Source organism: Lissotriton helveticus, chromosome 1_1 (assembly GCF_964261635.1).
Source record: "Lissotriton helveticus chromosome 1_1, aLisHel1.1, whole genome shotgun sequence".
NCBI classification, from domain to species: Eukaryota; Metazoa; Chordata; class Amphibia; order Caudata; family Salamandridae; genus Lissotriton; species Lissotriton helveticus.
This window is the reverse complement of record NC_136057.1, coordinates 1409716399-1409788487: the sequence shown is the minus strand read 5'-3', so window position 1 is coordinate 1409788487 and position 72089 is coordinate 1409716399. Positions and strand designations below refer to the sequence as shown.

At 45.9% G+C, this 72089-nt stretch overlaps 1 protein-coding gene across 1 annotated transcript; it reads left to right on the top strand.

Moving 5' to 3' along the window:
• The first annotated feature begins 18062 nt into the window (after positions 1 to 18062).
• Positions 18063 to 50940, top strand: TSPAN16 (tetraspanin 16). The gene is made up of 7 exons (XM_078658028.1): positions 18063 to 18132; positions 19817 to 20023; positions 20651 to 20725; positions 25997 to 26110; positions 32341 to 32475; positions 35162 to 35245; positions 50335 to 50940. Exons 1-7 carry the CDS (start codon positions 18076 to 18078, stop codon positions 50395 to 50397), a joined length of 735 nt encoding a protein of 244 aa, XP_078514154.1. The 5' UTR covers positions 18063 to 18075; the 3' UTR covers positions 50398 to 50940.
• The last annotated feature ends 21149 nt before the right edge of the window (positions 50941 to 72089 follow it).

Below are 72089 nucleotides of genomic sequence, written 5' to 3'. Positions count from 1 at the left end.
CACCTGTGTCATCGGTGTAACCGTTTTGAATCCATTTCTGCAAATCGTTATTGTATGATTTGACGCAGTAATACGAATCGCACACAATAAGTGTCGGGAATTCGCGATCGGCATTATCTAGCGCCATTTTTAATGCCATTATTTCAGTTTGTTGTTCTGAATTATTTTCCACTGAGTGTGTTTTTGTAAGTAGAGGTCTTAATTTGCCTCCGCGCCACACTTCTTTTACAATTTCGCATGTGGCGTTGTAAGACAGCTCTCCCCAAACTGAGGGTTGAGCATGACCGTCTGTATATATTACACAGGCGTACTGTCGTAAAGGCAGAATGTCGATTGGCAGAGGATATTCTCTCTCATATTTTAGAAATTTTAATTCTTTCATTTCCGGGTCAAAATAGTATTTTACTTTGTCTGTAGCAACAGAATTTACCCATTGTACCCATTCTGGATTTAGTGCAGTTGTCGGTACATTACATGGTGTTGTTAATGCCTCAAAAGCTGATTCTGCTGTTCTGACTGTAACCTGTCTACCGTCTGCTTGGTATTTTTCCTTTGCTACAGCTGTTTGAACCGCATTAACAATGCTTTCCTTAATGCTGAACCTTTTTTCAGCTTCTGTGTACAAATGTGATTTGTACGCTATTGGTACCTTCTCTCCCTCATTAGAGGTCAGGTATGTGAATCCGCATCTTCCTGGGATGACTCGAATCACAAGGTTGCGTGTGTTGTCACGTGTTTGTAATTTTGTTTTAATTAACATATCTGTTTGTAAAGATCTCAACATTTCTGTGTGTTTTTGAGTCCAGTTGATTCTTTTAAAATCTGGTTTTATTAGATCATAGAGAGGTTTAATTCTCTCTGCATAATTTATAATGTAAGTTCTTCCGAAATTTAGGAAGCCTAAAATTGATTGCAAGTTTTTCAGTGTTCTAGGTGCTTGGATTACAGCACATTTCTCTAGGAAATTGTCAGCCAGGCTTTTGCCTTCACTTGATAGTTCATATCCTAAAAACAGGACTGTTAGATGGGCAATCCTTGACTTTTTAAAGTTGAATTTGTAACCCTCTGCTGCGAACCCAAGTATTATGGTGTTCACTCTCTTCAAGTGAGTATCCAAGTCATCATCTGTTAGATAGATGTCGTCGACATAAGATAATGCCTCGTCATCATATGTTTGTAGTAATTCTGTTACTCTCGCTGAGAATAATCCTGGGCTGTTCTTGAACCCCTGGGGCAAACGGCAGAAATTTTTTTGCGTGCCATTTATTGAGAACGCCGTCAAATATCTGCTCTCTGGTGCTATATTTTGACAAAAGAATCCATTAGAAATGTCTAATGTGGTTTTGTATTTTTTGCGCACTATGTTATTCATTAGTGCAGCACTATGCGAGTTTTGTACTGCAAATGTTTTGCAACATGAGTTAAGGTGTCTGTAGTCCAAAACGAGACGATATGAGTTGTCTGGTTTGGAGACAGGAAACAAAGGGTTGTTCATTTGTGAGGTGCAAGTTTCAATCAACCCCTGGTATTCAAGTTGATCTAGGATCTCTTTTACCTGTTTTTTAGCTTCTTGCTTAATCGGGTACTGCCTCTGTGCAGTAGGTTGTGATTTCAACTGGATTTTGTGAGGAGGAGAGTCCTCATCCCATCCCACATGATTTTTATATAAGGCAGGGGCTTGAGCTACTGCCCACTTTCTTGCAAGTGTATATTTTTTATGAATTGGAATATGGTTTGAGAAGGCAGGCATAATTATTTCTTCGCCATGTGGGCACTCCCTGACAAACTCTGGAGGCCAGTCTCGTTCAGCTAGAAGGATGTCATAGCCCTTGGAGAGATTATCCCAAAATAGACCCCTTATTTTTCTAGTCTTATCCCCCTCTATACGCAATGTTATTTCATATATTTTATGAGGTTTGCTAACTCTGGTATCTGCAGTTTCCACCTGAATGTATTCATTCGTGTCCACTGTCTCCAGATGATTCATAAGGACTTTGCGAGCTATGCTCACTTCTGCTGCGCTGTCTAGCATTGTCTGAGCCCACTCTCCGTTTTTCAGCTGTGTCCTCAGTATTCTCGGCATTGTTAATTACTTTAATACTGGCTACCTTCTTTTTTGGAAATTGTAATTTTTTATTCAGATGAGCAGGTTCTTTGTCTTTGGACTTGACGTGCTCTTCCCTGTGTTCTGATCGTCCTCTTCTTTCCGATTTCTGCGAGGAAGTCTGAAAAGATTGAGAGGGACGTGTATCAATATCTTGATATCTATCAGTTTTTTTTTATATTATCCCTATTTCTAAGGTTGTATTTTTTCACAGAGGGCTCCCTTTGGGGAGACTTGCATCCTTGATCAGGAGATCTTTCTCTCCGCCGAGGAGACCTTCCTCTGGACTGGAATCTTTTTTCTTTAGGATTGGATTGCTTATTTCCATCCCAGCTCTTTTTTTGAGTGTTTAAATTATTTTTTATAAATACCTTTTCAGGACTTTCAACTAGTTGAGGTTTCACTGGTATTCCACCCAAACTATCTCTTCCTAGTTCTTCATAGGATTTTTCTATGATTCTGGCAATTTCAGATGGTTGGTCTGCTATATTTGTCTCTTTTAACCTCTGGCGAATCGCCACATTTGCTGCTTCTCCCTTTATGTTGGCTAATAATATTGCAGAGACCTGCTTGAAATCTTTCAGTAGTTTCATACCGAGAGTTAAAGCGGGTTCTGGACCGTATTCATCTTGAATCTGTTTTAGCACATCTGGTATTACTGACATGGATGGTACACCATGTGTTTTTGTGTAAATGGAAGCAAAGACTGTTCCCCAAGTGTCACAGTCCTCCACATGTGGTGCGATTCCCATTGGGAGACAGATAGTCAGAATCCTATGTTTCTCAACAGGGGTGGTATCTGGAAACACCGCCTCTATTTGAGTGATTTTTTGTGCTAGCCAGAAAGGAATTTGTTCCCGTTTTGCGGGTACTTTACCTAGACAGGACTGTATGTTCTGAGGTGTAATTTTATTTGTGTTCCCCTGATGAGTGGTCAGCTGTGGAATTTTAATTGCTGGTTGGATTGTTGAAGTCCGCATTACATATTGGACTAATTGTCTATGTATTTTTATTAATTGTTTTAGCTGTGCTAAAAGCTCTGGTTCAGGCATTTCTTCAATGTCTGGATGTGGTGTGTATCCGGCTAGGACCGGCCACGTTGCTCCTGGTCTACCTAGTGGACCGAGCCTGGTGATGTGATTATTATGTTTTAGGGTGCCATGAAACAAGAGCAGGTGCTCTTGGAATTTGAGTGGTATTTCCACCTCCTCGAAAGGAGTGTACTCATTAGGAGGTTCCTCTATTTTGTAATAGTGGAAGTCCTTTGTTACAGCGTTTGCTGCTGGAAAGTTTATCCATGAATAGAATACCTCTGTCTGCCGATATTCGTGTGCCTCAATTACGAATATGACTGTACCACCTCTTGGTGTCAGTCCATTTTCTATAAGTTTTAAGGTTATAGATTTTCTTATGTTGACCGGGATGAGTATTGCATCCGGGTCATTTTCCAGCAGAGTATTGTCTGCTACTAGGAGTTCAGCTGCTAGTCTAACTGTCTCCCTTTCTTCTTCACTTTCTGTCATTTTACTGACAGGAAGGTTATTCTGTTTGTTTGCAGATCAGGTTTCTATGGAAACAAAGATTAGATGCACAATATTTTGGAACAGTGTATCCTTCAACGTTGAATAAACCAAGAACCATACATAGGAGTCTCCTCCTGCGAGGTTTGGCGGATATGACCTTTCACCCACTCCAGACGTCTTTGGAGTATTATGGGAAAAAAGGGGTTCTGTGTGAAAACAGCACGACTGAGTTACTCTAATGTCTTGCGTTAGTTTTATCGCCTATCCAAACGTTGGGCGCCATGTAGTGTAGTTCCTATTATCCCAATAGGCTCTGCGCATTGGAATAATATCTTCAATAGTATAGACCTAGGGCAGAGGTTAACTAGGTCTTCTACCGACGATATTAGACTTAAAGTTTTGTGTTTGCCAGCTAGCTCAGAGTTCACTAGAAACTTTCTCGAATAGGCAAGGAGGATTTTAACCTCCCTGGATAGACAAGAAGGGATTTAGTTTCTGACAACCATAGAACATGACAACTTTGCTCTCCCCTAATCAAGAGTGTATCTCTAGAGTCGTGTGAAAACAAAAGACAACTTATTTTACTCAGTCAGTTCAGTGCATTCTTAGTTTCACCAGATTGTAGAGAAAAGGAAAAGACGGGTGTGTTCAATAAAAGATGTTATTTATTGATCAGTCTCCTTTCTCATACAAGAGAAATGAATCGCTATTATTGTAATACTTATAGTTAAGTAAAGTGCATACAGTAAAGACAGAATTATAAAATAATACTGTAAAAGCATTGATATGGTTTCTAAGCCATATGATACTTTAAAATGGATAAAATAGATACATACATATATACATTTGACTAATCATACTCAACTGGTGCTTCTAACCACGCCTACCCCAGTGTACCTGACCTAAGCCTAATACGTGGGCGGGAGTAGATAAGTAGCAGTTTAAGTTAAGTTTGTTTGCCAAGGGACTGATTCGAGAATTCTCTGCAAGGGGTTATTCAGTTCTGTACCTGAGATCTAGAATGATGGAGGGCTGGTATCTCTTATCCCAGGTCTTGATATTCTAGCTGCCTGCGAGGGCTGCTTGGAAGCGCTGGAGCTGGATTTCTCAGCAGGAGAAAGGAATTCGTTGTTTGTTATTTGTCTCAAATGGTTTTACTTTACGTTTTTAGCAGTCGAATGGTCCTTGTTTTTCCCCGGGACACATATAAAACAATTGGGGCAAGCGTAATTCACCAAGTAGCATTTGGACTTATTTAACTGAAAATCACCCCTTCTTTTAACATAACACTGGCAAGGCAAGTTGGTCTGGCCTTAGCAAATTGGTGCAAACGTATTTTTTTTATGTTAATCGCGAACATGTGCTACAAAATTAAAACCAAGAAGAAATAATGGAAACATTCTACTGTCTAAACATAGTGGGTATAAGTTTTCAATATTAAATATTAAACATAAATATTAACCAATGTACATAATTTTAATAGATCAGTGCAAGTACTTCCCAGCAAGCACATGTACTTAAAACAGGCATAGGAACTCATTGTAGTTCTAATGCACATTACAGGAAAATATAATTTCTCATTAGCACATTGAAAAGGTACCATTGGCTTTGAATTACTGTAACCAGAAGAGATAGTTTAAAACACAACAAGACAACTAAAGACATGGAGTCTTGTGAAGGGAGTCGCACACTCCACAGCTTCACTTGTCCCTGTAATCCAAAACGTTTTGGAAAAAGGCAGCCATCCTGGGATGGCTAATTTTGATAGTTATCAGCTGCTTGCCTATAAGAAATGCAATTGTGCCTTATCAGTTAATCTGCAAGTGTAAATGATACTTTGGAGTGGTTCTGGCTTTAATTGATCAAATCACTCCAAGCTTTGTGATGACACAGATTTGTTTTTTGAGTGGTAGTGTGAAGATTAAACAACTGGGCTGGGAAGTGCTTGCTTTTAATTTTAACTGCATTTACACAGCCTATAGTACCCCTATGTTGAAGGGACAGTTATGTAAAAAAACAAAAAGTTGCATTCCATACCCTCTGATATTACTAAAATCTACATTTTGATAGCACCATTTTATCTTAAAACTATTTACACATTTCACAGCATTCTATCTTACACTGTGTTTAATGCAAGTATAAAATAATGACTTACATATTCACAGGCTGTGACCTTGTAGCACTAAAAATACACATCACTATTCTCCACTGCACAATCAAGATCTATTCTACAGTATTTACCACTGAGTACCAACTTTTAAAATTTATTTTTCATTTACACTGCCTGTTGGACTTGGCCTTGTTGGCTAAAGTTCACTTAAACTTTTTGCTTTTCCCCTAGACCGTTTTCCTGACAGAGAACTATGACGTTAGATCCTGTAGGTACTTGCCACTGCTAATCAGTGTGTAAGTACAGATGTTCCCTGTATACATTGTAGTGGTGTGTCTCTGATTGGTATGTTTGCCTTACTAGCAAGATCCCTAAGTGATGTGCACTGTGTGTGCCAGAGCTTGTACTAAAGAAATGCGCAGAGAGGGAACACAGGTCTTCAGTGTAGGGCCTGCTCGAATTATGCTAAATTAGCATATTGTCCTGACTAGTGCTACCACTTCTCAGGCCTTACTTTCCTTTTGCATACACATGTAGGACGTCCTGGGTAACCCCTAGGCAGGGTGCAGTGTAGGTAAAAGGCAATACCTGTGCCATTGTGGGTGCTAGGCCCTGACAGTGGAAAATACTCCATTTCATTTTCCTGCTCATAAGACAGAATGGGGAGGCAGGTGTAGTATTGTTAGCCTAGTTTCCCAAGAATTGGAAATGGAACAGTGAAGTTTGATATCTCTGAACTCACAGCGTCATAACGCATCTTTTTGGGTAGATGGTTTTGTCACTGTGTGTCCAGAAACCGCTGTTTGAGAAAATGGCAGAGTTTGTGCTTTAGACCTTTTTTGTGTGTCTCAGCAGAATGTGAATTGCCTGCCTGGATCTGGGAGAGATGAGAAAGGCTGAGGGAGGTCGTGCCCCACGGGAGGGGTTGAGACGGCGCCAGGCTGCCCAGCAACTGGAGCGGGGATAAGGAGAGGCTTTGCAAGGAGAAGAGATCTGGTTCAGAGCAAAACACACAAGATGATGGACAGAATGTTGCACAATGGCAAAACATTCACCCCCAGTCACAGATCTGGGTTTAATCCATCGTTATTTTGCTCACCAAGCCACCCCAGTTCAGACATGACCATGTGCAAATCAGTCTTGACCCTGTGCCTCATGGGAACAGTCCAGCCCAAACTAACAAGCCATGTCTTTCCTGGACCGGAATCAAGCATCCTAAGACTGGTTTTTGGATATCAACCGTCTTCAGCCGAGATAGCTTGACTCCAGTGGCTTAGTGAGCAAGGGACCCACATTTGGGCATACCCTTCCCACATAGGGTGAACAGCAAAACACAAAAGATGATGGACGGAATGGTGCACAATGGCAAAACATTCACCCCCAGTCACAGATCTGGGTTTTAATCCATCATTATTTTGCTCACCAAGACACCCCATTTCAGACATGGCCATATGCAAATCAGTCTTGACCCTGTGCCTCATGGGAACAGTCCAGTCCGAACTGCCAAGCCACTGGAGTCAAGCTATCCTGGCTTATGACGGCTGATAGCCAGAAACTGGTCCTAGGATGCTTGATCCCAGTCCAGGGAAGACATGGCTTGGCAGTTCAGGCTGGACTGTTCCCATGAGGCACAGGGTCAAGGCTGATTTGCCTATGGGCATGTCTGAACTGGGGTGGTGTGGTGAGCAAAAAACAATGGATTTAGGCCCAGATCTCTGTATTGGTATGAATGTATGACATTATTCTGCATTCTGTCCATCAACTGTTGTTTTTGCATTTGTCACCCTGAGTGGGACGGGTATGCTCAGACGTGAGTCCCATGCTCTCCACGCCACTGGAGTCAAGCTATCCAGGCTGATGATGGCTGATAGCCAGAAACCTGTCCTAGGATGCTTGATTCCGGTCCAGGGAAGACATGGCTTGGCAGTTCGGGCTGGACTGTTCCCATGAGGCATAGGGTCAAGGCTGATTTGCATATGGCCATATCTGAACTGGGGTGGTGTGGTGAGCAAAAAAACAATGGATGTAGGCCCATATCTCTGTACTGGGGTGAATGTATGACATTGTTCTGCATTCTGTCCATCAACTGTTGTTTTTGCATTTGTCACCCCGAGTGGGACGGGTATGCTCAGACGTGAGTCCCGTGCTCCCACGCCACTGAAGTCAAGCTATCATGGCTGATGACGGCTGATAGCCAGAAACCAATCCTAGGATGCTTGATTCCGGTCCAGGGAAGACATGGCTTGGCAGTTCGGGCTGGACTGTTCCCATGAGGCACAGGGTCAAGGCTGATTTGCATATGGCCATGTCTGAACTGGGGTGGTGTGGTGAGCAAAAAAACGATGGATTTAGGGCCAGATCTCTGTACTGGGATGAATGTATGACATTGTTCTGCATTCTGTCTATCAACTGTTGTTTTTGCAGAGGTCTGGTTGAGAGCCATAAAATAATAGACCCATCTCCCTCTGAGTGATTAAAGATCCAGGCCCCCAGTATCAAAGAGAGGACGGTGACACTCGGGGGGAGATACGCAAGACTGATTTAAGGATGGGTCTGGGACCCCTGAGCACAAGGAAACTTCATAAACAATGAGGGGTATAACTGGAAGAACTGTAACCCCAAGACTTTGGTTATGTTGATTATGTTGTCGAGAACGGCCTCGGTATCGTTCAGAGAAGTGCTGGGAGCGCTTTGAAGACGCTGTGGACTGGTCGAGTCTCTAGCCGCTATGACCTGTCCACGATCCGGAAGAAAACCTCTGCCTCAGGAAGAGTTGCTGAATAGGCTGCAGGAGACACTTGGCCCTTGCCTCGTGATCTGGGCTTGTGGGCAGTTTGAAGCTCTTGACCGAGGAGAGACTGAAGGGGCGCTGCAGTGGGTCTTGTCCCCCCCCTTCTTCCTGAGCAGGATTTTGCTGTGTCCTGTGTCCTGTACCCCAAAAGCCCAAGGTGAGCTGGCTCCCTGTTCGGAAACACAGGAACATAAAAGTTTCCAGGAAGTCTCAAGTCGCGCGCTGGTGGGATCGTGTCGTGGCAGCCTGAGACCTCCGAAGGGGTGCCTAAGGTGATCGTGGGCACCCAGACCGAATCAAGACTCTGACGCACAGGATGCGTGTCTTGGTGCAGCTACAGGTGTTGGAGCCCCTGTGGATTGTGGGCATTGTGGAAGGAAGCCGAGATTCAGGACGCGCTGGGGTGCGTGTCGCAGTGCAGTCCAGGAACTAGTGAAGAGTGTCGCCTCTCACTGCTGGCAGCTGTGTGCGCCTGTTGCTCCGGCCCAGATCTCGGTCCGCGCTGGTCTCGGACGGGGCAGTACAGGGGCCAGGGCCCAGAGTGGAACTTGGGTGTCATTGTTGATTCGTGTTGGGGCAACCGGTCGCACAACTTCTAAAAACAGTTGTATAACACTTTGCATATTTGCTGATAACGAACTATCGAACTATTGGACAATGTCTGACACTAGAGGTGCTTAACAAACTCAGGGGTTAGTGCGCTACGCACTACGTTATGTTTCTCTTGCAGAATACAGGATCATAGCGTAGCGCACTGCATTGGTTGTTTACTGCACTGTACTGCATTGCACTGTGATGCATTACCTTAGTCCTTCCTTGCACAGGGCATGCTGGTGGTGATATGCATTGCATTGTTTTCCTATTGCACTGTACGTAATTGCAGTGTGACGCATTGCTGTATTCCTTCCTTGAACAGGGCATGCTGGTAGCGAACCAAGCTGCATTATCTTGTGTTGACTCAGTACATGATCTTGACGCTACACATTGCATTGTTTCACTGTGGCACTGTACAGGAACCCATCATTAAGTAGTGCAGTATTCCTTGTATTTTGCAACGTGTGAATCTAGTGATACGACGTAACTAACCTGTTGAGAACTGTTAAAAGTCAGCGTAACTGTTGGTTAGAAGGGGGGGTTGGGGATTAGGACCGCCCAACCCACCGGAAACTATATTACCCAGTGTATATATGTGGGAGTTGTATCTGTTCATCATTTCATATATCTTTTTATATAAAGTATACTCGTTTTATACAAACTCGTATGGAGTCCATTTGTGGTGACATCATTGAGATTGCTGTGGGCGTGGTTGCACATTCTGAACACTCGTGCCTTGGAGATAAGCCTGGCTGCTCGTGTCAAGCTACTAAGGGGGTGAGCAGGGCTGTCTCGGAAGGTGTCCTTTCTTGGCCTAACGTGGGAGCCGGGGGGTCCGGGTCGCGCACTTGACAACAACAGTGCGCATGGGATACCTGATGGTGAAAGACCTAAAAAACGTACTGAATATTTTGGTGCCTATTTATGAGATGCTTGCATCCCCAGAGCATCACTTTTTTTGTTGCCCCGGTGGCGCAAGCGTTTCAACCATACCTATGAGGCAGTGCAAAGTCACCCTGCATGGCTTTGCATGGCCTCATAGATATGGAGTAAGACATAGCAGCGCAAGTCACTGCGTTGCCTTCCTCTGCATCAAGGAGGTGTTCCATGGGCTTTGTGTGTTCCATGGGATGTGAGTGGGGTGCCCACGCAATACCCATGGATTTTGATTCTGCCCCATATTTACAAAATCACGTAAACCTGGGGCAGCTCCAAAAACAGACCCTCCCCAGTGGAAGTGTAATGAGGAGAAACATTTTAATTTCTCCTAATTCTTTCCTCTTTCAATGTGTGCATCATTCTGCAGCTCACATAGAAAGAGGAAAATGCCTCTCTGGATTGTTTTTGTTGAGGAAGGTGCCACTTCCTGTACAAAAACAATCCTGCCTATGTTGGTGCTAGGCAGCAATTTGTGCGCCAAAGCAAGGGAAAAGCATAGGAATGCATCGTATTTCGTTAATACGTTGCTTTCCTGCTATTTCACATTCGCCTAGGGCAGCGCAGCAAGAAGACTTGTGCGCTGCCCTACGCCAGTTCTTCATAAATTAGGCCCTTTGTTTTTAGCTACACCTTGGACCATGCCGCCTCACTCACTGACCTTTGGTTTGCTAAACACTGTTTAATATTATTTCCCAACCGTAAACATTTTTGCTATGGTAATTGGGGACGTTTATGGTTGTGGATGGGAATCAACCTTTATCCCACATTTTTTATACCACGCGTGCTTTTTACCCCACAGTTTTTACTCCACAAAACTTTTACAACGCAGGGCTTTACACTGCAAGTTAGAGTAGTAATTGTGTTGTAATGGGGAATGCGTTGTAACAGAATGCGTTGTAAAGCCCTGCATTGTAAAAGTTTTTGCGGAGGAAAGACTGCAGGGTAAGGTCAGCTTTCTATGATGATGAATAACAGGTTCTAGAAATGTTTGTCCGAAGGGGGTCCTTACGCCTAAAAAAGTTTGACGAGGGGGTCTCGACATCAAAGCATAAGGTACCGGGTCAGCCCACTTCAACAGCTGGCCAGCTTCACTATGAGCGATGGCATTCTGCTCTTGCGTAACATGCATTTACACAGAAAAAGTAGTACCCTTTAGTGAAAGGGACTGTTGCCTCAATTTGGACTTTTTGCTGAAACCAAAGCAGATTAGATTGTTTGTAAACTTTTACAAAAACGATGAAAAAAAAATAATAAAAGAAAGGAAACCCAAAAAGTTGTCAGCCAACATAGACCTATAGGCGTTGCCAATGCTTGTTTAGTTATGATTTGTTGTGTTTGCATGATACTGTCAAAAATCTGTTTCTAGGCCAGACCTAAAAAAACAAATTGTGTGCAGTTACTACTTACTTTGCAGAGACGAGCAGCAATATGCAGCACAGAGGGCATTGTAGAGAGCCATCCGGGCTCTCACATACATTGTATCCTTACACGCACGCACGCACACGCAACCTTGGGGCGGGCTCGCCCCTCGGTATAAATAAACAAGCGGAAGACCGCTCGGGGTCTTTCCGGCTGAGTGCAAGCAAGTGTTGGTGTAGTTATTCAGTGCATATACATACACGTGGTAGGCCCAGCCTCACCACTCTACATTGGCGACGAGGCCGGTGTACCTGGACCCGCGTGTGTCTGCCTCGCGCGGCGGTGCCTGCCGCTGTGCTGCTCTGGCCCCGTGCGCCTGAGACCCGCCCACGCGTCTCCCGTGAGGGTGCGCCTTCGGCTGGCGGGACTCGGGACCGGCGGAAGCTGACGTGCGGCTGGGTGAAGGTCCTGCGGGTGAGTGCTCATCTGCCCCGCTTGCGCGGCCCCTGCCTTCCGCACTCCGCCTGCCACCGCGGAGGAGGCGCGCCTGCTGACTGCAGGCCCGGCGAGCGCCACGTGACGACCCGCCCTGGGCCCGCCCTCGCTCTTCGGAGCTGCCGCGCATGAGGCGCCCTTGCGGAGGCGCGCGCTAGGCACGACGCCAGGCCCCTCCTGCTGTGCTCCTGCCCTCGTGGGGCGAAGGGACGTTCTCACGGACTGTGAGTCAATTAATGGGAACATTTGAAGGTGTCAACACGATCAAAAAAAAAAAAAAATAAAATCAAATAAGGGAAAAGGCAACAAGCATTGGCACATGCAACAAGGCATCTCCATTCACATTGGCTCCCACAAGGCCGTGCATCATTGTCCTTGCCGCCACAGCTGGTCCCTGGGGTCCTATCCATCGCCACTGCTGACTCTTCCCGCGTCACGCCATAAGGCGCCTCGAAACGCTGCGTGGCCTGCGCCCCTGCCCTGCGCCTCACGCCGCCGCCATCCCGGAAAGCACCAGCAAGGCCAGAGTGACGCCTCGCCATGAACAACGGCGCTCCAGGAGCGGTCCAAGACGGGGCTGGCCAGCCCCCCCAGCAGCAGCCAGCTGCGCCCGCCGCTCAACCACAGGCTCAAGCACAGGCCGGAGCAGGCGCCCCTGCAGGTCCTCACGCACCCGCGCCCCATGCGCATCAGCACGCCGGCGTAGCACCCATACCGCCATTCAGCGAATCAGCAGACCCGGCAACGGCGGCCGTCCGCTGGAGAGCATGGGTCGGACGCCTCAATCTGTACTTCAGGGGCACAAGAGAAACCGACGGTACGGTGAAGAGGTCGCTCCTCATTCTCTATGGGGGTCAAGAGATCTATGACTTATTTGAATCGCTCCCGAACACTGGAGCCGAGGACAACTATGACGCCGCAGTCGCGGCCCTCAACGCGCACTTTGACCCTCAGTTGAACAATGATTTTGAAAAATTCAAATTCAAGCGCGCATGGCAGCTGGACTCCGAGTCAGTCGACATGTACTACACTCGACTCCGACGGCTCGCGAGCACGTGTCCCTTCATCAACCCTCGCGACGAAATCAGGGACCAGATCATCGTCGGCTGCAAATCTAAGTTGCTGAGAAAGCTGATCCTCCGACAGCCGGGGATCACCTTAGACGAGATCCTCATCCTGGCAAGGTCGCACGAGTTGTCGGATGCCCGGGCGGAGGAGATGGAGGTCGCGCTGCGCACCCCGGTGATCGCCCCGTCTGGGGCAAGGGCCCCGGCCATCAAGGAAGAGCGAGTGGAGGTGATCCAAAGAAGATTCCCGCCAGCAAGGCTGCGGGGTGGCCCGCCAAGGGACAGCCAGTGCGGGTACTGTGGTGTGGACCATCCTTCCACGGCCACGTGTGGTGCCAAAGGCAAGACGTGCCTCAAGTGTGGGCGCATGAATCACTTCGCTGCTGTCTGCCGGGGAGGGAAGTTCCGGGCAGCAGGCCCGCGCGCCAGAACAGTGACCCAACGAGTCCGACAGCTGTCTCTTGACCAGGAGAGACCCCCTCCCGACACGGAGGCTCAAGACCGCCGGCCCAGATATGAGGACGACGAAGACGATGAGGTGTATGTCATCTCCTACGTGAGCCGGGCATCCACGAAAAGGCGACCGCCTCCAATGTGTTCCGTCTCAGTGGACGGGACGAGTGTCAACGCGCTGATAGACACCGGGGCGTCCGTGAACGTCATGGACTCGGACCAGTATGAGCGCATGTCCCCAAAGCCGACGCTAGCACCGTCCGCGGCACGCATCTACACCTATGGCGGGACAGAGCCCATGCCTCTTCGTGGAGTGATTCAAACCACAGTAGTCAACGGAGAATATTCGACTGTGACCAGATTCCACATCACCGAGGGCAAGAAAGGCACCCTCCTGAGCTGCCACACAGCAGAGGATCTGGGACTGGTGTTTTTCGCCAACCAAGTACACCAGGCTCACGCTGACTTCATGTTAAAGGACTTCCCAGAACTGTTCAAAGGCCTCGGCAAGCTCAAGGGTAAAAAGTTTAAGCTACACATTGATGCGACGGTGAAACCTGTCGCTCTCCGACACCGGCGAGTACCGTTTAACCTCAGGCCCCAAGTTGAGGAAGAGCTTCGCAAGCTTGAGAAGTTGGGAGTGATCGAGAAAGTGTCGGGCCCGACACCCTGGGTCTCGCCCCTGGTGGTTGCCCCAAAACCGAAGCAGCCGGGAGCCATACGTCTGTGCGTGGACATGAGGCTCCCCAACACCGCTGTCAAGCGCGAACGACACATCACCCCCACTATGGACGATATTATAGCTGACCTCAACGGGGCGAAATGGTTTTCCAAATTAGACCTCAACTCCGGATATCACCAGCTGGAGCTAGAGCCGGCTAGCAGGTACATCACCACGTTTTCGACGCACGTGGGGCTGCGTCGCTACACTCGGCTCAGTTTTGGCGTCTCGTCGGCCGCCGAGGTCTTCCAGAACGCCATTCGCGAGGTGCTCTCCGGACTAAAAGGGGTGATCAACCTGAGTGATGACATCCTAGTTTACTCAACGACCCTAGAGGAGCATCACGCCAACTTGAGGGCGACTCTGCAGAGACTCGCCGATAGCGGCCTCACCCTCCACCGCGCTAAATGTGCCTTCTATCAGGAGTCAGTGGACTTCTTTGGATATATCTTTACGAGGGAAGGCCTTAAAGTCGACCCTAAGAAGGCCGAAGCCATTAAAGCGGCCAGCACGCCTAGAAGTCAAACAGAAGTCCGCAGTTTTCTGGGCATGGCCACGTACTGTGGCCGGTTTATCCCGAACCTGGCCGACTTAGCGGAGCCTCTCCGTGCCCTCACCCGTGCTGATCAGAAATGGGACTGGACTGCTGCTGCACACAAGGCGTTCCAGGCCGTCAAGGCCAGTCTGCTTGACAATACCGTCATGGCCTACTTCCAGCCACGGAGACGGACCGAGTTGATAGTCGATGCCAGCCCAGTGGGACTGGGAGCCGTGCTGCTGCAGGAGTATGGGCCGGAAGAGTGGAAGCCTGTCGCCTATGCCAGCAAGGCCCTGTCCGACACGGAGACCAGGTATGCCCAAATTGAAAGGGAGGCGCTGGCCATCAAGTGGGCATGCCAGCACTTTCACCTCTATCTCTGTGGACAGGACTTCACGGTGGTCACAGACCATAGACCCCTGTTGCCCCTCTTTGCGGGGACATCCCGGCTTGCTCCCCCACGCATCGAGAGGTGGGCTGTCCAGCTGCAGGGTTACCGGTTCAAGGTGGTGTTCAGGCCAGGAGCACACAACCCTGCCGACTACTTGTCGCGTCATCCGGATGTCACACCCCCACCGGCCCTCGATGCTGAAGGAGATGAAGTGGAGGAGATAGTGCACATGGTCACCCTAGCGGCGTGCCCCGAGAACATGTCGCTCCAGGAAATTAGCGACGCCACTGCGACGGACGAGACCCTGGCGAAGGTTAGGGAGGCACTCGAAGGAAATCGTTGGGCCCATTTCCTTGATGGCGCTTCGTGCCTCCGGCCGGAGGTGCGTCATGCCAGGCAGCAGCTGTGGCAGATACGGAGTGAACTTAGCGTCGGAGATGAGGGGGTGGTGCTGCGTGGGCACCTCATCGTCATGCCCGAAAGCCTCCAGCAACGAGCCCTGAGCCTGGCTCACGTGGGACACCAAGGGATGGCAAAGACCAAGGCCCGCCTGAGGAGCAAGGTGTGGTTTCCCGCGATGGACAGCCAGGTGGAAGCCATGATACAGGCCTGCCACGCATGCACGATCACGGGCGGAGACCCTGCCCCAGCGCCCGTGCTCACGGAAGAAGCGCCCCAGGCCCCGTGGGCTCAACTCAGCATAGACTTTGGCAGTTTTCCAGACGGGCGGCACATGCTAGTGCTGGTAGACTCTTTTTCCAAATTCCCAGTTGTGGAAGTCATCGCATCCACTGCGTTCCCGCAGGTCAAGAAAGTCCTAAACCGAGTGTTTGCTACGATGGGGCTTCCTGAAGAAATCAAGTCCGATAATGGGCCCCCCTTTCAAGGGAGAGAGTTTCAGGCTTACTTGGAGGCTCTCCGGATCAAACATCGGAAAATCACACCCCTGTGGCCTCAAGCCAACGGGGAAGTCGAGAGGTTGATGCGGACATTAAACAGAGCGCTGCGGATTGCGGTGGATAATGGCGAAGACCCGGAGGCCGCCCTGGACGACTTCCTTGGAGCCTATCGGCAGACACCCCACTCAACGACAAAGTGTGCTCCCTCTCATGTTCTGTTCAAGCGAGCTCCAAGGGATGGCATTCCCACTGTCAACACGTGGGTGCCGGGAGAAAGGGACGCTGAGGCCATACAGGCCCGGCGACAGGCCACCAACATCAAAGCAAGCGCACATCGGCATGCCAAAGAACCAGCCCTCCGGCAGGGGGACACTGTCGTTGTCAAGGATCGCCATCCTGGGTGGAAGTTTCGGACTCCTTTTGAGCCAGAAGTGTGGACAGTGGAGCGAGTGCAAGGGACTATGATTACAGCTAGGAGGAATGGCCAAACCGTGACGAGGAATGCCTCATGTTTCAAGAAGGTACTGGACAATGTCAATGTGCGTCAACGGACCGAGGGAATGGAACATGGAGACCAAGAAAACATGGACTTTGATAATTGTTCTGATCCAACTCCTACTCTGCCGCGAATGGCCACCCCACCAAGGCCAGTGTCACCAGGCCCTGCGGCCGGGCGGAGTCAGCCAAGGGTCGAGGATGCGAGCGAGGGTCCGAGGACAACCCCGGCTGGGGTTGTCGAACTACCTCGGACCCAGGATCGTCGCTACAACCTGCGGCCCAATCCTAGGCCGAGTCAACGGTTGTTGGACTTTGCTTGTTCGTCTCCATGAGTAAGAGACTATGAATGTGCCTGCAGAAAGAGACTAAAATAAAGGAGGGATGTAGAGAGCCATCCGGGCTCTCACATACATTGTATCCTTACACGCACGCACGCACACGCAACCTTGGGGCGGGCTCGCCCCTCGGTATAAATAAACAAGCGGAAGACCGCTCGGGGTCTTTCCGGCTGAGTGCAAGCAAGTGTTGGTGTAGTTATTCAGTGCATATACATACACGTGGTAGGCCCAGCCTCACCACTCTACAGGCATGTGCATGAAAACATGCCTGCAACTGCAGTGCAATTAAGCGTGCATGAACCAGGCAATTACCTAATCGGCAGTCTCACCTTTGAAAAATAAACAGTTGAAATAGTAAACAACGTGAAAGTATACTTAACATGTGCGAGAAGTAACCCAGTTAGCGGTTGTCCATGGAAATAGACGGGGAGCAGCGTATACACAAAGCTGTGAATTAATCAACTTTAAATAAAAAATCAGCATCCTGCTCTTACTTAACACTCTGTGGCTAACATAAATTATGCATATTTTACATCTAATCTAGGAACTCACTAGCAAACATGGAAGTTCATTCCATGCACATTTGCAACTTTTAGAATCATTTTAATCTTTTAATCTGCTATTTCTCAATCCCCATATATTTTTGTTTAAATGTATCTAAGAAAAAAAGGTAGAACATATTACCATTCCAACAAAGCACATTTGAAACTTAATGATAGGCATAGTTTTGCTGTCACAGAAAATACCAAACGATGTGGAATTAATATGTGGAAATAAAGAGAGTGGTTTCCCTGTGTGCACTATTCATCCTCCATCACGTTTGAACGTTTAAAGTGTTGTCCCCAAAGGTAAAAGACAGGTCTTGGAAATGTATGTATTTAAGAGCTGATGACATTCAGTCTTTACCGTTAGAAGCCATTAGATAATATTTTATTTCTTAGCCTTTCTCTCTGAATTGTGTGCATTCTCCATGAAGATCCCGCAAGCCAGCAGGACAATGTTGCTCCCTACTTTGGAAAGCTTGATTTAAAAAAAATAACTTTTAGGAGACTAATAGTGAATTGATATTTTCAGAAGTGCCCATTTCATATGAGGGCAATTTGTTTTTTTCAGGTTTATAAAACGACCTTCATTACAAGTTTTCCATTTTTGTATACCGTTGTTCTTTCCCTACCGGTATGATGTTAAGAATAAAATAAATATGCCATGGTTGCAGTGCTCACAATCTCGCCTCTGTTGCAGGCCATAAGAGAAGATGGGCTGTTTCTCCTTTCTGAAGACCATGATGTTTGTATTTAACGGCATCATTTTTGTAAGTATGACCAGTGTGGGCTGATTTTGTGGGTGAACAGCCCTTCCTGCCTCAAGCATTAAATGCATGGGAAACCCTACAATTTTTGGGCGTAGGCTCCCAGTACTGAGTCACTTCTACTACCAAGCGATTATCATTCTGTACTCTGATGCTTTGGGATTATGAGAGTCTATGAAAATGTGAGTTTTTATACTACTAGCATCCTTGGAGACTGTTCAGTTTTTCCTGGAAACCCCTGCCTGTCAGAAGATATATTTAAAACTAAGCAGGCGGCATGGGCCATATAACAAGAATGTCTGGGCATTATAAAGACATCTGGTTGAGTCACCCAACATTTGGTAGTAGGGATAATCGGAAATAATCTGGGATTTATAAATAGGGGGCCTGGGGCTATGGTATTTTTTTGGGAGACATTTCTAACAGTATTTATCCATATTTATTTTTGCTCATTTTTTGTTCATATTGATATATGCATTCATATATATTTTTATTTTTAGTGAAATAATGACTCTAAAACTATTATGTGTACAAATGTATTTAACTAATAAATGTACACCCACACTTGGATGGTTGGTAAGTTTTAGTGTTATAAGAAGCCATAGATGTTGCACTAATTCTAGGCAATACACTCAAACATAAACATTAATAATGTAGTTCAAACACTTGCACAGCTGCTTAAAGCTGTATTAAGAAACCTACTTCTTTTTTGTTTAAATGTATCTGCATCCCATTCTACAAGTGCTGGCCCGGGAGCCATGATTGACAGCTTTGGGAATCATTTAAAAGAAGACCTATTTTTGATTTTTCGATATTTATGAATATATACACATGGATAAATAGACAATTCTCTGTCTGTTTTTATAAGTAAATACGAAAAACTGAAAGCCTCATTTAGATTCAACTGAGCGATCAGAAAAGCCTATCTATGGTGACTAATCCTAAGGACAGTGATGGGGAAGAGTGCCCCTAAGGACAGAAGCTCTCTTCTCCCCCATTGGTACATTAGCCAGTCCCTGACTGGCAGCCCTACACTCATAGCCTGGACCTGCCTGCTATCTTTGACTTGGCAGTCTGAACCCCAGAATTGGAGCAGCCTGTCTATAGAACAGTTAACACCTGCTTCACCACACCACATACTGCACATTTCAGTCCTGGACTTTTCTTTATTTACTTTATTTATAAAGTTTTATATAGCGCAAACAAGTTCCCGAAGGATATCAGAGCGCTTTACAATAAGTTGGAAGAGGGGACAAAATGAAATATACACAGCAATTGTCTAGCAACCTATAGCTTTCTGGGAGTTGTAGTCTTGGTATTCTTGAATGAACCAGTTGGACTAATACACAACACAACCGTCGGTTTGTAAGAGAAAAACAAATGGTTGGAGCAAGTGATCCCTAGTGACCGAGAGCTCTGTGCCCACAGCAATGAAGGGGAGAGTCCACAGTGACCTGGTGCTGTGTGCCCCACAGCGCTGAGACAGCATGTCCTCTTTGGCCTGGAGATGTGTACACCCTAGGATTCTCACAGCCTTCTCCTGGAGACCTGAAGCGCTGTAGGTCTTTTTTCCACACCCTTCTACACACAGACAGCGGTCACCAACTCCTTCAGTTCATGTGTCTCCTAATGGTGCCAGCGTGTAATTCTCTGTGCTGCTCAGTGCCTTCTTCCTTTGACCTCCTAGGTGGGCGGCATTGCAGTGCTGGGCATTGGAATATGGGTCAAGGTCGATGGAGGTTCCTTCGTGAAGATCCTGGGGACGGCGGCCCCACAGCTGGTGCAGCTGACGAATGTGGGCTACCTCTGCATCGCCATTGGATGCTTCCTGCTCCTCATGGGGTTCATGGGCTGCTGTGGGGCCATGAAGGAGAGTAGGTGCCTGCTGATGATGGTGAGTAGATCAGGTGCAGCTGGGGGTTTGGGATAGGACTCTGGGGCAAGACTCCTCAAATTATGCCCTGGCCCAATGGGTTTTCAAGGGGCATCTAGGGTGGAGATAGGTAAGTCTGAGACTTGGGAGTAGACCCCCAACGTTCCTAGGCGATCCCTAGAAAGATATAGGGCACCATGAGACTTGGGAGAAGGTCCCAAAAAGTCCAGAGATACAAAACTCTGAGAAAAAAAAGCCCTGAGAACTCACAGGACTAGAGTCAGAAAATCCTGAGATTGGGTGTAAAACCGAGGACATCTCTGCGCTCTATGTAGCAAATCTTGAAACTCAAACTGGAGTCAGAGAGTCTGGAGAAGAGTCCAAGACCCTGAGAGGATGTAGGTGGAGGTAGGGTTCAAACTCAGGGGAGTCTGCGAGGCTGAAAGAGGATAGCTTAAAACATGAGTTAAATTCAGGGGGGTCAAAGGAGGTGGTAGTACCACCAGAGACTGGGGCTTAGACCCTGAGCGATCCCATAGGTGGAGGTGCAGATCCCATGGCTAGAGTTTATGCTCTCACAGCTCCGCGAAGTACGGTCTCTGTGCTAGCCTGAGACTTTGTACCCACACTCTCTTTCTTCCCTTCCAGTTCTTCATCATAATCCTCATTATCTTCATCGCAGAAGTGGCTGGTGCAGTGGTGGTCCTGGCCTTCTCCGCAGTGGTAAGTCATTGGTACTTGTGAGGACCTGTGCACAGGAAGAAGCCTACTACCTAGAGTATTTTTTTGCCAGCATCCACCTGTAAGGGCTTTGTTCTGCTTAGTCCTAGTGAATGAAAAACTGTTGGGCAATGTTGCTTGGTCTCAGCACTAGGTTGAGTTAAGCATCTTGGTGAATGTGGAAACAGGTGAAGGTATCCCCTGCTCGTGCATCCATGATGGCCATCTTTGAATGCATTTTCTAAAAATTTTATTTTTAAATATTTCAACAAATCCTCTTCAAAGATGTCTGCGTCACTGTTGGCCATGTTTGAACTGGATTTGTTAAAATGTATTAAAAAATCCTTAACAGAGGGCCATTGCACATGCATAGGCATGGACTGCATTCTTGGAATGGTTAAAAAACATTTTAATATGGCCACAACGTGATGGCAGGGCATGCAGGAAAAGAGTGCTATGGGACCAGGAAGGGTGTTACGGATGCTGGGCGGGGTGGTGTAAAAAGGCAGCGGTATGGAAAGAGAAAGGGATGGGGGACAAAAAAGTCCCGCTCCTACACTGAAATGGAAGGATGCAGGGCAGTCAGATGGACAACACAGCCAACAAATCGTGAGCAAGAGGCTGACCCAGAGCCCACTTTAGTATGTGTCACATATTGGAAAACAATAGCTTTCCAATAGACAGCTAAAGCTGAGTGTTGCAGAGTATTAAAACCAACACATTCACATAGAGCTAATATAGTTTTATGCATCTCTTGTTTATCCCATGGTTGGTGAGTGTCGGTGTTATGTTGGCTGTCTTGTGAAATACTACATCCCACTTACTCTATTAAATAATAGTCTGTTGTTTCAACCAACTTTCATGGCGCTGCGCTAATAACTAAACTGCTCTAGATACTTATTTCTTGGCAAATTTACACTAAATTTGTTGTACAACAGGGATTTTTGTAAAGTGCTTTGAAGCCCTTCATTGCCTGGTTCGTGCTAAACAACACATAAATAAGTAGCTATACATAAAATCAGAGAGCAGTTGAAAATGTATTAAAATGTGGCAAAGTCACTAAATTCAACACATACATCATACTAGCTGTTAGGCATGACTTCCTGCAAAAATGGTAGCATTTAGATGTGTGAAGCCTCCTAAAGATGCTATTTGTGCCACAGAACCACCCTTGTAGGAACATGGGCTCACACCACCAAATTCCTCTGACATATTGTACCCTCATTGGGATGATAGATGACCTGAGCGGTGGGTGAAGTGACATGGTCTGTTGATGCCTCCATGGAAGTTCCACTCCCTCATGTCAAAGATGAGTGGCTTTTATTTAGCCTCTATTACTTATAAAGTGCTTCATTTTGGGTCTCCTAAATACCTGACACAACAAGCATTTACAATGCAACGGTCTCGTCTTTTTTAAAAGTTAGAGCTATTGGCATTGTAAATGGCAAACTTTATTTATGTGTTGGCTTTTCCAAATTGTTTAATCAAGGACTGTATATACAGACCGTCTTAGTTAATTTATTACCCCACCGAACCGCAGTTAGGATTGTGTTATCTACGTATATTGTGGGCTTCTTAACTTTTTATATGCGCGGGATGGTTTCTTTTAACAATGTTTTTATGCTGTATGCTTTTTAAGATATTTGTATATCGAAATAAAGCCTCTTTGACTTGACTTGACTTGACTTGAAAACAGATAAATAAATGGCATTGTCATTTACAATGCCAATAGCTTAATCTCTCGCAAATGCGACACCTATTGCATTTGCACACACACACACACACACACAGAGCCACACACACATACACACACAGAGCCACACTCACACACACAGAGCTACACACAGCCACACACACACAGCCAGACACACAGAGCCACACACAGAACACACACACACACACAGAGCCACACAGACAGAGCCACACACACACACAGAGCCACAGACACCCAGAGCCACACACACACACAGAGCCACAGACACACAGAGCCACACACACACAGAGCGCCACACACACACAGAGCGCCACACACACAGAGCGCCACACACACAGAGCGCCACACTCACAGAGCCACACACACACACATCCACAGACACACAGAGCCACACACACACACAGAGCGCCACACACACAGAGCGCCACACACACAGAGCCTGGTTTACAGCACATCTCCCTCCCCTACCATCACCAGCTCCCGGTTCGCAGCACCCCTCCCCCGCTCGCTCTGCCCCCTGTGAGTTGTGTTCACTGAGAGTGAGATCTGTCCCTGGAGCGGGTAGGCGCTGTGGCCGAGCTCCGCTGACATCCACCAGCGTCCTTTCTCCCCAGAGGGCCCGTAAACCTTTCATTGAACCAACCGTGGCAGCCGAGGGGGCTCCGGGCGCTGCCTTCGCAGTGTGAGGAGAAGCGCGGCCCCTCCCGCCTCTCCGGGGTCTGAGTTGCTCCAATTAAAATGGACACTAAGCTAAAAGGTACGAGGCAGGGACTCTGTTTACAACATCCCACACACTCCGACTCGATGTGTGCTCATTCCTACGCGGCAGTTGTACATTACCTCACATTAAGTGCATTAAGTGATTTCTTCGTATCCTCGTGTTCTTTCTCTTCGTCACCCTACCGCTTTCCTTACTCCCTCTTCATTTGTCTGCTCCTCTCTTCCACTTACTGTTGATTCATTACCTCCTACTCTCCTTTCCACTTATCCCTTTCTTTGCCCCCGTAGCTTCCTAGATCTTTCGCGCATTCGCTCTTGCTGGTCGCTGCCCTGGGCACCGTTTGGTCGTTCTTCACGGCCCCACTCGAGAGCGCCCCGCGGCTCCTGTTGGCGGCTGCCCCGGAGCCACAGCGCCGCCGTGCGAAGGGTCATAAATAACCCGTGGAGAGACTGACGCGCCGGAGCCCGGGGGAGAGGAGGAGTGCTTCCATAGCTTAATAAACACAGCTGTTGAGGTTATTTTTCCACGTTTATTTTTCAATGCGTTTTGTTGCCGCTACTATTCCTCTGGCTCCTCAGTCTGGCGACTGATCAAGTTTTACCGCCTTAGGACCGTAGATTTTGTACCATGGGCCAGATGTAGGAACCCTAATACCGGTCGGTAACGGACGAAATTACCGAATTTCGGCCGTTACCGACCAGTATAAGGCATTTGGGATGTAGGTGGCTATATTTCAGATTCGGTAATTTACCGAATCAGTATTTTTAAATACCGATTCGGTAAATTACTGAATCTGAAATGTAGGAAGCACTCAAGTGAGTGATTTTCACCTGTAAGGATTCGTTATTTACCACCAACTACAAGTTGGTGGTAAATAACGAAAACCGTTAAAAAAAGCAATTTTGTGCTTTTTTAACAGTGCCATGTGGCAGACTTGTGCCACATGTGCACCCATGCACTATTCAGGGGTGCAACAGGGTGTCAATGTGACACCCTGCCACCCTTGTAGGTCTTCCCCCCTTACCGATTCGGTATATACCAAATCGGTATTTACCGAATTTTACAGATTCGGTAAAAATTACCGAATTAATACCTACATACAATTTACCCATTCTAAAATACCGAATCGGTAAAATTCGGTATTTTAGAATCGGTAAATGGTATTTACCTACATCTAGCCCCCATATGTTTTTGAAGCATGCACAGAAAACAATGAAGGACCGGGCCTGTTTCTCCCTCACAGTGGCGCTCCTCGTTTTCGTATTCAGTACTGCACTTATTTCCCATCGCATACTGCAGTTTCTGTAATTTCTTTTGTCCTAAGTTTTTCGCCTCCAGCATTTTTAAGTACGGGTGTCCATTTCTTATTCAATTAGTCATTTCCTGTATTGAACTCTGTTAGATGAAAGTTCGAGTCGATCCTTGCGATACTGGAACCGTTGTTCTGTGAGTGACAAAAGAGATCTTGCACTCGTCGAACTAGCAGTGACACAATGAGCTAAAAAACAAGACGTTTTACTCAATTAACATTACAATAACATACAAATCACAAGTGTGGCTAAAAGAGACAGCCTTCTGTCTCTAAGCCCCGTCCGTTTCGGATTGGGGGGCGTGTTTTTTGTTGAGTGACGGATGACGTCACGGATAGAAAGGACAGCAAAAAACACGCTCCTCAATTCGAAACGGACGGGGATTAGAGTGACAGGCAGAGCTCTTCTCCAATGGCTGGCCGCCGTTTAGGAAGCCAGCCAATGGAGAAGAGCTGGCTCGTTTACCTCCCTACTCTAAGACATAATTCCTCGCCCAGCGAGACTGCGCAAGCGCAGCCTACCCAGGCCGAGACCTAAAATCTGTCCAGATCTGGAGGTAATCGCTCCCTGCATAGCTCATACTCGCTCCTACTTGAACCGCCTAGATCCTGCTTAGGCTCCTTCACTGAACGTTCCCATGATCAGGTCTGTGCTGAGAACGCAAACCAGCCCTGGTAATTAAGTCAGACCGACCCGGCAGGGTGGTAGGTGAGGGTTTCAGGGGCGGTGGTGCTGGTGAGAAATACTGCTGCAAAATTGGCCCTCAGTAACAAAAACATCCACCCTGGTCCAAAATTGGAACCCGCCATTGCGGCCCACTGGGAAAACACCTGGTGCCCGCTACGGCGAGTCCGGCCCTGTCCATGATCTAGCACTCGCTCCACCAGAGATACACACATGCCCTCCCATTGTAATCTTCAAGAGGAGATTCACATCACATACGCTAGCAACCCCCATAGTCCAAGCACATCTAGCTGCATGTTGCAGAGAGCCCTGGTCTTTGGGTGGAGTATGTTTGTGAAACAATGTGGTCTTTGGGTGGTGAATGAAAAAGAATACATTTACCAACTACAGCTGACTGGCTATGAAAAAAAGTAAGGGGCCTATTCACAAAAGCAGTTATGGGTATGGAAAGTGGTACTGCAGGAATACTGTTTTACGTACTCTTTGCATGCCTTTTTGAATTGGTGCAGAAAAATCCAACTCCTTATTAGTAAAAGTACAAAGAGGGCACTGTCCTTTCTGTTCACACTAATGGTTTAGGAATATTTCCTCAATATTCCCATGTTAGATGTTATGACGCAACTTCACAAAGGCAGTTAAGAGTATGTTAAAGAGTTCTATAGGAGTACTACTGTACCTGCTTCAAAATGGCTGTGTGTATTAACCCCTAAGAGAAAAACATGTGAAATTGACAGAACAGCTCAGGATGGATTAGGAGAGTGCTGTTATTAGTCGAAACAAATGAATTATCTGTTTTGAGAATGTCACATTGCACAATGAAAATGTCTGCTTCATGACGTGTTCAGTCACAGATATTCGTGGAGTACCTCAGCACCTGGGCGACAAAGACCTTGAGAGAGGATTACGGGCAGGAAGATAAAAGCGACATTACCACAATCTGGAACGCCACTATGAACGAGGTAAGCACATGTGGGGGGAGGGAACGATGAGGAGAGATGATATACCTGGGATCAGGGAAGGTGGGCCCAGGGGATCTCATCCTGAATGGTTGTATGGCCCTGCAAGAAAAGACCATTTATATTGTGTTAAACATTATGCCTGCACAGTAATGGGGGGAACTACAAGATTGTTTGCTCTCCTTTTATGGGCATTATATATGTTAGTCCCTCTTCTTTCTCTCTATTGGACAAGTCATTTAGTATCAGCTTCCTCCTGTACTTTACCATGTCTAGGTGGTCCTAGCCACCCCCTTTCTTGCACATTATTAAAGCCAGTTGCTGAAGATAACATAGTGCCAACTTACATGTTAAGATCATTGGGTGATATTAGCCATACCACTTCCAGAACCTCACTACGATAGTTTGGTTTGGTTTTACTTGAGTTATGGCTGAGTTGAACTGAGGTTTTATTGAGTTAAAGTTGGGATGAGTTATGGTTGGGTTTAGTTAAAGTTGGTTTATGTTGTGTTTATTTGCACAGTGCACAACTCACACAGGAGGGTATCCTGGCACTGAAACAGGACCTTTAGGGCCAGAGCCAAGGTCGGGAATAAGTGAAGAGACAGGTCTTTAGTTTTGGCAAAATTCAAAAACTGAGGAGGAGGCTCTGATGTGAAGGGGCGGGTTGTTTCAGCCTTTAGGAGCGAGATAGGAGAAGGTATGACCGCCGGATCTGGTTCTGCTTATGTGTGTGTGGGGGGTGCACAAGTAGAAGTTTGCCTGAGCGAAGGTGTCTGGTAGGTTTGTAGAATTGTATATGGCTGTTGAGGTGTGTGAGGTCAATGTTGTGCAAGGTTTTGTGTGTGTGCTTGAGGAGTTTAAATAGTGCTTGTCTATAGATTGTGAGGCAGTTGAGCTCTTCGAGGTGCATGTTGGAGTGAGTGTGGGGTGGGAGGTTGAGGGTGAGTCTGCCCATAGAGTTGTGTATGGTCTTGAGTTTTCTCTCCAGTTGAGGGTTTTTTCAGCATAAAGTGTGTTGCCCTAGTCCAGGTTCCTGATGATGAGAACTTGGGTGATGGTTCTCCAAGTGTTAGCGGGGAGCCATTTGAAGATCTTCTTGAGTGAGTCAAAGCAGAAGCAGGACACTGAATTCACTGGGCTGCTCATTGTGAGTTGGTAGTTGATTAGCAGAGGAAATTATATCTCGGTACTATTAAAATCGCCAAGAAGGAATATTACATTAACGCCATTAAGGAAGCAAAACAAAAACAAAAAACGTTATTCTCCATTGTCAAGACTTTCACACATCCAAAAGCCTTACAGCCTGAAATTCCACCATCCCTAGAATTCTGCAACCAAATTGCAAACTTCTTTGTGGAAAAAATTGACCTTTTACATAAGCATTTCCCAGCCCCGCATGTCTTTCAGCCTTTTGGCTCTCCTGATCAGGGAGAAAACACGACCAGTAGTCTTAGAACCTTCACACCGGTTTCACTATCCCTAACCCGGGAAGTAATTCTTGCGTGCAAATCGGGCGCCCCTTCGGATTCTTGCCCCCCATGAATTCTCAATCAGCTAATCGAAGTGGTTAATCCCCTCATAAACGAGATTGTAAATGCTTCTCTCAATACAGGCATAGTCCCAGGTCAATGGAAACAAGCAGTCATAAAACCTCTGATGAAAAAATCTAATAAATCCCCCACAGAGCTTGCCAATTTACGTCCAATTTCACTTCTCCCAGTCCTGGGTAAGATTACTGAACAGATGGTCTACAAAGAGCTAAAAAGACATGTAGAAATCAATAATGTCCTTCATCCCCAACAATCGGGCTTCCGTTTTCACCATTCCACGGAAACGGCTCTGATCGAACTTACCGATTCCATAAAAATTTTGCAGGATCAAGGAAAGAACGCCTTTCTGATTTTATTAGATCTCACAGCAGCGTTCGACACCATCTCTCACTTTATACTGATAGATAGATTAAGAGATATTGGCATTTCAGGTGTAGCACTGGCGTGGATTGTCTCGTTTCTGACAGAAAGATCACAAACAATTGCATTGGGTCCTTTCCTCTCCAAAGAAAAAAAGGTGTTGTCTGGAGTTCCTCAGGGCTCTATCCTGAGCCCATTATTATTTAATATTTATATGGTTCCTCTCATCTCTCTTATTGAGTCATACGGCATACTGGTGACATCGTATGCCGATGATACTCAACTTATTGTACCTCTTGATAAGAACTCCACCAATGCGGAACAAAACCTCAAGAATTGCCTTGAGGATGTTTTTCTTTGGATGGAAAAGAACCATCTTAAATGCAATGTAAATAAAACAGAGATTCTTACTATGGGAAAAAACCCTCGTTTTTGTCCTAGCAAATGGTGGCCGGAAGATTCCCCTGCTCCCCCACAAGCTGTGGTGTCAGCAAGAAATCTAGGCGTCTTATTTGACACCGAGCTATCATTTGATCAGCATGCAAGGAATGTGGCAGGAAGTTGCTTCAGTATTATAAAATCTCTAAGGAAGTTTTTTTACTTCCTGCCCACTGACTCAAGAAAGGCTGTGGCAGTGGCCTTAATCCTCGCACGCCTTGATTATTGTAATGGCCTGATGGCAGGTGTTAAAAAAATCACGCTGAAAAAACTTCAAAGCGTGCAACACGCAGCTGCCAGACTGGTCCTCAAATTGCCGAGGAAATCTTCAGCGTCGGCCGCCTTGAAGACCCTTCACTGGCTGCCTCTGCATAAGAGGATACTATTCAAGATTCTGATTGTCGCCTTTTGGGCATTTAATGGCACAGGCCCGAAGTATCTCATCAGGCGTTACCCCCACTACAACCCTTCCAGGACGTTACGATCCTCAGGAGACAACCTGATAAAATTGGCCAAATTTAATTACAGAACCAAGGGGGGTAAGACCTTAACCTTCCTGTCCTCCAAAGCCTGGAATTCAATGCCTAAGAACCTTAGATTTCTGACTCAAGAAAACCAGTTTAGGAAGCATCTTAAAACCTGGATCTTTAATCTTCCAGATGATTACGTAATGGCCACTATCTAGTGTTGTACTTGCAACTGTATGCACATTGTCTTGTTAGCGCCAGGATGCTCCTTTCGGAGCGATAGTTGCGCTCTATAAATAAACAATACAAATACAAATACAAATTACTATTCCAAGGTACTTTCCGTGGGTTGCTGAGAGGGCTGTGGGTCTGAGTTTGGCAGGCCACCAGGTGGGGTCTCAGAGCGAGATGTCTTTGCTGAAGATTACCACATAACATAACATAAAATGTGTATTTGTAAAATGCACGTTCACCCGTGGGTATCTTTGCACTGGATAAAAGATGTTTATTGTTACCCAGCTCAATTATGCTCACTTTTTCAACCTCAGGAGGGTGAAAGTCTGAGTGAACCTGTTGGGATTTGAACCTCTGACCCGGAGGTCAAACACATGCCCCTACAGTGGACATATAAGTCCACTAAGCCTTCCAGATTGTTATACCTTACTAATTCGGGCTCGTCTTTATTGAGCTTGAGGCAGTTGCTTTTCATCCATCTAGTGACTTCAGTCATGCAGATAGATAAACTGGTCTGGATGTTTAGAGTCTTGTCGGAGAGGTAGAGTATTAGCTTAGTGGCATCAGCAAAGGATATGATGTTGATTCCGTGGGTGCAAATGATGCTAGAGAGTGCAGTCGTGTAGGCGTTGGACAGAGTGGGTTGAGTGAGGACCCTTGTGAAACTCCAGAGATGAGCTTGAAGGCGTCTGAGGTGAAGGGAGCCAGGTTAACCAACTGGGTGCAACCTGTCAGAAAGGAGCAAATCCAGCAAAGAATTGGTCCTTGGATGCCAGTGCTGTGCAGTCATTGGATGAGGATGGGATGGGAGATGATGTCAAAAGGCTGTGGAAAGATTCAGTAAGATGAGGGTCATGGCGTCACCTCTGTCCACGCATCTGGATGTTGGCCATGGCAGCGATGAGGGCGGTCACCGTACTGTGGTTGGGCCTGAATCCGGATAGAGTGGTGTTGAGGAGGTGGTTGTCAGTGAGGTGGGTGGCTAGGTGTTTGTATATCATCTTTTCCATGACTATTGCCGGGTAGGATAGCAGAAAGATAGGCCAGTAGTTGGCTAGCATCTTTGGTTCTGTGGAGGGTTTCTTGTGGAGGGGAAGTACAGTAGAGTGTTTCCAGGCAGCTGGCTGTGATGATTGTTTTGTTCAGAATCGGTTGAGGGCTGGGTTGAAGAGGTCCAGTCATTTGATGAAGATGTGGTGAGGGCAGGGGTACAACAGTGCTCTGGAGTTTATGCCCTGCATGGTCATTGCAGTTTCTAAGTGATGACGGTTGGCCAGACGGTCAGGGTGGTCCTCTGACTGCTGGCAGCAATGGGCAGTAGAACTGCGAGGGTGGACGGGTGTGGTTGGGGCTTGGAGTTTTTGCAGATGCTGGTGATGTTGTTGCTGAAGAAGGACAGCTTAGTGCAGAGGTCCTGAGAGGAAACTAGGCTGCTGGAGTTTGCTGACGGAGAGGTGAAGTCTTTCACTATGGCAAAGATTTCTTTGACGCTGTTGATGCTGCTTACGATGCGATCTGTAAGCGTGGAGCATTTAGTGGCTCTGATTTGCCTATGGTACCATATGAGGGCAGATTTGTAGCTGTTCTTTTTGGTGTCATTCTGGTGGCTTGCAGTGGTGTTTGGTGAGTCTGAGCTGTTCTGTGTACCAGCTTGTTTGTGGTCTGGTTCTTGTGGCTTTGTTGGTTTTGAGAGGAGCCAAGGTATCTGAGGGTGTTCCAGGCACTGAAGTGGGAGATGGATTCCGGGAAGTTGTGTTGATGCTGGTTGTGTAGCAGTTTAGACGACCAGGATACTTCTGGGATCTTGTCCCAGTCCCATCGTGAAGATTTGGTGATTGTGTTTCTGCAGTGGTGTGGAATGGTTATGCTGAAATTGATGAAGATGTTGTTGGACTAGGTGTAGGCTTTTCTACTGTGCTGTTGCTGAGGCTGGTAAAGATGGCGTCCAGCAGGTGTCTTGCAGCATGTGTGGGGCCTTCCACTCACTGGATGAGTTCAAGGTTGGACAGGTCCTCGAGGAGGTTCATCATGTTGGAATAAGTGAGGCCCCCCAGGTAGTAGTTGAGGTCGCCGAGGAGGATGAAGGCGCTGAAGTTGAGAATCAGGGGGGCGACATTGTCTGTGATGGTGCTCCTGAAGTTAGTGCGTGGGCCGATTGGTAGACAAGGGTTCCACTCGGGGTGTCGTTGACGGTGATGAGGAGTTTGAAGGTCAAGTGTTCCATGTTGCTGGTGGTGCTTTCCGAGGTAGTGGTGCATTGGATGGATTCTTTGAAGATAGTGATTCTGCCTCTGGGTCTGTTTGTTCTGCCTTGTAACCTTGTTTCCGCTGGAGATTGCTGTGGCAATGACAGTGGCCGACGATGAGTCAGCCAGGTTATGGTCAGGAAGAGCAAGACCAGTGAGTGGTCATGTGACAGGTCCCCACTTTCAGTAGCGTGTTTAGTGAGGGAGCAAGTGTTGAGGAGCATGCAGAACAGGGAGCAATATGGCATAGTAGGAGCCAAGTGCATGTTGGGTATGTGAAATGTGTGGGGGAGTGAGGTGCGTGTGGGAAGGTGCATGTGAAATGGCAGATGACGTGTGAGAACGCTCCTTCTGTCTTGGGCAGCAAGGCACAGCAAAATTGCTGTGAGATGCGACTGGGTTGAGGGCACTGAGGGCCACAGTGGAGTAATGATGGGGGTGAGGTGGGTGGGAGGAGGACCAGGGGTTGTGGCGCTGGGTACAGGCAGGACACGGATGGGCACAGACAGGCTTGTCTTTGGTGCCCCTTTGGCACACCATCTGCGTGCGTCGGCTGAACGTCTGCACTTCAACCTCCATTAAGTAAAGACAGTTTTGGCTTGAAACCAATGATGTCACTTCCTGTGCAGATGGCTCAGGTTAACATTGGATTAAGTTAAATTTGGGTTGAGCTAAAGTTGGATTGAGTTAGAGTTAAGGTTAGGTTGAATTGTGTTGAGTTGCGTGCTGGGTTGAGTATGCCGAGAGGAGTTCAGATACTTATATGTCAGTCTTACATCGTCATGTGTTTTATTATTTTCATTGGATAACGCAACAACGCCACTTCATGTATATTATGCCCATTGTCTAACAGTAGCCACATCCCTTCTTTGTATTCTAATTTCATTTCTTGTAATCATGTGTCTGGTATTAACCAATTTTCTCTTCTGCCCCAGCTGAAGTGCTGTGGCTTTCGCAACTACTCAGATTTCAATGACTCAGTATACTACAAACGGAACAACCATTTGCCACCCGCCTGCTGCTCCAACAAGGATCCATGCACATTTAGCAACGTGAACGAAAATGTAAAGGTCAGCACATTTTGTGGTTGTTGTCCATTCTGGGTGAAGGCCTATGTGTTGTTTTGGAGTAAGGAGGTGGAGCTAGCTGGAGTGTATCAAGAAACATTTTTACTTTGGTCTGTGGGGCGGATCAGAAACGCTTAGAAAGGCTGGCGGTGATGGAGCGCTGTCCACTGATAAATCAATAAGCATACAATGGACCTGCAGGGACGCAGGACAAATAAGACATCTATTGTGATGTAAGAATAAAAACTTAGGGTGTACAGCAGGCATATTCAAGTGAACGTAAGGAGTTACTCAACAAAACATTTTGTCATTTAGACCAGTAGTTCCTAACCTTTTGACATCGGTGGACCTCTACTGAATCACTAGTGCAAGCTGGGGACCATGGCTATGCAATCTCTAATATTTGAACATCAACAAAATGCACAAAACTACAGAAACAAGTATAAATCCAACAAATACAAAACTTTTGAAATATTTTCTTGTTTAATAAACTAACAAAATACAAAAATCAAAACTGAAATGGGAAAGTTGGAGCTTTTCAAACTTTGATTTTATTTCTGAATGATAAAGTGGCATCCTAAACCAATATATTGCTTTGCTTTTTTGCACCTAACACATTATTTATTTTGGTCAACACATACTTGTGCTTTAATTGAGGCCTCCAATCACCTATATTACTTTTTCCTGTACTTGTATTACTACCATGAATCAAGCTTCAGATACCAATGTAGTGCACAATTTATATAATGGTGGGTGGCCCGCCGTTCCACCATGGGCGGACTAAATTACTCTGTCCCCATGACTGACATACTGCCCCCCAAATTTATAAATAACCGCCGAGCAGGCAGTCATTTATAAAGGCATTGGCAGCACCTGCCCTCATGGCGGTTCTTGTCAATGCATTTTACTCTTTGCTACAAGGCTGCATCTGCAGGACGTAGCCCTGTAGCAAACATTATTCTTTTTTTTCTTTTCAAAAAGAAAATCCCAAAACTGAATTTTCTTTTTAAAAAGAAAAAATATAATGTCCCTCGCCATGGGAGTCTTCTCCAATGGGGGGAGAGCAATATGACGATTTTACTGTTCCGTATATCCAGGTTTTGCCAAGCGGTAAGGAACAGTAAAAAATTACTACATGTCCACCAATCTAAATTTGGGTAGGTGGACATGTAGCCATTTATCCGACAGGCGACAGCCTTTAATCTCCAGGGCCCTAGAAAGAGGGTTGGCTACAACAGAGCCAGAGCAGTCTCCGCACTGGCCAAACGTATGGTCATCCCGCAATTAAATCAGGTGGTTGGACCACTATATTGTCAGGCAGGGAACTTCATCGTTGTTCATTTTTAGCCCTCAATGTCGAATTTCTTCACATTTACAGAATGTTTTAAAACATGTAATTTACATTTTTCTTTTTTAGTTGTATATACATCAGTAGTCCGCTAATTTTAATTAATTTTCTAAAAAAAAGTCGTAGCCTGCCTAAGTAGGCGTCACAGATCCCCAGGGGCCTGCGCACCACAGGTTAAGAACCTCTGATTAAGACAGTACAAAAAACAAGCAAACATAAAATTCAGCCAGTATTTCTGCCACTGGGTCGATGGCCATCAGAATAATGCACTCACTATGGGGGTCTGTGTTTGTCCCAGTGGTCAATGGATCGAATGCTAGTGGGTCCACTCAACATTTCATCTTTCTGGAGTCTATACAACAAATACCACTTAGTTAGGTAACGGTACACATCTGTTATTTAGCACCAGGAAACCACTTACCATGAGCACTTTATGTTATCTGTGTTGTTAGATGATGATTGTTAGACTACTCGCTTGCCCTCCAGCTTAAGTGCTTTAACAGGATTCCCTTCGTGTTACCGCTGTAAAAAAGTGGTCTCTGGTAGTGAAAGACATAATACAGTACAGGAAACTCACACTTGTCTGTGACTACGAGAGCACTACAGTACTCTCAGAATAATATGGGAGCCAGCACCAGGGCAGAGTTGGGCTGGGGAACCAAAAGCAGCCCTCCAATTCTGTTCAATCCATCCCTGCTCCCTTCCTCATCTCTCTTTCCATCCATCCACTCTTCCCCTCTCTTTCTCTCGCCTCTTTCTCTCTTCTCTGTTTGATTATGACCAAATTGTCTGCTGCAATAAACCCAAAGCAGATGAAGAGACTGGTAGAGGGGACAATGGCAGTCCATATCCTTCAAAAACGGTCTTAAATGGTTAAACAATACACTCAACCTGCCACTCTGCCAGTAAGTGCCCTATAAGTTTAATGACCAGTTCTGCCCTAGCCAGCCCTGATTTTGAGCTCAGACACCCTCAGGACTGAAGCATTCTGTTCATAATGTCGCTGAACTCAGGAAGCCGAAAGATTTGGGCGGTCTGTCCATACTGAACTAAAACTCAATCCCTTTAAGGACCTAAGAAGCCAGTCAGTCCCTAGGCACCCACAGTTAGCTAGCCTGACTCAGAACTGGGGCAGCCTGTCCATAATGAAGTATAGCACTGTGAGGCACGGTAACTGATGCCAGTCCCTCGTGACGAGGCCACGGCCTCCGAGCTCTGGGGTGACCTTTCCCTTGTGCACCCTCGGGTTCAGTCCCCCCAGGACTGGAACATCCGGCCCCGCGTGGCGCCCTGCCTGTAGCAGCAGACATATTTAACCATTTCCGGTTCTCTCTTTCCCAGGGCTGCGACGTTGCATTCCAGAACTTTCTTGACAAGAACGGCAAGATCGTCGGCGGCGTCGCCCTGGGGATCTGCGCACTAGAGGTACTCGTGGCCTTTCTTATTTCAATGTATTGTTCAACGCAAGACTGTGTGAGGCAAGAAAAGCCTTAATATGCTGCCAGGGCAGGGCTTTAAGTGGGATGAACAAACTGGAGGGTCTCTCAAAGGGGTGTGGCCAAAGTAATTATGGGAATCGGCTTAAAAAACATATGCTAAAAATCTGTGCTTAGCATAGTATGCCGCCCGGCTCGTATTTTGCTGTTTTTGTCATCTCATCCAGATATATGACACAACAAGTAATATCATACCTACTAGAAGTCAGGACTATTGGCTTTGTCAATGGTTGTTAGTTGCATAAGATAAATAAGCAGCAACTATGCTTGTATATAATAATGAACAAGCATTTACAATGCAATGGTCTCGGCATTGTTAAAGTTGGAGCTATTGGCATTGCTCATGACATTTTTATTTATGTTTTTGTTTTTAAACATAAATAAATGGCATTGTCATTTACAATGCCAATAGCTTAATTGCTCGCAAATGCGAGACCTATTGCATTTGCACCCACACACAGAGCCACCCACCCACACATACATAGCCACCCACACAGAGCCACCCACACAAAGCCACCCACACACACATACAGAGCCACCCACACAGAGCAACCCCACACACACAGAGCCACCTGCACACAGAGCCACCCACACATAGAGCCACCTACAAAAATACCTACCCACAAAGAGCCACACACAGACAGAGCCACACACACACAGAACCCACCACACACACACAGAGCCCAACACACACACACTCACACAGAGCCCAACACACACACACAGAGCCCAACACACACACACCGAGCCCAACACACACACAGACATCCCTCAGTCTAGGTCAGCCTCACGTCCATCTCTGCCCAGTAACACCCCTGGAAACAGAGGGAAGAAAAAACAAGCAGTTTCTTTGAACCCTCTCTACTGGTACCTGCTTGTAGTGTCCTAGGATTTAGCCTGCGCTCCCGGGGTTTGTTGGCTGACAGTGCAGGAGGGATGTATGAAGTTCTGGGTGTCTCTTGCTGCCTCTCACGGAACGTCCATTGCTTCTTGGCAACCAAACTGCGTTCAATGCTGGTGGAGCGGATTAGAACATCCCCTGCTGTACTGCTGTCCGTAGAGACCAGACTGATATCTGAGCCGCTCAGTGCCATTGGTTAGTAAAGCAGTACATAGGTGCTAACCAAGGAGAAAGTAAGGGGCTATACAGAAGAGTCAGAAGATACTGAGTGGAAGAGGACGCGGGAAGCGGCGGAAGGATGGGGAGAGCGGGGATTGATGGAGAATGCTGCGAGGGCACTTGCTGGCAGGGATTGCTCATGGATACCGTTGCAGCCCAGAAAATATTCCAGCGAAGCCCGGGGACAGCTGACACCGCTGGGATGGCGGGCACGTCTTAGGGGGTCACCTATAAACAAGATGTTAGGATGGATATTGGGTCCCACTAGAAACTGCAAGTAACATCGAGGGGGGCGAGGTCGGTGCTACCTCCTTTAATAAGGGTGATATTAAAGGGAGGGGCTAACAGACCTGCCTTGATAGGAGGCCCCTGAAAGGGTGAGTGCTCATACCTGCCTCCCTCATGGCGGTCCTGCGGGAGGGGCGCTGGCTTCGACTCTGTCCGTGTCCTGGACCTCCGTCGCCCCCCAGGGTCCCTGCACACATGCTGCCCCCCTGGCGCTCCCCGCGCAACCTCCGGGGCCGCAGAGGCAGCGGGCGGTGTCCTCCCCGAGAGACTGGCGTTCAGTGCATCCTCTGCGGCGTGGCTGTCTCCACGGCACCGGCTCTTAGTGCATCGTAAAGGGCCAGCTCGTTCCCGAGAGCCCCGCTGCCCGTCCCAGCTCTCCACGGCTCGCCTCTGCTCCATCTCTGCTGCTTGCAGGCGGAGTGCGCCCGGCGCAGGCTGGGGCTGTTGCTGCTGCTCCTGGACCAGCCTCGGACGTCAGAGCGGCGGAGTCACATGTCCCCCGCCCCCCGAGCTGGAGATGGGGTGGTGCCTGTCTGCTCTGCGATGTGGCTGCCTGCTCTCATTTTAAGGTCAGGGTGGTTAGTGGGGGCTGGCTGCTGTGAGTGGGGGCTGGCTGCTGTGAGTAGGGGCTGGGTGCTCTGAGGGGGCATGGGAAGCTGTGGGCTGGTCTCTGATAATGTGTTGTGCTTCCTGTCTGGTGTCGGTGACCTGGGGCGCCTGACAGCGGGGCGAGAGGGGGCTTCCTCTTGTGTTCTACAGTCCTTCTCGAGCTTCCGTCCATGGGAGCTTGTGCCGTCTATGAAGATTCCTGCCTTTCTCTGACGTTCTGCATCCATCATCCACTATATCAAAACAAAAACGGAATTCCGTGACCTTTTCGCCCCGTGCCCTAAAACACAACCCCAAACACGGTTAAGCGCTTACTACCACTGACGAGGCGTTCAAGCGCCTAACGCTGGGCCGCACACCGCAAAAAGGCAAGAAAAAGGCGAGCGCAGCTATGGAAAAAGGCAAGAAATAGACGAACGCAGCCAGGAGGCAGAGGCAAGAAATCTTACCGACTCAGGGGACGCCATGCACACCACCATCTTTCTCCGAGCCGAGGCAGGAATGCCTCGGAGAAACCAGCATCATTTTTGGGATTGAGGGGCGTGTTTTCGTTCTCTCCTCTTCCCATTCGCTGGAATGTTAAATTCCAGCCAATGGGAAGAGGAGAGAAAGTAAACAGAAAGAAACGAAAAAACACACCCCTCAATCCCAAAAAGACGGAGCTTAAACAGAGTGACGCCCCTCTCCTCTAATGGCTTGCCTCTGTTTAGGAAGCCAGCCAATGGAGAAGAGGGGCGGGTTCAAGCCCCACTCTAGGAAACATAAAATCTCGGCTGCGCGAACACTGCTGCGCAGTGTAACGCTAGGCCGAGACCTAAAAAGCTTGCACTTAAAGCCCTGGTGACATCATGACAATGTTGCTGCTCCGGAGTTTCAAAAAGAGAAGGGAAATCCAGAGAGAAAATGACTCTCTTTAAAGGATTTCCCTTCCCCCACAATGCTCACCTGGCATGACGTCATGCCGTAACTTCTCCATTAGTGAGAAGTGAGCAGTGAGAGCACGTGCATATCCATGTGCATGCTGTCACTGCAGCCCAGAAAAAATCGGATCTCCTGTGCAAGGGCACTAAACAGAGGCAAATATAGACCAATTTCGGGGCCTCCTTGAAAACACTGCCGGTGCTCAGCACCGGTGAGACCCGGCCCACTTAAAGCCCTGTGCCAAGGTCCTGTTACCTTATTACATAATATATCTAATTCCTATCAAGTTGCTTTCTGCCGCTGATTTTATGCTTCTCTGCTTTCATGAGTGGCACACAGGTGCTATTTACAATAACAAATTCACTTTATGATTTATAAAACTTGAATTTGCACTTGGATTTACTCACATATAAAATTACACTGGTTTATTGTCATCTTAAGTGAATGAATCTCCTCATAGGGGTGTCTCAAGGCGCTGACACTCGCACATGCCAAAATTGGGTAACAGATATGCCGGTATTTAGGAAAGAAAATCAAAAAGAATGTTGCTTCGCATTGCATTGAGGTGGAGGAACCGCTAAACTGATGGAAGCTCAAACAAAGTTATCTTTTGCTTTAAAAATTGTGGACCTGATTCACAAAGATAACCTACACGTTTAAGTGTTTACTATTCACAAAATGAGAGTGCAATTTTATTCCAAAGGTGTAACTTACATGTCTTCAGTGCTTAATTTGAGCCAATGGTTTCCGGTGCTCGGCACCCGCACATAATTGTTAACACTGGCACTAATGATAGCTGCCACATGGTGGTGCTGTTTATATAAAGTAATGATGATCTGAACAGCAAATGTTTATTAATTCAGTACAAAATAAAAACAACTAATACCTGCCGCCCAAGCTATTTTTGTAGCGTTGGGGGCCTAGAATAGGCTGAATTGTCACACTGCTTAGTAGTAGTTGGTTAAGTACTGTCATTGGCAACAACGGCAGTGTGAATGGGTGGTGCAAGCTGCAGGGGCACTTAAAACATTTTTTTACGCACTGCATGTCTCGACAAAATTGAAGGGCAGAGAAGATAGACAGAAATTGCCGGGGCCATTCACAAAGGTAAATAACACTTTTGAGTAATTTTCATGTGTAACTTACACTTACACTTTGGAGTAAATTTACTAGAATGACTAAATTTAGCACATTTGGCTATTCACAAAATACGAATGTATAACTACTCATAAGCGTAAAAGTAAATTACTCAAAAGTGTAAGCTACCTTTGTGAATCACCGCCTGTGAGTCTTGAACGGGAACTGTGAGTATTGGCATGTATAGGCACCTGGAAAAGGTGGAAACCCCACTCTTTGAAAGTAGAATCTCACTCTTAAAACACTGCAGCTTTACTCTAACAGTAGAAGTAAATCCAGTATTTAGGGTTCAAATGGCAGAGCCACTACTGAAATTAATTGGGGAATAGGGGAGGAGTTTTCCCCTCAGGAAAAACAACATTGCTTGGTTCAAATGCGTGAATGCATATGCATGAATTTAAAGCATTCAAAAATATACATTTACTCGTATACTAAGCGCACAAATACTTACACTTGTGAGTACTCCTGCAACCCCGGTGCAGTCATAACTTCTCAGGAGTGCTCCTGATATTGTGAGTCTAAGGAAAGTCAAAATAGCTCCCTGATGGCAGAATTACATTCAGTAATTAAACCCTGGCAGGGAACTCAGGGTGAACAAACAGCATGGGCTGTGACAGGGGCAACGGAGGCGATGCTTCCATTCTCAGTTGCTTGCAGGTCCACCCAGCAAACTCTAATTGAGCTCTAAAGTAATCCCGTGCAAATTAGCCCATTGTCCATGCAATTACACAAGTTGTCAAAAAATTACCCTAAACTTTATAGAAATTACACAAAATGCAACTTGTGAGGGTATACTTCGTTTGTAAGTCACTCGAAATACTGACAAGAGTGTTGGGTCGCTGAGAAAAATGCCTCTTGAAACCCTTTTTCTGCTCCAATATGTCTGCTGTGAGACATTTTTCGCTTGTACCAGTTCTCGGTAGCAAAAGATTGTGCCAAATTTAATGCAGCTGTAACTTCCAACTTTTGCGTAATTTTCCTAACACACTCACATAATGTGTATAATTTCCACAATTTTGTAACAGATTATTTTGTCTTGTTTTATGCCAGTAATTATTCCCCCTCTAGATATTAAAATACACATGCAAAAGAACAATTGATGGACAGAATGCAGAACAATGTCATACATTCACCTCAATTTGGGCCTAAATCCACCGTTCTTTTGCTCACCATGCCATTCCAGTTTGGACTCAGCCATATGCAGATCAGTCTGCGCCCAATGGGAATAGTCCAGCCCGAAATGCCAGACCAGGTCTCCCTGGACTGGAAACAAGCATCCTAGGACCAGTTTCAGGCTTTCAGCCCTCATCAGCCAGGATAGCTTGACGGGTCAAGACTGATTTGCATATGGCTGGGTCTAAACGGGGTGGCATGGTGAGCAAAAGAACAATGGATTTAACCCAGATCTCTTGACTGGGGGTAAATGTATGATTTATTCAGCATTCCGTGCATCATTTGTTTGTGTAAAATACACATGGGCAGTAAACATGCCCCCATAGGACAATTACAGCCAATACCCAGACTCCTGTTGGACACTTATCATATCAATAACTAGACATTGATGGCGATAGATCCTATTCATGTGCCCGGCCCCAGAGAGTTGTGAAAAACATTCTTCTCTCCTCTGCTGAGGAGAGTATTGGAAGCAAGAACATAAAATTTTTTGCCCAGAAAAGCAATTTTATGCAAAAAAGACAAGGTATGTGTCTAGTGTTTGGCCCAATGTCATCTTTGTTTTTTGTACAATATTCCCATTTGTGCAGTTTCTCTCATTTATGCCCCAGAGAGAGAGCTCACCTTGCAGCCAAGGTACAGGTCTTGAATGTACAGAGTAGGCAAGCCCCAAAGGTCCTCGTGCTTTGTTGTTTTGAAGAAGGTGGTACCGGGAAGCACTTGGAACAGTGACAAGTTGATGGCGCTGCTCTCCCCAGTGTGCACAAATGCTGTAGCAAGAGCTGCATCAGCTTGTGCCAGAAAAAGAGTTTTCTGTTTATAGCACTAACCCGGGGCTGGCTCATCCTTGTGGGCGGAGGAGCGTTGCCCCACTGCTTTCTCGCAGTGAGGGAAGCAGAAACATAAAATGTTTTTTTAAATACCATTTTATGTTTCTGCTTCTCGCACTGCAAGAAGGCAGAAGGCAGGGTTTGGTTGAGGGCTGTTGGGCATGTTTGCTGGATGGCAGGGAAGGAGCGGCTTGCCCACTGTTGGGGGCGCTGACTGTTTGGTCGGCCCTAGGGACTAACAAACCAGTCGTATGCACTCCTCCCCATAGAAGCCTGTGGGGTCGGCGTCCCAGCCAATCACAACACTGCCATTTCAGCATTGTGATTGGCTTAGGGTAGGGGAGGGAGGCTGCCTGCGGCTGCTTCCTTTTGTAGGACGACGTAGACCAACGATGCGGGATGGGCCGGCAAATGTGAGTTAACCACTTTTATTTTTAATTAATTAAACCTCCCACCACACAACCTGCTCCCCGCGCACTCTCCTGCCCCCACCCGCGAGTCATACCAGGCGCAACTGCACTAACGTGAAGGACTTAGGGGCGCTGACCTCCCCACTGCATCACAGTAGTTCAGTGGAACGACCTGAGGCTGTGTTACCTAACTGTACATGTCAGATTGTCTGGTGTTTTCAGACTGACGTGCGCAGTTCAAGCTTCTGCAATCAACAGCTGAAAGGCAGCTGAGAAGCAGAGGCAGAGCCCCGTATTTGTCCGATGAAGCACTGTGTTTGCCTGCTCCAGCCACTCCTAGCACTGCTCTTATGCTTTTTAGCACTGTAAGAAGCAAGAGAGCAGTGTATTGGGTCGGATGCTATTTTCCAGCAAGCAGTGCGAGGCAGGAGGAACTTTGCGTGTGTTTTCAGACAATCGTGTGCTGCAGAAGATCAACAAGTAAGGTACGTTTATTTTAAAGGGTTTAATGTAATTTTTTATGTGCCCATCTCTTTTAAAACATAGCAGCCGCCATTGGGTATGACTCCTTGCCCGTAAGGCCGTTGGACACCCCCAAAGAGAGGCGGCCTAGGCAAACCTGCAGCTTCCAAAATAGCGGGTGCTCAAAGCTCCCCTCCCCGATCACATGGAGGGAAAGGTGAACACTGGAAACCAGTTGAGGATAAGCTGGTGGTTATCCGTAACCTCATCAAAGGCCTACATCTCTCCGCTGATGAGCATGGAGCCCATTCTTCTCTCACAAAATCTTTAATGATTGCTTTATTTATTTATTTATTTATTTATTTATTTATTTATCTATTACTAAGTAAGAGGAGCATTTCTGTAAAAATGATGACTGCACAGAAATTAGATCGATGGTTGATGGTGCTATGACATAAATAATACATTTATCAAACAATACACATTTACAAAGCAGGCAATTCAGTCATGGGAGTGCGGTTGTATGAATATTTATCATTGGGGTGTGAAATTAGTTGTTCCCAGAGGGCCCTCTTAAATGAGTTTAGGTCAAAAATAGAGTGGAACTATTTGGGAGGGGAATTCTACAGCAGTAGATGGAAAGGTCGGAATCCAGATGTAGCACCCCAAAGTTTTGGGTGACCAGGAGGTTGTGGCTAGCAACTCATAGATTGAGGGTAATGTGTTATTTTTAGTTCAGTTACATCTGAATACAAATATCTCATGGTAACTAAATATAAAATATAACATAAAACAAAATATAAACCTAACAAAAAACATGTGAAAATATTGGGAAAGGAAATAAATGCTTATGGTTGTGAGATAAAGTAAGTAGTGTGTAGAATAACGAATAGGAAAGGTGAATAGGTAATCCTTAATACATTAAAAAGAAGGCACAGGGAAACTCCCCCCAACCAACACATTCAGGAAATGAATAGACTGGATTAAAAAAAGGGGCGTTAGCGGAGTCTCCCACGTAAAATAATATAGGTGTGTATATATATGTTTTTGTGCATGTGAACAAGGGCTCTTGAAGCCCGAAACGTGTATTGCCCTCCTGTTTTTACCAGCTGCAATAAAGTAAGAGCCTGTGAAATACGTGGTCCGTCTCCTGCTTTGCCTCGCCGGTCCTGGGTGGATCAGGAAGTGGCGTTCGTGGAGTTTTATGCATATATATGTATATATATATATATATATATATATTTCCGCACTTGTACTCCTGCATAGACGCCACGCCATCAATCCTCGGCTGACAATCAACAAGAACACGGAAGACCCAGAGTGCTGGTGAGTTTTTTATTAACAGCACACCATGGCAGGATAACGTTTCGCCCTACACAGAGGGCTTGGTCACATGGTGCACCGAAAGAGTTGCGTGAATTTAAAGTGCTAGTGCAGTAACAACAACCTCATTGATTGGTTGCTCCTGAAACCATTAGAATATGCAACACAGCTGTTAAATTAATCATTTAAAGGTACATTGGCGGGCAACCAAGGCTATCTTAAGTCAGGTCTTTAAAAGTATATCTGTTTGAATACAGTACTAAAAATCCGGGTACATATGTAAGATGTAGGATTTAAGATTTCTGAAAGAGAGGGTTAACTGGGAATTCCCACAGTGCATGTTCATTCATTACAATGCGTGTTGCTGTACAAATTTTCATGTATATTACAATTCAATCAAAATTACAACCGCACCTAATGCACTAGCCCCTAGTTGGCACTATGACGGCCCTCTAACTTAATTGTAAAATATATACACAAATTTCATCTATATACATCTATATACAATAAGTATCTTACAAAATATTACCAAAACTTGGACAGTTGACTAGAAATGTACACCGGATAACGAACGACCCAAAGAAACAAAGTGGCACATATCTTAGATCATTGATGCCACACATGCCACACATGCCCAATCTCGTTGTTACTACTACTATGATAAACAAGTGAGAATTTAAAAAAAGAAGAACACAATTCTTCCTGGATTTGAAATTTGTAAAATGCAGCTATACACCTAGTGAGGATTTTTTTACAGTACTGAAAAGCATGACTAGACATATAAGAATGATAAGACTTCATGGCCTAAAGTTCAGACACAAAGAGCAAAAACAGGCAAGCACAATGCAGTTAACTGATGGGGGGTATAAGTAAATGCTAGGAAGACAGACAGAAATATATACTATAAACATGTATAGCAGTCCTCCGTGGAATTAAGACCATTGGGACTTTTACTGTCCATCTCCAGAATATATCTGGTCTCAAGAGCCCTTAAGATCCCTTCTCTGTTACCTCCCCTCCTGAGCGGGCCAATGGCATCTATAGCATAGTATCTAAGGAGCCCACTGTTATTATTATGGAACTCCTTAAAATGCCTAGCTACAGGATATGTGGCATCGTTCGTATTGATCGCCCGTATGTGCTGGAGCACCCTCTTGTGGACCTGCAATTTGGTACTACCAATATATTGCAGGCCACATGGGCACTCCAGGACATACACCACATACTCGGATTTACAGGTTAGCTGCTTGGTAATTTTACGGGGCACTGAAGAGAAAGCTGTCAAGAACTCAGATTTATTAAGCCCTTGAGAACAAGCTTTACAGCTAGAACACTTCCTGAAACCACGGCTCGCTGCTAGCCAATTTTTAGGTGGGATCACCTCCGGACTGGATTTGACCAGTGCGTCTTGCAACGAAAACGCCTTCTTAAAAGTGATCGCAGGTCTATTAGGCATGTGTTCACCAATCACTGGATCTAATTTAATAAGATTCCAGTGTTGATTAATGATTTTTCTCAGCGCCCCATGCTGACTGTTATAGGTCCAAATGAGTCTGACAGGTGGTTCACTACTGGCTACAGGACTTTTCTGATGTTTTCTGTGGGTCAGAGCTTCACTTCGGGATAGGGCATTAGCTTTCCTAATAGCTATATCAATAAGATGTTCTTTATAGCCCCTGGCTAGAAACCTTAGTTTGCTTGCTGCTTGTGCCTCCTTACAATGGGAATCTGTACTACAGACTCGCCTAATTCTAAGCATCTCCCCATAGGGGATGCTGCGAATTAAATGCGGGGGATGGTGACTGTCAGCGTGCAAAATGGTATTGCCCGCAGTGGGCTTTCTGTAAAGCTTGGTTTCAAGTTTGCCCTGACTGACCTCAAGAGTAACATCAAGAAAATCTGCTGTTTTCTGGCTGATGTGTGATGTGAAGGACAAGTTATATGCATTATTGTTCAAAACATCAATGAAACTAACAGCTTGCTCATAGGTTCCTCTCCATATCATTAAAATGTCATCGATGTATCTGTACCATCGAATGATATGGCGGCTACAGATGTTGTGGTGAATGCCATTGAGGACCTGTCTCTCCCAGTACCCCATATGCAAACAGGCATAACTAGGAGAGAAACAGGACCCCATGGCAACCCCTCTAACTTGTTGGTAGTAGCGATTCAGAAACATAAAATAATTGTGATGCAAACAAAAACTAATCATGGCGAGCAACATCTTATTGTGCTCAAACAGTTCTATTGGTCGCTTGCCAAGAAAAAACTCTGATGCCCTCAATCCATCTGCATGTAAAATGCTCGTGTAAAGAGATGACACGTCAAGGGTAATCAATAAGAAATCATCACACCACTCTAAGTCAGTTAATTTCCTCATCAAATCGCTAGAGTCCTGGATATATGAAGGCAATGCCAGCACATGCTCTTGGAGGAACAAATCAATATAGGTGGTGGCTTTCTCCAACAACCCCCCACATGCCGAGATGATGGGTCTACCCGGCGGCTTTTTCGCATTTTTGTGTACCTTTGGAATGAGGTACAACACAGGGGTGATGGGATGGTCATTCTTAAGGCATTTCAGTTCATCCATGCTGATAAGTCCGCTAGAACGCCAACCCATCAGGAGAGAATGAAAGTCAGTTTTCGCTTTGCTAAGTGCATTTGCATCACAATGTCTGTAACATTCAGGATCATTTAATTGGAGGTAGGCTTCTTCAAGATATAATGTTCTAGGCCAAAGCACGATATTACCCCCTTTATCTGACTGCCTGACAATCACAGTCCCATTCGCTTTGATCTTTTTAACCAATCTCTGGTAATTGTTGTTGCCCTGATATTTGCTGTAGTTAACTTTCAAAGTTTTCACATGTAGTGCCTTTACTTGCTTCACAACTGCATCCTGGAATATATCTATGTTGTCGTAAGGAGTGACAGGGGTGAACGTAGACCGGGGCTTCAGATTACTTAAACCACCAGTATGAGGGTTCTCATGTCCTTGTGTGTTCTGAGAATTTGGAGCTTCTGCACGAAGAGCTGCCAAATCCTGCATAAGAGGAACATCGTTTACCACTAGTCCCACCGCATTGTCTGTTGCCCCTGACTTTTTACCTACATTGCGAGATTTTGTGTTTGCAAAATGTTTCTTTAGCTTCAATTTGCGTGTAAATTTAAACAGGTCCAATCTTGTATCCACATAGTTGAAGCTACTAGGGGGGCTGTACGACAAACCTTTGGATAAAATGCTGATTTCCAGGTCAGAAAAAATTGTATCAGTCAGATTGATAACAGATAGGCCAGTATCTTGTGTTTGCGCCAGAGTGTTAATATGTGTCCCGCTAGTTACTGCTTTTTGTTGGCGTTCCACCGCTTGTGATTTCTTTTCTTTGGTTTTCCGTTGGCTGCGGCTTTGTCTCCGTTCCCGCCGCCTTGCGTTTGGAGTTTTGCGGGTGCTGGAAATCTGGGGCGCAGTGTTTCGCGCCTGTCCTGCCGGACACACTCCAGTTCCTGCTCCATGGTTAGCCGGGTAAACCCCAGCTGCTCTGGGAGTCTACCATATATATATATATATATAAGCTCCAGCCTGTCCCTCGATGCACTTTCCGTGCGGACAAGAACGGGACACCAAATGACGCCACAGCCAGACTTGAAATATTTTCACAAGTGATATGCTTTTATTCGTGCATACAGGGTGCAAAGCCTTGTCAAACGCGTTTCGGGCACCGGCTGTGCCCTTGCTCACTGACCTGACACTGATATATATATATATATATATATATCCAAACAAAAGTTGCCTGCTGAAAGGAGGCCCACAACAGGTAGGTACGGTTTATGCCTTTTATTCAATTGAAAGACAGCAATGTTCAAGCAACCGGCAGCGCTCCACAAATAAAGTGAATGCCCAACGCGTTTCGTGATAACGATCACTTCCTCAGGGGCTGTGGGCCGTATTGCAAGAAAGGAATCACAGCAGTCTTTAAAGTATTTCTCCCGCCCTGGTGGGCGTGGCCATCTATGTAGCCTACTGGTACTTGGAGTCCCAACAATATTCATCCCACTGGATTAAAAAAAGGGGCGTTTGTGGAGTCTCCCACGTAAAATAATATAGGTGTGTATATATATATATATGTATATATATATATATATATATATATATATATATATATATATATATATATATATATATATATATATATATATATATATATATATATATATAAAATAAAAATCAGTACACTTAAAGCAGAAAAACAAATGCTTGGAAATGGATAACTAATGCCACTTACACACAATTACAGCGAATAAGCTATTTGCAGGGCCACTGGAATTATGTGATGGGAACAATTTATGGGGTGTGGTTTACTAGATTATGCAGCAAGAAAAGGCAAAGTATGCATCATAATGTGGCACATCTTTAGATACGCTGAACGCAAGAAAAATGCATAAGTCTCCCCAAACTAGATCCAGTGTCACACGGTTTACACCTGAGATCAGGAAACTTAAGAAAGAACGTAAAAGGGAGGAAAGGAAATGGAGGGAACACTATGATGAAGATAGGAAGACCATCTATAAAAAAGCATTGAAATACTATCAGCACGCAATCAGGAAAGCTATGATTGCGGACTTTGGCAGTAGGATCTCCCAGTCGTCACAAGCTTCGAAAGAAATCTACACACTCGTAAACTCCTACCTGAAACCCAAATTTGCAGAACCAGCCCCCCCCCCCCACCCCCCTTTCCATGGAACGTTATGAGGAACTTGCAAAGTTCTACATTAATAAGGCCAATCTCATTTATGACTCCCTGGGAGTGAATTTAGTTCAGCATTAGTCCGTGAAAGAAGGTCTATTAGAAAGTCACACCATGCCTACCCTATCGACTTTCCCCCAGCTAATTTGCAATGCCATCAGGTAAGTAGCAAATACAATTAAAAATCAGGATCTCCCATAGATCCAGCTCCTATTGATATTTTGCTGAAAGGAGGAGATACCATTTTACCAGTTCTGACCTCCCTATACAATCTGTCGTTCGAAAAGGGACAAATTCCTGACCACTGGAAGCACTACTGAAGAAATCTTCCTTAGACCCTGATAAGGCAGAGAACTATAGACCCATATCTCTGCTCCCAAGGATCAGTAAGGTTATAGAGAAACGGGTCAATAGTTATTTGTATAATTTCTTGGAACCTCATAACCTTCTATATCTAACGCAAACTGGTTTGTGTGCCAGATATAGTACAGAGACTGCCCTCCTACTGGCCACAGAAGACCTTAGGAAAATGTTAGATCATGGTGGCTTAGCGGCGCTCATCCTTCTTGATTTGAGCTCAGCTTTCAATACTGTCTCTCACCCTATCCTCTGTCATAGGCTAGAAGCAATGGGAATCACAGGCAATGTATTAAATTGTCTGACCACTTTTCTGGACGACAGGAGTTTCCAGGTCAGGGAAGGACCCTGTCGGTCAGAGAATCACCAGCTCAAATGCAGAGTACCTCAGGGCTTATCCATGAGCCCCCCTCTTTTTAACCCTGTATGTTTTAGGCAGTGAATAAAAACAGTTTAGCCACTAGGTAACCTGAGGACTTGAAATATTCATTGTAATCCGAGGAGGGATGAAGTGCAATGTTCAGAATGGCCACCGACAGCCGTTCGCCAACTGCCTCAACAGCGGTCAGAAAAGCCGCTGTAATAGGTCGGTACAGACAAATTTCACCGCCATCCAAATAACGAGTTGCCTTTCCAACGAGCCACCATGGCGGTGGGACCACCTGCTGCAAGTTGGTGGCATCGATGGATTTGGGGTGCATACTCACCCATTTCCTATTCTTACCTTCAGTCTCCCACATGAATCCCTTTCTCCAGGTCCCCCTTCACAGCAGCATCTTGACCACGAAAAAACAACCCTTTTGGCACAGAAATCCAGGTAAGTCTGTTTTGTACTATTTATCTATTGACTGGACTGGGCACATATGGTCCAGACTCCAGCAATGGGAAACTACTTGGACTAGGTATTTTTCCACATATGTCATGCATATGTGTACCCTGCAATCAAAATGTACACATCATCATCAACATATAAGAAAAAATACTCACTGCCGTCAGAAACACTGTCGCCGGCCCACTGGAAACCTTGTAATACGGCGTCCGGGAGACTTCTGCCGCAGTGGTCTTCTTTGGACCGCCGCTGCAGCAGTACGGCAGTCGGACCGCCGAACTCGTAATAAGACCCTTCGTTTGGTCAACAGTGGGTATTTGGATATCAGCTCTTCAAAATGCCAAATGTAGCAGAAGTGACATCATGCACACCTTGACCATCGATGGCAATATTGGGCTGACACTTTGCCCTATGCTTAGCCCCTATACAGCTTCCTGTTTTATTTTAAGGAACTTGGAGAACGGGGTCTTGGGTTCCTGCTTGCATTCTTTTTCTGCTTCTTCCATTGTGACCTCCGAGACCAAGGGTAGGAAAGGTACTGCCATGTTTAGCAAAGGGCTACGGAGGGTTTGCAGGTGCTGCATTTGGCTACTCCTAATTGATATCCATGTAGGGGTGGCTGGGCACTCAATATAATGTTTGCTTGAATGATCTGAGGTGTCCTGAAAACATATTAGTCGACATGACACTGCTTCCTCTGGACTGACCTCAGTTGGTTCTTTCTATGTTCAGCTATCTCTCATGCCTTCTGTCCCATTACCTATTACTGAACAATAACTCTGCCTCTTGTGTCCTTCTGTCCTTACAGCTGGCTGCTATGGTGGTGTCCCTCGTCCTCTTCTGCCACATTGGGTCGAACAAGAGTGAATGAGGGTGCTCGTCTGGCGTGGAGCACCCTCCTCGAAACAAGTGCTGCGCTGGACTCACTCACCAGAGAGGGGAAAACACTCCTACCCCTGCTCATTAAATAACTCTCACTACAGCCTGTCCTCCATCTTTCGGTGCTGTGGACATTCAATGGTGTCAAACTGAAAGAAGCCTTCCCCCGCAAGAGAAGAAAAACCTGATTACTTACTCTCTACACACCATATTTGAATATGTGGAATATGGTGGCCTAAACAACAGGCCAAAAATAGTGTCAGCTGGTTGCCCCACATCAGACACTTTGGTAGAGCGGTAGGTTGTTCTAGGAAGGGCAAGAAGTGCTTCCCAGGGAACGAACCAGGTTTGCTCGCCCAGCGACAACAAGAAATGCCTTTCTTGTTCTTAACACTCCGATTCCACAGGACTCCAGATCACGTGAAGACCGCATTTTCAACGTCAATTCACATTTTGTTCCGGCACACCACATGTACATAAGTCTAGCAAAAAAAATTCTATAAGTTGTGAAACAACAAATAAAGTCTGCACTCAATTTTGCTGTCTTCACTTGTGGTTCTGAACTGGAAGTTTAAGTTGCAGTGACAGCTTAGGCCCATTAACGTAGTTACATACACCACATATTCAGTGGTGGCTCCAAGGTGTGAAAACGAAGGTTGTGCCTTTTGAGGAGCAGGAAGAAGTTGCATTTGCTACCATTTTGGCTGGAGTTCTTCTGAAAATTTTGTAATACCTTCTTGAAAGGGTCCTATGCATTCTCACACTTTATGCGGTACATACCCGTTGATGGGTTACCCAATGGCTCCTCGGGTATGAGAGACCACCGCGGCAAGATTTAAGGGCTCTAGGACAAACGTTATCGAGTTTTCAGAAACATGCAACTTCACAGGAGTGAGACTCCAGAATTCACCACTAAAACCTGTCAGAGAAAATTAAAAAGCAATGTGTGTGTGGTACATGGATGAAGTTGTTGCTGTACACTGTGTAAGGGTTGCAGAAGTGTTTGCATGGTCGGAGTATGATTTTGAGGGGGAGGGGGTTGAATGAGGCATATAATGGAGAACTGTTGGGCAGCTGACACTGTTGTCTGTGTCCACCATTACCCACAGCGGCCTGGGTGGTAGGATGCCGCTAGGCAGTGAAAGAAATTGGCGGTAGAAGATGTACAAACCTAATACCGGGTTCGCTGATTGGAAAGGCTATGGTTTCCCTTGTTGGGTGAAAACTTGTCCATCGGAGCCTGGTGTTCTGCAGGTCCAAGGCTCTGTAGCCATGTGAAAGTGAGCTTCTGGCCGGTGGTTGGTTGATTTGCAGTGTTTTTTGGACAGAGGGTCAATGACAGTTTAAACAGTTTAGTCAGTGCAAGAGTGCTGCAGCACAGAATTCTTCAATTAAAACATACAATCAATCAATCAATCAATCACTGCATTTCTAAAGCGTGCTACACACCCGTGAGGGTCTCAAGGCACTGGGGGGGGAGAAAGGGGGCGGCGCTACTGATCGAAGAGCCAGGTCTTGAAAAGTCTTCTGAAGGCCAGCAGGTCCTGAGTCTGTCGTAGGCTGGTAGGGAGAGCGTTCCAGGTCTTGGCGGCGAGGTAGGAGAAGGATCCGCCGCCGGCGTTGGTTTTTCGGATACGGGGAACTGTGGCGAGAGCGAGGTTGGCTGAGCGGAGGCTTCGGTTGGGGATATGGAAGCTGAGTCGGTTGTTGAGGTATGTAGGTCCGGTGTTGTGTAGTGCTTTGTGTGCGTGGATGAGGAGTTTGAAGGTGACCCTCTTGTTGACGGGGAGCCAGTGCAGGCCTCTCAGGTGGGGTGTGATGTGGCTGCGTCGGGGGACGTCGAGGATCAGACGTGCCGAGGCGTTCTGGATTCGTTGTAGTCGTCTCAGGAGCTTGGTAGTTCCTGAGTAGAGGGAGTTCCCGTAGTCGAGTCTGCTGGTGATGAGGACCTGGGTGACGGTTTTTCTCGTGTCGGGAGGGACCACTTGAGGATCCTGCGGAGCATTCGGAGGGTGTTGAAGCTGGATGCAGAGACGGCGTTGACTTGCCTGGTCATGTAGAGGGTGGAGTCGAGGATGACCCCCAGGTTGCGTGAGTGGTCTGTGGGTTCCGGGGCTTTGCCTAGCGATGTGGGCCACCAAGAGTCGTCCCAGGCTGATGGGGTGGATCCGAGAATGAGAACCTCCGTCTTGTCTGAATTCAGCTTCAGTCTGCTGTCCTTCATCTAGTCGGCTATGGCCTTCATTCCTCTGTGGAAGTTGGCTTTGGCGGTGTGGGGGTCTTAGGTGAGGGATATGATCAGCTGGGTGTAGTCGGCGTAGGAGATGATGTTGAGGTTATGTTGTCGTGCGACGTGAGCGAGCGGTGCCATGTAGATATTGAACAGCGTCGGGCTGAGGGAGGATCCCTGTGGGACGCCGCAGTTGATCTCAGTGGTTTTCGAGCGGAAGGGTGGTAGGCGAACGCTCTGGGTTCTGCCGGGGAGGAAGGAAGTGGTCCAGGCTAGGGCCTTCTCTTGGATTTCGGCGTCATGGAGGCGTGCTGATAATGTGGGGTGGCAGACTGTGTCAAAGGCAGCTGATAGGTCCAGGAGGATGAGGGCGGCTGTTTCTCCTTTGTCCATCAGGATCCTGATGTCGTCAGTGGTGGCGATGAGGGCGGTCTCGGTGCTGTGGTTGCTGCGGAAACTGAATTACAAAAAGAACCATACTCTTCCCTGTTTAACACGCCCCTCTCTACACTCCCACAATTTCATCACGAGTCAGTTGGACCCGGGTACATCACCATAAAACACAATATCCACCGAAACATATAGGTGGAAGGAATAGAGAACATAAAAAGCATTGAGAAATAATAGATACCTTAACTATTTTAGACTCTTGGGAAGCGACTGCAAATCACCCCAGCCAAACACTTCCAGGCGGCAACCGTCAGACGGGACGATGCACAGCAAATTCTAACTGCAAAACCATAAGTCAAAAGACTTCACAAGCAGTGGGGTGGTCAGGCCCTGTTCTTTCATGCCGTATAATCGAACATGCAGCGTTAACCACACTGACAGGAGTTTCTCTTTCCCATCTCATAAACAATGCGACAATTGCTCCTGTATGGGTGAGGTCACATACTCACTATCAGGCTGTTACTGTGAGAAAGTGCCTCTTTGACATGATTAGCCCCACTTTTTGTCTGGACATCGACCGTAGTGGACCTGGTGCCTGCCAACCAGGTCCCCAGTGCTTCTTCCCTAAAACAAATGCCATAATTGGCCCTTCAGGCTCTCTGTAAGTCCCTAATGGTACCTGGGTAGCAGGGCATTAGGACTGAAGAGGGTCCCCTAGGAGCCCTCGCCTAGGCCATGCAGACTGCCACTGCAGCATGCATGGCCTTGTACAGATGAAAGGACAAAGTCAACATGGCACACTTTGTGCCATGCCAGCTAGCACTGACAAAGATATAGATACATCACCCCTCTAGAAGGCCTTACCAGCCCTATTAAACCATGTACCCAGAGGGCTCCTCAGAGGTGCCCCCTGAAAACCTACCATCCCTGTTGTTGTCATTGACTGGCTTTAGACAGCCTGCCACACACAGACAAGTTTTTGGAACCCTGGGTGGAGAGCTTCTGCTCTCTGGGATCAGGAACAATGCATATCCTGGGCGGAGGTGTCACACCTCCTCCCCCAGAATGGGCACAGTGCTCAAAGGGGAAGCTTTAAAGGCCTGTCGCCTTTGTAATGCGACCCTCAGTCTCTGTGGCTAGCAGCAGATGGGAGCCCCCGGTTTACGCCCCCACATTGGGTGGGAAAACCGGTGGCGAAAACTTAGAAGATTCAGAGGTGTACCCACCTCCGCCAACTCCACCCCTAAGATGGGGAAGGCGAGGTGAAGGACATCTTTCAGTCCCTGCCATCTTAAAGATGGGGAGACCTCTTCAATCAGGCCTAGCTCTATGCACCCTCCCACAGGTGGATGGGATAACTGAGGGTGTAGTCACCCAAGGTAAGGTGACCATTGGCCCTGCCTGTTACACCCCTAAAACTGGAACAACAGAGGAGAGGGTGGATGGGAAGCAACGGTGTGGCTGGGTGGCGTCTGAACAACATAGGCACTTGAATCTTTTTAAAGGCCTGGTAGCTGCAAATTGCTGGCAGGCTACTCTGCCTTACAAAACATGCTTTTGTGTAGGTCAAATTTTCATTTTAGATCGAGAGTGCCAGACAGTGCAGCTGTCTGCCTGTGAAAGACATATTGCTACCTGTTTACTTTTCTCTGACCTTCACCCGTGCCCCCCCCATGTTGCTTCCCCCACTTGCGCCCCATGGTTCTTCCACCTTCAGGGCATGTGTTGCTTCACTCCACCCACTTTGAAAAAAAAGTTGTAGATATTTTTTTCTTGTTATTTGGCGGTCCAACTCAGATCAGTAAAGAAAAAGAAGAAAACAGGCTTGTATGGTGCATGTACCTACAAGTCTTGGCTAGTGTGTCGTAACATGGCATGGTATAACATTATGGGTTCTGGCATTAGCATGTTAAGTAGTTTTATTGAGGAATGGTACAGCATGTGGTTATGCGGTGTAGGCTTACAATATGTGTTGTAGTATAGCATGTGGTGGTGGTGATTGACAGGGAAAGGTGTTTATTGAGGACTTGAAGGAAGTGACCCACTAGGGCCACCCGGGTCACTCTTGACCGCCTCTTGCCTTCCAAACAATGAAGAGTCGATGACGCAGAAGAGAATACAAGCAAACTAGTTTATTAATAAAGTACACTGCAGTGGAGTTCAGTCTGACCAGTCTCCTATGATGGCTGACGAGGGACTGACTCTAACAAGCATAAAGTTACATTATGTAGATTGCGGAGCCCATAAAGACCCGCCTATTATGGAAAAGTACTGGTAGCTGTCGTAATACAAGGGGGGCACAGAACATAAGTTTCGATTCCGCAGCCTGGTACAAGCTATCTACTATTCAAGGTCGCCTGGCCTATCCTCCCTTCTAGACAGGTGGGAGAAGGCAAAGGCACGCGTTAATGAGCAAGCTTCAATATTGGAGAAACAAAACGTACCAAGGACCATTTCTCGTAAATGAACAAGTAGCAGTTTTGATTGAAAGAGAAAATGGTATCTTCGAGAGCGCAAATGGTGGCTCAGATGTCACTAACGCAACATTTGTATTTACTGATTGCGTCTACACTCAATATCCAGATATAATGTATTAGCCATATAAATGCTAACATAATATTGGGTAAAACACGAGTAAAATGACCATGTTACTTTTCAATTCTATCAGACCCTCCTTTTAGCATGTTATGCTAATACGGATAACCTTTATTCCTGCTATCAGGTAAGGGTCTTTACAATTCTAACAGAGGACAGGAAAATATAGCTATACAAAAGATAATATATCAGGTACGAATATGTATATGAATATAGCCAACGTAAAGAAAAATATAACACTAAACATTCTCGGTACAAGTAGCATCATGGACAGTACCTGCAAGGGAAGCAGTTGAACCAAAAAACCCTCATCCAGTTGCATGAAGGTATCAAGCTCTTTTTAAAGCATTATAGTTGCATTTGTATCATGAATTGAAATTCTTTTGGGAGTGAGATAAGTAGTACAATATGAGCAACATAAGGGGAGACACTGAATCAAAACTCAGCAGCATATTTATTTTATTTATTTATTTGTTGGTTTATATAGCGCTTGAATCACTCCTCATGGAGTATCTCCGCGCTTGTGGAACCGGTAAACAGCGGGCATGGAATAGAGGTGAAGTTAAATATCATTTTTAAACAAGATGGTTTTTAGACGTTTTCGGAATGTGAGATGTTCTTTACATTGTCTCAGTGACAGAGGGAGTTTGTTCCACAGCTTGGGACCCGTGATGGATAGGGCTTTACCTCCTTGTCCGGACCTCTTTGCGCGGGGAACTACCAGAAGGAGGTCTTTGCTCGATCTGAGGGAACGTGTTGGAACGTAGGGAACAAATTTCTGTTCAAGATAAGCAGGCCCTTGTCCGTTCAGACACTTATGGATCAAGCAGCAAATTTTAAACTTGGCTCTTTGTCGAATTGGGAGCCAATGCAGCTGTTCAAGTAGGGGCTTGGAGGCAGTTCTTGGCGGGGCATTCAGAACAAGGCGAGCTGCCGTGTTCTGAATGACTTGTAGCTTAGCCAGCACTCCTTCGTTTGTCGAAAGCAGCAAGCCATTGCAATAGTCGATCCGACTAAGGATCAGTGCTTGGACGAGAGTTTTCCTAACCGAGTCAGGTAGTAAAGGGAACACTTTGCGAAGCAGACTGATGGTATAGAAGCATATCCTTGAAATGTAACTTGTGTGTTGCTTCAGCGACAGATCATGATCAAACCGAATTCCCAGGTTCTTCACGACCTGTCTAGGTTAGGGGGCTGCTCCTAGGTCTGACGGCCACCATTCAGGAGTCCATAGAATTTTTGCCTCCCCAAACAGCATAACCTCCGTTTTGTTGACATTACATTGGAGGTAGTTGATGGACATCCATTTTGCCACTGCCTTAATGCCTGAAGAAAAAGAGTTCCTAACCTCGGAAAGAGTCTTAAAAGGGAAGAGGAGCTGCGTGTCATCTGCGTATGATACGGGGATGAAGCCGTACCTACGCAATACTCCCGCCAGGGGTGCCACATAGATATTAAAAAGGGTTGGGCTCAAACAAGAGCCCTGTGGCACCCCCTTAGAAATCTCTGTTTCCGCTGAGCGATATGCACCCATGGTGACTCTCTGGGTGCGATCAGCTAGGAAGCTCTTCAACCAGTCAAGGGCTTTATTCTTAATGCCAGCGTTCGACAACCGTTCAGTCAAGATGGAATGAGACACGGTGTCGAACGCTGCAGACAGATCTAATAGAACCAGTATAACTGAGAAGCCCTTGTCCTGGTACATGTGAAGGTCATCTGTGACAGACAGGAGGGTGGATTCTGTACTATGTTTGGGGCGGAACCCTGACTGGGAGTAGTCCAGGGCATTGGCGAGTTCAATATGTCCGGATAGATGGCAGTTCACATGTTTCTCTATAAGTTTCCCCAGAAATGGTAAAAGGGAAATGGGTCTTAAGTTGGTTAGATCAGACCATGGAGTGGCAGTATTTTTCCTTATCGGTCTGACAAGAGCTTGTTTCCACTCCTTAGGGACAACGCCTGAAGTAAGTGAAAGATTCACTAGTTCAGTAATCTTTGGGCATAGTTGTTCTGCCAATACAGGCATTAGTCTGGCAGGGATGGTGTCATCTGGGCTCCCACTCTTAATCTGTTTTATAAGTATAGATGTTTCTTGTAGTGAGATTGGAGGAAGGATATCCAAGGAGTATTTATCCAATCTGGCTTCTATTTGTGTCTGAGGGAATCCTAAGTCTATGGGAGTGACCCGGTTTGTGCACACTATTTTATCATAGATAGTGTTAACTTTTTTAGTGAAAAAACAAGAAATTTCATCACACAGCTGTTGGGAGGCCATTTCAGGGGATTCGCATGCAGTAGGTTTAGCGAATGTTTGTAGGATTTGAAAAAGAACCCTAGGGGAGTTCCCTGCCTCTTGTATTTGTGACGCAATATGGGTTTTTCGCGCTGTGCGAATTGCTTTGTGGTAAAAGGATAATGCGTCCCAGTATTTTTTCTTATCCTCTTGAAGATGGGACGTTCTCCATCTTTTTTCTAGTTTCCTAGCTCCTAATTTCAATGTTCTTAAATGATCAGAAAACCAGATTTCTTGTTTTTTAGCTGGCCTAGTTGTGAAATGCTTCAACGGGGCAATTTGGTCTATAACTCTCTTTGTTTCTCCTTCAAATCTTTTAAGAGCAGTTTCAATATTATCCAGAGGTGGGAAAACCGGGGAATTAAATATTTCACCAAAGGTGGTGTTGGTAACTTTATGCCACTGTCTGCGGACACTGGGTAGCGAGCTGAAGCATAAAGGGGTAGGTGCCTGGGAGGGGGTGCTAAATTCTACAATAAAATGGTCAGTCCAGCTCACTTGAGTAGCCGGTGGACAGGAGACAAGCGGGACGTTGGAGAATATCAGGTCTAAAGTATGACCCGCCTGATGCGTAGGTCCACAGTTCCTTAATATTAATCCTAAGGATGATAGATCTGCTAGTAGGGATTGTGCTTCTTTACAGTCTGGTTTCTCACTGTGTACGTTAAAGTCTCCAACTAATATGAACTTACTATTATAGTTGATGTGTGGGGCTAGTAGTTCAACCAAAATATTAGAGAAATTGTTGTAGGGACCAGGCGGACGATACACTAGAGCGCCTTTATAGTTTTCTTTAGGGGATGTGTGTATTATAAAGACTAAAATTTCAATTTCGGAAGACGTGAGTTCGTCTAGGACCGAGATGGTCAGCTCTTCTTTATAAACAATAGCAATCCCACCGCCAGTTTTCGCTGGACAGTCTAGCCTAAGTATTTTGTAGTTGCAGGGGATTCCTAGAGTTATGGCTGGAGTACTGTGTGGTTAAGCCACGTTTCCGTGAGATAGCATACCTCTGGTTGTTTGGAGGAAATTAGTTCCCAGACCTCAGCAGTATGTTTAGAAAGAGATCTGATGTTACACAGGATGTTAGTACACCCTAATGGAGGATCTTCAGCAGCTTTCAAAATAGAAATAGGGGGAGACAAAGGTTTGGGGCAACTTATATAGGACGTCTTTCTGATATGCGTATAAAATTGCGTGTGACACAAGCAGCAAGAAAAAGGTCCTTCAACCTCAGGTAGTATGCTGCAGCTAACGCCAGGTGTATTGTGCGTATTTAAACTCAGCAATACCTGCGAAGTGTAAGGCAGCCTTTTCTGGGTGGATACATGGGGTACAGATGAAGCGTCCTCCATGTCCCCTGGCCCGTTCTGGTGCGGACGGGCACAGACGGGCAGGTCTTTGGCTCGTCTTCGGCATGTATGAAGGTGCCCCCCTGCGCGCAACCGCTGCGCGCTAGAGCCGACGAGTGGCTAGATAGCCCTTAGTGCAGGAAGGCTAGAGCGCTAACCGCTCGACCCGCCAAACAGGAAGTGTGTGGGCGTGTCTCTCTGGCTCGTACCTGTCCCGCCCTCCGCTCAACAGTATTGGATACCGAGTCGGACCAGGGCGGGCAGGCTGTAACACAGAGCACAGAGTTTACAGAGTGAATCCTAAAGCCCCTGGCAGCTCCGTGAATGAGCGCTAGCACAGAGGGTAAGTGTGTTTAAAATTAGCAATCAATTATTAACACAGTAAAAGATTTTCAATTCGCAATCAATTTAAAATCAATTCACTTTAACATTGGGATATAGAATTCACAGTTCGTATCCACAAAGCCAGCAGAGTATTACTGCTCTGCGAGTAATTACCTGGCGCCACAAAGCGGGGTCGGAAGACACTGCCACTGTCAACCTTACCGGACAATGAAATATATCACCTTTTCTAAAATCCAACCCCAACCACAGAACAAAGACCAGCTCCAGTTTCTGATCTCCATTCCTTTTACATTTTCCTAAATGTCTAAAATATGCTGTGTAATATTCTTTTCCACATTCGTAATACCGACCACACACTGCTCTCCTATTATTGCGCATGCACCACCGTTTTGGCTAGAATAAAAACAACTGCATATCTCGTTTGTTCAGAGTATATGCGTATACTTTCCAACTGAGTTGTGATGTCCCGTAAAGCTGCCACTGTAGAGTTAGATACAATTTGCAACTTACACCCAAAATACTCCCTAGCTCGTTCACCCCAGGCCATGGCGGTACCACCAAACGTAATAATAGTTAACTTCCAAATCAGTAACTCCCTTGCAGAATTCCTTGGTCAATGTTCTTTTTACCCATCTTATATTTGGTTTACTATACCTACAAGGTACCCCAAGAGGTAGCACCATGCCCAGAGCCACATCCTCTGTACCATTGTACATATTAGAATACGTACCATTTGATAAAAAATAAAAACCTGGATGTGCATAGAGTGGACCTTGATAATTTAATGGGGCATATCTAGTATTCATTCCCTTCATACTAGGATCATCCCTTTTCCCCAAACGCATTACATTTTCATACACTACTTCTCCGGAACAATTTAGATACAAATAAGCATCAGTACTGTTTATTTCAGGGCAACACGCAGGATAAATACCTGCCTCTTGAGTAACAGTCAGATCTTGGTAGTGCCAGCCTGTCAGAGTGATATTCCTTTTATCAAGGTACAGATCACCACAATACATTTCGGGCATGCATCTAGGGTACCCTGTTCCTCTCGGCTTTCTGTAATATAGTCAAGGTCCAGGATATCCCGGGCCGAATTCACCTTTTACTTCTACGACTGGGGGAGGACGAACATATGTATAATTCACCAATGACAAGGGGTAGGTGGTCCATAAACCTGAAACAGAATCAGTGGGATAACAAGCCGTGTTATCCCCAAAGAATTTTCGATGTGTGTCTAAAAAGACATGCTATATGTGGCTCTTTTACTATGATCTGAATAATCAGCCTGATATAGGACACATGATGAGGTAACTTCAGAGCACTCCAAAATCCACAACAGCCCCCCTCACACAAATAGGAACAATGCTGCACCAATAACCCAAAATATTTTCTGCCTGAGCAACCATCCAAAAATAATATGCCTCGGACCCAGGGCGACAATAAACTGTTCATCTTCCGCAAGAGGGCGACCAAACAGATACATTTTTACTACACTTTTACAAAGCAAATCACCAGAGAAAGAGACGTTATATGATGGAATGGAGACACAAAAATAAATCAAAAAAGGAAAATGCCATGAAAAAGATCAGGGTCCATTCTAAGCCTCCCTGGCAGGGTTCTATCGTCCAATCATCGGTGGTGCTATTGAGCACGTTGCGGTGGAGCCACACGCGTTGTAGCTCATCTGCAATTGTTCAATGTTCTCAGGATAGGGCACTCTCCCTCTTTGGAATATACCCTCAGCTTATCCTGTCCTGCATCACAGACAGTGCACCAAAATTGTCCACTCCCTAGTCTATTGGGAAAATGCGGAAACAAGGGGGAATTGGCACTAATCTTATCCAATAAAGTCCATCCCTAACTACACTCACTTTTCTTTCGGTGCACTACTTTTCCATCGAGGGCGCAAATTGTACCTTTCTACTCCAGGCACTGTCTCATCTCGAAGAAGAATCTGAAATTCAGGGGCCACCGGGGACTGAGACTCAGGCTCCTGCGAATCAGATGAAGTGGAACCCTGAGCAGCTCTAATTTCTAGGGGAACTGCCGCATTCAAAACAGCATTGTTTTCCTCCTCTGTCTGCGTCCAAACACGTGGGGCATCGGAGAACGGAAGGAATCTTGGAACCTTTTCTGTCTCGTGGTCTCCAATGCCATCACGAACCCACGCGTCGTAGGGAAGGAGTTAGAGGCACCCATCTGCAGTGGGAAGCGTGGATACAGTGTTTCGGACCTTCCACTCTTACTGCCATCCTCGTTGTGATGAGGACCAGATAGGGTCCCTTCCATCTAGACTCCAAACTCTCTTGTCTCCGGAAGTTCTTTATCAAAATATAATCTCCAGGCTGAATGTTGTGCCCAGGCCCCTCAGGTGCTGAAGGTAACACCTCCTGTATCTGTTGGTGAATAGAACGCAAACGTTTAGTGAGCTCATACAAATAATTGACCAATAATGGATAATCTATCTCAGAAAACCTCTTCGGTCTACGGACACCCCACACATTCGTGGACGGCCAAAGATCACGTCATAGGGTGATAATCCTGTTCTAGAATGGGCTGTCATTCTGGTGGACAATAGGGCAAGAGCTAAAGCATCTGGCCATTGCAACCTGGTACTTTCTTAAATATTTGCCAATTTTTGCTTGAGAGTACCATTGTACTTCTCAACTAAACCTGCAGACTGAGGGTGATTGGCAGTGTGGAATTTTTGTTTGATGTGCAAACCATTGCACACCAATTGGATCACCTTCACATTGAATTGACTTCCGTTGTCACTCCAAATCCAATGGGGCAAGCCATAGCGCGGGAAAAACTCTTTAATAAGAGCATTTGCCGTCACCATGGCAGTATTTTCTTTTGTTGAGTAAGCTTCAATCCACTTGCTAAATGCACAAACTACCATTAACGCATATTTCAAATTATTAACTCGCTGCGCTCTATGTAATCCATCTGGAGTACCTCAAAAGGGAAAGAAGGGGGTGCAAAATTACCAGAAGGTGTAGGGGTACCCTTCCCAGGATTGTGTTTCAGACAAATCATACAGTGCTTCACTAGATGAGCAGCAACCTTTGTAATATTTTCATTCTGCCACACAGGTTCTAGCAGTTTACAAATACCTTTGGTGCTAATATGGGCCGGACCATGTGCCATAGTAACTATAGGAAGTACATATGCATCTGGTAGCATCCATCTCTGTTTCTCAGACTTGTCAGTCCAAAATCCTTCATCATTTAGACGCCCTGGACTGTCCTGCCACAGTGCCAATTCCTCTACTTTTACCTCATTCTGTATCTCTCTTACACTTTCCGGCAAATTCTCAAACATACCAACGTCTGGTGCCCATCTAGCAGGACCTGCCACAAACATTTTCGTCCCTCTCGACCTGCCTGTTTCTTGCGCTATCTGGTCTGCAAAGGCATTTCCCCTCCCCGCATCATCCCTAATTGCTTTATGAGAACTACATTTAACTGTTGCCAGTCGTTTGGGAAGAGTCAAAGCTGTCAGAAGTCTCTCTATCAATGGACCATGTTGAATTTTGGTCCCATGGGAAGTCAAGAATCCTCTCCCTGCCCAGAGGCGTCCAAAATGATGGGCCACCCCGAAGGCATACTGGCTGTAAGTATAAATATTTACAGCCAGTCCTTCACTTAATTCACATGCTCGAAAAGAGCTATCTGTTCCGCAGCTTGCGCTGATTATTGAGGAACACGTGATGCCTTACTACAGTGCGCAGCGTGGTGATAGCATACGCCGCTGTAGTGGTGCCATCTGACAATTTGAAACAAGAGCCATCGACATATAGTTTCCCTTAAGGATCAGATAAGGGAACATCAGTCAGGTCTCCCCATCCCTTCGTCTTTTCCTCTGTCCAAAATAGACAATCATGGACATCTTTGTCCTCTTCTTCCGAAGTGAGGGGAAGTAACGTTGCTGGAATCAGTTTGGCACATCATTTGATAGTAATATGAGGTGCAAACAATGTTAATTCGTACCCAGTCAGACGAGCACTGGTAAGGTGCTGCGTCTTTGTCTTGTTCAAAAGTACATCCACAGCATGAGGTACCATTAGTGTGAGATCATGATTGAGAACGAGCCCTGCAGATTGTCGGATAGAGACCGTTGCAGCCACGGCGGTTCTTAAGCAACTCGGGGGGAGGTCTCTGGTGACAGGGTCAAGCGTAGCAGAAAAATAAGCACACAGCCTCTGCTTACCTTCAAAGGCTTTTGTTAACACAGAGAGTGCACACCCAGCCGCTTCGTGTATGTACAACACAAAGGGCTTCTTATAATCAGGCGTGCCAAGCACAGGTGCAGAGCAAAGCGTGAATTTTAATTGTTCAAAAGCATGCTGACATTCATGCGTCCAAAGTTCATGCACGTCTTTAGTTATCAAGCAAAGCAGAGGCTGTATTAATAAAGAATAAGCACAAATTCAGTGTCGACAATAACAGGTGATGCCTATGTAAGCATGCACATTCCTGAATCATAGGAACAGGCATCCTAACAATGGCATCAACTTGCTCCGGTGTTAGCCTCCGACCCTCCTTCGACAGCAGGTGACCTAAATAGGTGACCTGCTGTTGACAATACTGGAATTCGGAAAGGGACACTTTATGTCCTGTGTTTGCCAAATGCTGTAACAATTTGACTGCAGCATCCTGACAATCCTCTTCAGTATCGGAGGCTATCAAAATATCATCCACATACTGCAATAATTCATTACCTGCGGGAAGAGAGAGAGTCCAATTGACTTTTCAAAGCTTGGCTATAAATACAGTATGCCCCCGAGGAACCCTCAGAATTGGAACCTTCTGCCGACTAAAGCAAAGCAGAATAAATACCGGCTGTCTGGATGGACAGGAATGCTAAAAAAGCATTTTTCAAATCAATAACGTAATTTTTTTTGCTGTGGAAGGAATCATTGTCAAAAGGACGGCAATATCAGGGACTACCGGAAACTGAAGAATAACTATCTTGTTAATTTCTTGTAGATCAGTCACAAAACGATAGACATCAGGATGTGCATCAGGGGAATCCACAGATGCCTTTTTAAGAATAAGGAGAATGGGGCAATTGCACACATTTGCTATTGTCTCCTCTACCACCGCTAATTTGAACAGGTCCTGTATAATCTGCACCAAAGCCTGTTCCACAGCCTGTGATATTTTGTATTGGGGAATACGAGGAAGTACAACATTATCTTTGACATTTATTGAAACTGGTGGTATCTGTACCAACCCCACATCCGTATCCCCTGTGGCCCACAAGGAGGACGGTACATCCTTAAATTCAGCAGGAAGCGGTGCATCTTTCGCCAAACACTGCTTTGCATTAAACACATTAGGTCCAAAAGTCAGATAAACACCATATGGGGAACAATAAATGGTGGCATCTAACTTCTTCAACAAATCCAGTCCTAATAAATTTTCCCAATTTGCCGTCAATAAAAATGGGGAGTCCACAGTAAAGGGACCTACAGTAAAAGCAAGAGGTCTGGATATGGGGCACACAACCGGTACGCCTGAAAAGCCTACCGAGACATTATTACGGCCAGACAGGGCTGCCCCGGGGACCAGCGAATGAGAAACAGAGCTATTCATTGCGCACATGTATCCACCAAACATTTCTGTGCCGAACCATGCAAATTTGTCGTGACATAAGGAATTTGAACTGGTCCCTCACCCTGTCCCTTGCTGTTCTAGCTATATGACATCCCAGTAACTTCATCCATTTCATAATTGTCATGATAATACTGCCTTCTCCGGGGGTCAGGGTCATCAAAATAATTCTGACCTCACTGAAGGAAAGGAAGTAGTCCAAGTACTCTCAGAAGCTTGCAGCCGAGCCGCAATTTCAGGAAGTAAATTGGTAACAAACCTATCAACAAACAAACAAACACTGCCTTCAACTGACAAATCCTGCCCACTGAAATCTAGGAACACCCCTTCAAAACGCGTGAAAAAATCTGACACACTCTCCTCTTTCTTCTGACAAAATGCCTTTAACTTGTCCCAATCCACCCGTCTAGACGAGATAAGAGAATGCATATAGGTAATAATGCGGCCTGGCAAGGCCAAAATTTCAGCTTTGGGCTTTTCACCAGCCCTTCTTTCCTTATTCCCCGCCCTAACCTCATTCCAAGTACCACCCAGCTCTGCCACCTGATCCTGCATATGCACCTGTTGCCAAATATCCACCGGCACCAAAAGCCCAAAAAATCCCAATGTCTGCTAAAGTCATAACTGATGAGGAGGCTGCCTCCATTAATTCTTTATAGTATGCAGTAGGATTTTTCCTAGGGTCTGGTAACTGACTTTAAGAGCAAGCACCTCACTTCTCTTTCATGGGGTATGGACCCATTTTTCTTGAAAATGAGCCTCTACCCTCTGCTGGACCACATCTCCAGTCTGGTTACACTGTTCTGGAATCTCAGGATAAAAAAAAGGGTGCACCTCTCTCATCGGAAATTGGGACACTGTAGTTGGAGTATGATTATGTAATCTTTCTCGATAGCTGAGAAGCATCCCAACATTACCAAAAACATCTGCAGGGGCCATACCAAACGAATATACATGACCTCGAATATCATAAATAACTTGAGGAGCTGTGCCTCCAATACACTGTTCCCATAAACCAATCAATGTAGCCGACATATGCTGAAGGGCATGCTGTTGTACAAACGGATCAAAATCTTTCATCAGACTCCATATATCTTCCGCACTATAAATCGGATTCCGAACCCATTGTGCTGCCTGATTTGCAACCATCTTCTTCTCTTCCTCTCCCACATCGGACTGAATCAATGCCCTCCCCATTTGCTCCTGTGTCGCCACCCAATCCCCTCCATCTGACCCTTGCACTGGTGTTCCAAGACTACCCAACACCACGGATGCAATGCCCGAGAAAGACAAAAGAGGTGCAGACGCAGGTGACAATGTCAGCAATGGCTGTGTGGTGGGTGTAAGAGAAAGAGGAGAAACATGAAGGGGGCAGCAGACACTGCAGGGGTGCCTACAGTCACCACACTAGCATGTTGCGAAACTGGAGGGGAGACAGATAGTGCTGGAGCCGAAGTTGTTGAATCTGCAGAAACACCAGAAGGGAGCGGTGGGGCAACGGAGGACTGTGGTGATGGAACAACAGGATATATTCTCTGTGGAGTATAGGGTGGTGGGGGGCCCAGGGTCCAACAGATCCTCCACAAAAGGATGCTCATCCTCTCGAACAACATAGGACTTATTACATTGCAATTGAAACTCCCTATCCTCACACTCAATACCCTTTTCAGTTTGCTCCTTATCATACGCTACCGCTTTCTGAACCACTGTTTGCATTACCTTCTTCTTCGACTCCTTCTCGGCACGTATACGCCTTTGCTTAGCTTCCTTCTACCCTACCTGCAAAGTATCAAACATCGACTGTCTACTACTTCTTCTAGCAAATAATTTTCCAATAAATAATTTCGTTTCTATTCATCAAAAGTACCTTCCCTTGGCCACTGAAGCTCAATATTGTGCCTCGTATACTTGTGCCACAATGTACAAAACATAATAGAGCCAATACCGTGCTTCACATACATCTCAAAACTCGGAGTGCCTTTCTCCAGCCGATGCTCTGCAGAACAACAGCGGCACCCCAAGCACAACACTTTACTCCAACAAGGCATTCTAGCATCAGACACATTCACTCTCCACCTAAATCAACACACATACACACACAACAAGAACACACAAACAAAAGAGCTCTCCAAGACAATCCTCAGGCTGCACCAAGACAAGATAGGCTCTAGTCCCAGGCCTCTTCAATATTAAACCAAATTTAGCAAGTGGCCTGGTACAACGTTCAAAACGCTCCATATCACAAACAAGGGTCCACAGACCCACCAAGTTAATCAAGACGGCGCCACACTTACCAAAAACTCACCCGGTGCACCAGTTCAACAAGAGTTTTCTCTTCTGCCGACTCCTCAGACCAAACGGTCAGAACCAAGGCTTTCGCCTTTTCAGAACCCCAGCCGAGATGACTACTAGACGAGGATCCACCCAATCAGACAGGGGGGCAGACGCGAGAACCAAGCTCTATCATATGGGGTTCCCTGATCTGCCCATTGACCAGACGCAACCCCAACCTCTTCAACCCATTTACGGGCCGGATGGGTCACCTGGTGGGGTCCCTGTTCGGCGCCAACAGAAGGAAGTGACCCACTAGTGTCCCCCGGGTCACTTTCGACCTCCTCTTGCCTTCAAAACAATGAAGAGTCGATGATGCAGTAGAGAATACAAGCAAACTAATTTAGCCACAAAGTACACTGCAGTGGAGTCCAATCTTACCAGCCTCCTATGATGGCTGACGAGAGACTGACTTTAACAAACAAAGTTACATTATGTAGGTTGCGGAGCCCACAAAGACCCGCCTATTATGGAAAAGTACTGGTAGCTGTTGAAATACAATGGGGGCACAGAACATATATTTTGATTCCGCAGCCTGGTACAAGGTCATCTGGCCTATCCTCCCTTCTAGACAGGTGGGAGAAGGCCTCTATGTAACAGAAAAGGCACGGGTTAATGAGCAAGCTTCAACATTGGAGAAACGAAACTTACCAAGGACCATTTCTCGTAAATGAGCAAGTAACAGTTTCGATTGAAAGAGAAAATGGCGTCTTCGAGAGCTAAAATGGTGGCACAGATGTCAACTTAACTAACGCAACATCTGTATTTACTGATTGCGTCTACACACAATATACTGAAAAAATGTATTAGCCATATAAATGCTAGATTTTATTGGGTAAAACACGAGTAAAATGACCAGGTTACGTTTCAGTTCTATCAGACTTACCCCCAGATTCATCAAAGTCATGTTTTGCGAGTCCTTAATAGCGAATTTTAAGGATTCGCTATTAAAGACTCGCAAAACGGGATGCATGTAGAAATCGCAATATTTTTAGCGATTTCTACGCAAATAAGGAATGGCTTTCCCATTCATTCCTATGGGCCTAAAAGCCCATAGGAATGAATGGGGAGTCATTCCTCATTTGCGATTCGCAATTAGCGAATCGCAAATAAGGAAGCAATTTCAAGGGTGCCAGGGTGTCCAAAGGACACCCTGTTGCACCCCTGAAATGGTAATGTACACTGGTGTTGCGCACACACATGTCCCAAGGACATGTGTGTGTGTAACATACAACTTAGAAAAATGCACTTTAGTGCATTTTTCTACATTTTTGCTATTTACCACGTAGTCAGACTTCGCGGTAAATAGCGGCCCCAGATTGCGAATTCGCAATTTTGAAATGGTTCATGCATTGCATTTAAGGAATCTCTAATTGAGATTCCTTAAATGCAAATAATCGCAATGTAGCGATTTCTAAAATTGCGATTTTTGCATTTGGGATGATGCATCCCAAATGCATAAATACCGCTCGCAAAGGGCCAGATTCTCAGAATCTGGCCTGTTGCGAGCGGATTTTGGTTTGATGAATCTGGCGCTTAGTGTTGTATAGTGGTATACGGTGGGAACATGTGTGATGAATTTTATTATGGTGTAACATAGTATAGCATTGGATCGTGGATACGTTTTTTTGTTGTTGAGATGGCTTGTAAAATAGTGTGTTGAGATGTCATCAGATTTGTATAGAAGGGTCAGACTACTTATAAGGCAATCGGGCAGTGCCTGATGGGCTGGTCTGACAGGTCAATGTGTGGGCCAGTTTTTCGCTGTTTGTGGACCTGTTTTATGGCCTGGTGGGCTTGCCTTTACTGTTGATTTCTCTGATGTTAAAACAAATATTGCCTGCAGCAAGTGTAAACCTGTCAAGTCTTCATTATCTTGCAAGACACTTATGCGTCTTTTTACAATATCTAAACTGCCCCTATTTGCAAAAATGGTCACTTAGTTAGCTTTCTAATTCACCAATTGGGGCCAATTTTATTTGGTGCCCGGGCCTATTTTCCCTGCCAGTCCAGCCCTGTTTTCTAGTATTGGTACTGCTATTGGATGGTGTGTGGTAAGGGGTTTTATTGAAAAATGACGGGTGCAATACTGTCAGGGCACAAGTCGTCAGAAAAATAGTGGGAGAGCAGGCTAATTAGCATATTTAATTCACAATGATATCACAAAAAGTGACGTTACAGTAGCCAATGTTAAACCATCATAATATGTCCCATTAAAAATGAAGCCATCTTATTTTACAAAAAACTTACCATTTAGTATATTCACTCAGAAACTGAAAGGAGCATATTTGTTTTTTTAACCTTTTTTATAAATCACATGTAGGTTTTTCACATATCTTAAATCTTTTATTACTGATGTTTTATGTATTGTATATTTTCTGAATTTGATAATCATTTTATGATTCTCTGAACCAAAATAAAGTTATTCTTGACTCGGGGAAAAAATAAATAATCAATTGCATTGCATTGCAGTGTAACATTTAAATAGCACTTACTACCCCATATGGGGCGCTGAAGCGTTTGTCTACATGGATGGCATGCTGCACTGTTTAGGGTGTGTGGTGGTAAGTGTGATGTCTTTGTTTTGAACTGTGTGGGAAGTGTTTCCATGTTGGGCGTGATGACCACCAAGCAGCAGTTATCTTGTGTTGGAACACATCGCTAAGAAGTGTGACGAATTACCAAGATTGAGAAAATGGCATGCAGTTTATAGTTTTCAGTAAGCTGGCAACTTTGAGCAGCTCTGCAGGTCACTTTATGGTATTCCTTATGTTCATGGACCACTTAGCTGGTTACGGCACTGGGTGGTCTATTCTGAGATATTCTGTTTAAATTGTAAGTTCATGTGCAGTCACAGTGAAATGGTGGAGGGATCTGCTGGGATAGACTTTGTCAATATCCCCCGTAGCTGATTGCCATTGAGAGATTTCAAGAAGCAGTCAACGTATGTAGCTAGTCAGGACCTACAGTGATGGACTGACTTAAAGTGGCCAGTGGTTTGTGGCTGATCTCTTCAGTTATTCCACACCTGTTCAGTTGGTAATGGGTGGTTTATTTCTGTGGACTTGTACAGTACGGGGTGATGGGCATGACCCTTAGTACTTTTGCCTTATTTGAGTGTAAGAGTGTCCAGCAGTAAATTGCAATTTTATACTGCTTCTATGAACTACAATTGACTGTCTGTCTGCGGAGTGTTATGCCATTAGTGTTTATGTGGGTGATATATTGTATTGTAATTGCATTTATATAGCACTTCCTACCCCTGTCGAGGCACTGTAACGATTTATGCCGGGCAGCCTGCTGCTCCATACCTTAGAGTTAGTGGGGTTTTGTTGTTGTTGGTTATGGGAATTCGACTTGCCTTCTAAAGCAAACCATTCCATGCAACCTAACATGCAGGCTCTTCTTTTCAAGACGACGAGGATGGGATGCTGGTTTCTGCTCCTTGCGCAGACCCACGTCGCCATGAAAAGAAGAGCCTTCACAGGTTTCTTTGTAGTTTTCTTCAGGTTTATTTATTGAACAGCATCCCAGCAGAGAGCAACTTCTTCACATCAATAGCTCTCTCTTTACTGCCCATCATAGAACATTCCTACACTCCCATTCTACATGTAACCAAGTAACAAGGTTGATGGGTTTTTCCTATGACACTTTATTAGTTTTTCTGGTACCATTCTAAGGACTGCTGATTCTAACCAGTAAGTATAGTTTATTGCTGCATTGTTCACATTCTCTGGTTGCAGACAGAAGGTTCAGACCACTTCTGTTTTTCCCCAGGTCCAAGAGTGTTCCAGTGGGTGACTGGAGATGCCACATTTATGCCAGGCACGAGCTAGTGGGCATACATGATTCCTGGGTAAGCCCTAACCAATAGGGTACATGTTTCCAGGGCCAAGTATTTCCACTTTGGGCATTTTAAAGATGGTAGAAGTCTTTAGCCACACTAAACTTGGGCACTGAGTGTTAGCTGTGTGTGCGTGAGGAGGGTACTATTGTAATCCTAGTGTCCTTCCACATTTAACACTTAAATTCAGTTGGGGAAGTCACTGTAGCCTAATAAACCTGGAGACAGAAATCTGGTAGAAGAAAAGTAGGGTTTTTCAGCAACCAGACAGTGGATACACAAGAATTTTTGGCACAGTTTTCTTTCTATTCAAGTGCACTTCCAGTGTTACATGTAAACCCAGAAGACCTGTTACTCAGGATTTGACATTCAGGCAGGAAGACACTGTATTATCAAAAGGAACGCTCACACTCTCATCCTACATATTATGTCGGGTTCCGAGGATTAATCTCTGCCCATTCAGGTCAGTCTATTGTTTGCTCCTGTGAAGCACTTTGCACCTTTTTCACACCTATTTAAATGCTAATTACTGATTTGCAGATTTGGGAGAGCAAATGCAAATTTACCCCCCAGGATCTTCAGGCAGTGAAAAGGTAATTTTCTAAAAGTAAAATTTCCTTTCTATTTATTAAAACTCTGAATTGACCATTAAATCAGACTTTTCATAACTACTAAAATAG

Coding starts and splice junctions, on each gene's coding strand:
- TSPAN16 (XM_078658028.1), top strand. CDS start 18,076: ATGGGCTGTTTCTCCTTTCTGAAGACCATGATGTTTGTATTTAACGGC. Junction 20,024..20,650: donor GTAGGTGCCTGCTGATGATG/GTGAGTAGATCA, acceptor CTTCCCTTCCAG/TTCTTCATCATAATCCTCAT. Junction 32,476..35,161: donor ACGTGAACGAAAATGTAAAG/GTCAGCACATTT, acceptor TCTCTTTCCCAG/GGCTGCGACGTTGCATTCCA.